This window comes from Mandrillus leucophaeus, unplaced genomic scaffold (assembly GCF_000951045.1).
Source record: "Mandrillus leucophaeus isolate KB7577 unplaced genomic scaffold, Mleu.le_1.0 Scaffold765, whole genome shotgun sequence".
Lineage (NCBI taxonomy): Eukaryota > Metazoa > Chordata > Mammalia > Primates > Cercopithecidae > Mandrillus > Mandrillus leucophaeus.
Window position 1 is genome coordinate 349,415 of NW_012108308.1, and position 70,078 is coordinate 419,492.

Below are 70,078 nucleotides of genomic sequence, written 5' to 3' on the forward strand. Positions count from 1 at the left end.
GTCTCGATCTCCTGAACTCGTGATCCACCCGCCTTGGCCACCACAGTCAGCTAATTTTTATATTTTTAGTAGAGACGGGGTTTCACCATGTTGGCCAGGATGGTCTCGATCTCCTGAACTCGTGATCCACCCGCCTTGGCCTCCCAAAGTGCTGGGATTACAGGCGTGAGCCACCACGCCTGGCTGCCTCCATGTTTCTTTGACACTAACCACAGGGCACATGGTAGGTGCCTCTAAACATTTAATAAATCAATTAATCACTTTATTCCCAGTGCCAGGTATGGAACTCCAGAACAGAGGAGGTGCTCAGTGTTTGCTGAAGAAATTGACACACCCCAATAACCTGTGCTTAGCATGGCATTGCCACCTGGTAAACGCTAGGTGAGTGTTTGTTGACTGATCAACTGATTGATGATGGATGCATGAATGAATGAATGAATGAATGCTGGTCTTCTCTAGCTGCAAGGCTACTCTGATCCCCAGGATCCCACCTGGAGGGTGACTGGAAGAAACAGGATCTCAAGGAGGAGATCTTAGTCCAGACAGCATAGGGCTGGAGAAGATGTGCAGAGCTCCTGCCTCCACCTCAGGTGAGCACCAGACTTCAAAAGGTGGAGTGGCCATTTTCAGGTTTGTAGCTTTGGGTATGCTGGGCTGTGTCCCAAGCCTGGGGAGAAGCTGCAGGTCACACCCTACTCCTCTACTAGGTACCCAGCTGTGATTCTCAGGGGAGGGGAGCTAGGCAGGCAGAGGAACCCATTCTCCTGGTGGCTTTCCAAGACTGGCCTCATTGGAGACTTGCTTCTTGGTGATGTGAGGCAGGGTGATGAGTCCCCTTTTGCAAATGTGGAAACTGAAGGCCAAAGAGAGGAAGTGCCTTGCCCAAGGTCACACAGCATGTTAGCAGTTGAGACAGGCTTTGAACACAGGTCTTCTGTGTTCTTTCTACTGTGGCCCCATCACATTCTTCGTCCTCCCTGGGCCTCTGATTTCCAGCAGCCTCCCCTTCCAGTCCCCCATTCCGTCTGCACTAGAATGTCAGCTCCAGGAAGGCAAGGAGCCTAGTCTCTTTGTTCACAGCTGTCTCCCCAGTGCCTAGAACTGGTCTGGCAAACGATAGTAAGTGCAAAGCCGCCTTATTGCATAAGTGAATGACTGACTGAATGAATGAATCTCTTGCCCACCTGAGAGGGCGGGGACACAACACAATGAATAGCATCTCCCATTCATTAGGCTGCCACTCTGTGTGTTCCCAACTGCCATTGTTCCAGTTTTCCCAGCGGCCCTGTTGGGAGAACATTTACCCCGGGCACGTTTTCAGCTGAAGAACCTTCCTCTAGAGAGGCGACTTAACTTGCCCCAGATCGCACAGTGAGCCAGAGTCAGGCTTCCAAACCAGTTTATTCTGCGTCCGAGCCTTGAGCCCATGCCCACCAGGCACCTGCCCTCTGCACTGCTAGCTGGAGGCTGGCCCCCCACCTGCCTGCCCGCCAGCTCCCTCTAAGGCCAGCCCATAGACTGACAGCTTCCCAGCCAGGCAGGCGACCCAAGCAACCTGCGGGGTCACCTCCCCAGGCTGGAGCCAGAGCTGTGACAGGGAGACCAAGAAAGGCCGAGCCCAGTGGGGGCAAGGCCAAGCCCTGAGCTGCTCACTGTCTGCCCCGCCCGCCGGGGGTCTCATCAGTGTCAGCAGTGGCCTCTGGGCGAGATGAGGTTGACATTTCCTGTACATCCTGCTGGAGGCGGCCTGTCTTTCCCGGGAAGGGGCTCTGGTGGGAGGGGCTGTGGGGTGACAACCGCGATGTGACAGGCAGGCCTGGGAGAACACTCCAGGGTGCTCTCCTACCCCAAGAATTTGACGAAGGAAACAGACGAGGCTCCCGCCCCACGCTGAAGGCTCACAGGAGTAGCTGCTGGCATTGATGGAAGGCTCACGCGTGCCAGGCTGTGAGCTGAGCGCCTCACCTGTGTCCTCTCCCTCACCCTCACAGTATGCATGGGGAGGCACGAGGAACAGCCCCAGTTTACAGTTAGGGAAACTGAGGCTCGGGGACGTGAAATCAATTGCATGCAGTCACGTGAATGGAGTGGCAGATGCAGGACCGAGTTCTATCTGACCTCCGAGCCTTCACCCTTAAACTCCACTCCCACAGGTCTCTATGGAAAAATGTAAGTTACATAAAGGTGGCCCCTGCTTTCTGGGAACTTCCTCCTGCAGCTTAATGAGGCAGGAGAAGAAGCCCCTGGCTGGGGAGGTGTAAGACACAGGTTCAATAATCCTGCTTCCAGACTCCCTTTCTGTGTGACCCTAGCCTGCTCACTTACCGCCTCTGACCCTCAGCTGTGACATCCTCATGATGGAGATTTCACACATCCATGTCTGAAAGGGACCATCCTGCTCACTGAGCCCTGGAGGCCCCTCCACCTCCCTGCTCTGATTCTCTGGGTTTGAGTGTTGGGGGCAGCAAACAGCACAGCCTGTGAGAAAGTCCCACAGTGTGGTGTGGGGCAGAGCCCACTGAACCCTCCTCAGGGGATCCCACAGGCAGAGAGTCAGAGAGAGCAGTGACTTGCCCAGGGTCACACGGCACATTAGCATCTGCAAAAGCATTCCCAGTCTAGCACCTTCCACCATGCAGCAGTTGCAGCCATATAAATGTTCAAAGAAATGTAAGAATTTTACCTTGGGCTCTTGTTTTTTTTTGTTGTTTTGCTTTAAATCTTTATTCTCTTTTCTTTGATTCTTTGAAGAGAGATAGCACGTTGGAGTTCGTAGAAACTCTTTTTTTTTTTTTTTTTTGTCCTTTTAAGCAAAAAATAAGCAAACAGTCTAGAAGACCCTGAAGACAGAAATGGCATCTCGGCTTCTTCCCATTATCCCCCCGGAGGCCTGGTGGCTGTCTCCCTGAGTCCCCAGCGGCTGGCACCGTCATGGAAAGGCCCGGCTGGGGGACTTGCTGGACCAGCTGCTGCATAAACAGCGAGCAACTTCAGACAGACTGGAAAATCAGGCGCCACTTCAAAGGCATAGTGACAGGCGGCAACGCTGGTGGGAGCATGGAGGTGGCCTCCCCTGACGACCAGCCGGGAGCAGGAGGCTGGACTCGCTGTGGTGTTCTCACTGAGAAACAGCAGACCAAAGGACAGGTATCGCCTCCCCCACCAGCAGGAAGCTGTTACAATATTTGTCAACCTGTGAGCTCCAGGGAGGCAGAGGAGCCCGCTTGGGAGAGCCGAAGCAGGACAAAGGAGCACTGGCTGGGGCCTGGGACAGGCAGGCCTGATGCTTCCCAAAGCCAGGCTTCACCTGCACAGTCAAAGGCCTTGGGTAGGAGGCCGTGTGGCCAGAGTTCAGCATGGCCCTGCCCAGCTCCCAGCCCACATACCAAGCCCCATCTCTGTGCCAGGCAGTATGTAGGGCACAGCAAACCTTGGGGGCAGGTGAGGAGAAGCTGAACACACTGGCCCCCGTGAGGCAGCAGGAAGCCCTCTGCAAAGGTTGGAACAGAGCAAAAATGTTGAAGTGTGTGTGTGTGTGTGCACTGTGTGTACATGTGTGTGCACCCACATGGTGGTGTCTTTTAGCAGGACCTATTTTGTGCTCACACCTTGCGAGGTTCACTCATTCGGCCTCGGGCCCCCTTTCACCCCCAGCTCTTTCTGTAAGTCACTAAGGCCACCTGCCTCCTGGCTCCGTGGGTTCTCCAGCCCGCCCCGCCCACAATCTCTGTCCTCCCGCTCTTCCTCCTTCTCCAATCACAGGGACATTGGAGTGAGGCAACCCCAGATGTGTTCCATCACTTCCGGGCAGTGTGGCCTTAGACAAGGGACTGCACCTCTTTGAGCCTCAGCTTTCCCGTCTGTAAAATGGGACGCATGGCTCCACCTTCATGGAGAGATGGAGGTATGCAGAGCTTCAAGCTCATGCCTGGCGCACAAGAGCCCTCCACATACACAAGCCCTTCCCTCCCGCTTTCCCCACCACCCTCCATCCTCTTCTCGCCTCTCCTCATCTTTGTTCCTTCCCAGCCCCTCTCTGTGCCTCTGTTTTTCCGTCTGTAAAGTGGAAATAATGCTACTTATCTTCAAGGCTGGTGGTGAAGATTAGGGAAGAGATGTTTAAGTAGGGCCTGTGGTTTCATCACTCACTGGCGGTGCCATCCTCATCATCCTGATGTCTCCATGCCTGGCACATAAACGGAAGTGGTTACTACTGAACGCGGAGGGGTGCTGCGTGTGTGTGTAACTGTTTGCATCCATCCTAAGTGTACCTTTGGCTTTTGCATCAAATGGCTTATGATGCAGGTGTACGCCCATGAAACCACCACCTGAATAAAAAATGTAGAGCATTTCTAGCACCCCAGAATGTTCCCTATCCCAGTCACCACCTCCCTTCCACCAGCAGAGGTAACCACTGTTCTGATCACCGATACAGCCAAAGTTGCAGGGAAGAGAATAGACTGAATGGGCAAAGGGCAGCCAGAGGACCAAGGCTGGGGTATCCAAGGCAGGGATGCTATGGTGGACATTTGAGGGTGGTGGGATGATGATAAGCTTGAGGTCTCAGGAGACCCCTTCTCTAGGAGCCCCCTGCTGCCAGAGAGAGAGGCAGGAAGGCTGCCTTGTGGCTCGTGGTCACACGCGTCTGGGGCCTCTGGGCTGGACCGGCCCAGCAGAGCCGAGACTCGGGCAGCTGCTGCCCCTGGCCCTTTGATGTGACAGAGATGGAGACACACGCACGCCTGGCAATTAATTAATTGCGACTTTCACCGCACAGCGGCCGTTTCCTATTGATCTCCGCCCGTCTGGAGTGAGAGAGACAATTAGGAGGGAGTGCAGCAGCGGCAGCTAATTACCCACTGAATAAAAACCGTGCCTTTCCATTTATTCAACTTTTATCACAAAAATAACCTGGTCACTCCCTCCTGCTGAGAAGCAAAGGAGGGTGCTCTGGAGTGGCGCCCCCAGTTAGCCCCTCACGGATGCTGAGAGCCTCAGGAAGTCACGGCCGCTACCTCGTTGCCAAGGAAGACTCCCCCATACAGCTGGGTTCTGGGAACTGGGCCTGGGGGACCAAGGGCCGCTACGTCATCAAAAACAGCCCTCAGGTAAAAGCAGGCAATAGACCAAATGAAGCGAGACAGAGGGCTCCAAGGAATCCAGAGGCTTAGATGAAGGCCTGGGAGTGTCCAAGTCAAGCTGCAAAGACTCCTGAAGATCCTATTGTCCAACCCCCACCCACATGGGCAGCCTGGTGTACAGCAGGGGAAGGCGCGACTGCCCTTGGTTCAAACCTCAGCGAGGCTCCCTTGGATTTTTATTTTATTTTATTTTATTTTATTTTATATTTTTTGAGACAGAGTCTTGCTCTGTGGCCCAGGCTGGAGTGTAGTGGTGCAATCTCAGTTCACTGCAACCTCCGCCTCCCAGGTTCAAGCGATTCTCCTGCCTCAGCCTCCCGAGTAACTAGAATTATAGGCGTGCACCACCATGCCCGGCTAATTTTTGTATTTTTAGTAGAGACGGGGTTTCACCATGTTGGTCAGGCTGGTCTTGAACTCCTGACCTCAGGTGATCCACCCGCCTCAGTCTCCCAAAGGGCTGGGATTACAGGTGTGAACCACTGCACCCAGACCTTGGATTTTCATAGTCCACCAATACTTAGCACCTTCGAGGGAGAGTGTCACTCCCATTTTACAGATGTGAAAACCGATGCTCAGAGAGGTAACAGTGCCAGCTCAAGGCCACACAGCACATGTGCTAACGCCTAGGGCAAGCAATATCACCTAATCAGGAGTGAAACCTTTACCATGCAGGGAAGTTGTGAACATTTACGTACAATTTCTTTCTTTTTCTTTTCTTTTTTTTTTTTCAAACTGCCCGGCCCTGCAAGGCGCCATCCATGATAGGGAAACTGAGGCTCCAAGATGAGGTCAATCACTCAAGGCAAGCACATGGGCTACAGAGGAAAGAGTGAGCAGAGGACTCCCAGCCAGCCAGTCCTCTTCCTCTCCATAAACATCTCTCTCTATGTTCAGACCCGCTCCACTGTCTGCTGGATGGTGGGAGGCACCGCTGAGCGAGTCACCCACCGGCAGGACTTTGATGTCCTTAGCTTTGCCTGAGTTTGGGGAAGCTTCCTCACAAGGAATTTTTTTTTTTTTTTTTTTTTTTTTTTTTTTTTGAGACAGAGTCTCGCTCTGTCACCCAGGCTGGAATACAGTGGTGCGATCTCAGCTCACTGCAACCTCTACCTCCCAAGTTCAAGGGATTCTCCTACCTCAGCCTCCCCAGTAACTGGGATTATAGGCACTCGCCACCACACCCAGCTAATTTTTGCATTTTTAGTACAGATGGGGTTTCACCATGTTGGCCAGGCTGGTCTTGAACTCCTGACCTCAAGTGATCTGCCCACCTTGGACTCTCGAAGTGCTGGGATTGCAGGTGTGAGCCATGGCGCCTGGGCTCGAGCATCTTCTTAGAAGCATCGCCCCACAGCCCCATGGGGGAGGCAGGTTAGTACCTGTTAGAGACAAAGATAGTGAACCCTGAGAAAGGAGGAGAAGGCTGAGGCAGCACAGGCTCCACTGGGCCTAGAACCTGGCTCTCCAGGGTCCCAGTGCCCTCTCCAGGTGCCTGGGCAAAACTGCTGACCATGGCCTGGCTCCAAGAGTGACTTGGTACTTTCGCCCATCACCCCAGGCTGGCCCTAGAGTCCACCCCGTGGGCCTTTGCCTCCTTTCCTTCCTGCCGGGGTCGACCCAGCCTTCAGAAGGCCCCCCGTAGCCTCAGTTACTGTGGAGAGTGGGGGACGAGGGGAGGATGGCTTATCCCACAGCTGCTGCCCAGATGTGCCAGCTCCCACCTAGCTCTCCCAGCAACTGCCTGTCTGCCTGGAGAAAGCCAGGGAGTGGGGGCTCCCAAGAAGGCTGCTCAGAAGTCCCTCTCCCTGAGGAGGAAAGAGCTGGGTCAAAGGCCCTTTGCCCTGTTTGCCCTATGCCTCCACCCCAAGCCCCACACTAATGCCAAGAACAGCCTTGCAGTGTGGGCAGCCACCATTGTGTTACCCACTCAGCCGAGGGGAGGCTGAGCAGCTGTCTCCAGACCCCTGGCACCTGCTTACTTTGGATCCGAACTCCCTCTTGGGTCTCACTCTTCCCATTAATTTGGCAAAGATTCCCTGAGCCCCCACTATGTATTCCTTTAATAAATCATGTTTGGTATTTGGTGAATGCTTACTATACCCTTGCACTGTTCCGAAGACATTATTACCCTATTGACTCCATTAATAGCTGTCACAATCACGTGAGGTAGATTATATCACTACACCCATTTCATAGATGGACACACTGAGGTGCCGAGAAATAAAATAACTTGCTTGGTACCACACAGCCAGGAAGGCCCAGGGCCAGGATTTGAACCCGGTCTGTCTAGGATGCTTCTCTGGCAAGTGACTGTCTTATCTAACTTGGCAAAGAAAGTGTAGCAAGACTCAGGAAGCCAGATTACCTCTAATTCATTGCGCTGGCACAAGGCACCAGCTTTATTCACTTAAGATAGACACATTTCAAAGAAAGAGGACTCTCATTTCTTTTCATTTTTGCCTTATATTCAGGAGAAGTCCATCTCAGCAATATTTTTTTTTCCAGTGACAGGGTCTCACTCTGTTGCTCAGGCTGGAGTACAGTAGTGATCATAGCTCACTGTAACCTCAAACTCCTGACCTCAAGCAATTCTCCCCCTTCAGCCTCCTGAGTAGCTAGGACCACAGTCATGCGTCACCGTGCCCAGCTAATTCTTCTTCTTATTATTATTATTTTTGAGATGGAGTTTTGCTCTTTTTGCCCAGACTGGAGTGCAATGGTGCGATCCCAGTTCACTGCACCTCTGCCTCCCAGGTTCAAGTGATTCTCCTGCCTCAGCCTCCCGAGTAGCTGGGATTACAGGTGTGTACCACCACACCCAGCTAATTTTGTATTTTCAGTGGAGATGGGGTTTCACCATGTTGGCTAGCTGGTCTCAAACTCCTGACCTCATGATCTGCCCGCCTCGGCTTCCCAAAGTGCTGGGATTACAGGCGTGAGCCACCATGCCCGGACCAGCTAATTCTTATTTAAGAGATGGGGGTCTTGCTATGTTGCCCAGGCTGGTCTCAAACTCCTGGCCTCAAGGGATCCTCCTGCCACAACCTCCCAAAATGCTGAGATTACAGATATGAGCTACTGTGCCTAGCCCTCTCAACAATATTCTGAAGGAAATTCCCTATTCTGGAAGAGGGGGCAGTCACAGGTAACACTAGTCTAAGGTTTAAAATAATCAGAGACAGAGGCCGGGTGCGGTGGTTCACACCTGTAATCCCAGCACTTTGGGAGGCTAGGGCTGGCGGTGACCTGAGGTCAGGAGATCGAGATCAGCCTGGACAACATGGTGAAACCCCGTTTCTACTACTACTACTACTACTAATAATAATAATCAGAGACCTAAGTGAGGGACAAACAGAGGGTGAGGACTAGAGGTAGCAGACAGTACAAGGAAAGTAGAGAAGGCTATGGGTGGGGGCGGGGGGCATTCAAGGTGAGCCTTGATGAGTGAGTGGCATTGGATGGTGGAGATGCTGGGGAAAGACACACCAGGCGGGGAAAGCAAAGGCACAGAGCTCAGGGGGAAGCAAGGCGGCCAGTGGGTGAGGGGCTGGGCGGGCCCTGGTTCCTGGATCATGGGCAGTTTGGGACCTGCGGATCCTGGCAAAGCTCTTGGGGAGTGGCCCCCATGGAGGTCTCAGGAAGGTGGTGACTTTGTACACCTGTGTTCATTGCAGCATTATCCACAATGGCCAAATGTGGAAATAACCCAACTGTCCGTCATTGGATGGATGGATAAATAAAACATGGTCTGTCCATACAATGAAATATTAGTCAGCTTTATAAAGGAATGATATTCTGATCTATGCTACAATATGGACGAACCCTGAGGGCATTATCCTAAGTGAAATAAGCCAGTCACAAAAGGATGCATAATTTCACTTATACAAAGTACCGCCGGGCGCAGTGGCTCATGCCTGTAATCTCAACACTTTGGGAGGCCAAGGTGGGCAGATCACTTGAGGTCAGGAGTTCGAGACCAGCCCGGCCAACATGGTGAAACCCCATCTCTACCGAAAATATAAAACATTAGCCGGGTGTGGTAGTGCATGCCTGTAATCCCAGCTACTCCAGAGACTGAAGCAGGAGAATCGCTTGAACTCGGGAGGCGGAGGTTGCAGTGAGCCAAGATCACGCCACTGCACACAATCGAAGAAAAACAAAAGTACTTAGAAAAGTCAAATTCACAGAGGCAGAGAATGAGACGGTGGCTTTAGGGGCAGTTGAGGCTTACGGTTTCACGGGTATAGAGTTTCAGTATGAAATGATAACAATTCCGGAGATGGATGGTCGTGATGGTTGCGTAACAGTGTGAATGCTCTTCATGCTACTGAAATGCACCCTTAAAATGGTTAAAATGGTAAATTTTATGGTATGTATATTTTATCACAATAAAAAAAATAGTGGAGTCTCAAAGGGTCAGGCTAGGGCTTTGAGACATGGAAAGAGTGGGAGATACGGCCAGGCCAGAATGAGCAGGTGAGATTCGAGGTCTGAGGGCACAAATGCTAACCCCAAGTAGCACAGTGAATGAGGGCTCAGAGTCAGACAGGCCCGGCTTCCAGTCCACACTCAGCCAGCTCTTAACTGTGTGGTTTTAGGCCAGTCACTTGCTCTTTCTGAGCCTCATTTTTCTCATCTGTGGAACAGTGATAACGCTAGTTATTTCTATTCTCTCACAGGGTTGTTGCAAAAGCCAAATGAAATAATAAGAACAACTGTTGGCCAGGCATGGTGGCTCATGCCTGTAATCCCAGCACTTTGGGAGGCCGAGGCAGGTAGATCACAAGGTCAGGGGTCGAGACCATCCTGGCTAACACGGTGAAACCCCATCTCTACTAAAAATACAAAAAAATGAGCCGGGCGTGGTGGTGGGCACCTGTAGTCCCAGCTATTCGGGAGGCTGAGGCAGGAGAATGGCGTGAACCCAGGAGGCGGAAGTTGCACTGAGCCGAGATCATGCCACTGCTCTCCAACCTGGGCAACAGAGTGAGACTGTCTCAAGAAACAAAACAAAACAAAACAAAAAACAAAACAAACAAAAAAAAAGAACCACCTTTTACTGAACGTTACTGCATGCCAGGCACTGAGTAAAGCACCTCACACATACTAATCCACTAAGCCATTGCAATAATCCCAAGAAGATGTACTTTTATTGTCCTATTTCACAGATGAGAAAACTAAGGCTTTAGGAAGGAAGATTCCACTGTGCACCCCAAGACTACACAGTGGGAAGAAGAGGAGCTGGGACTCAGACCTGAATTGTGAGAGGAGCCTATAAGCAATGAGTAGGTGAGTCACTGCTGCCACCTCCTGCCTCCTCCTCTGAGAAGTCTCGCAAGATTCCTGCACTGGGGTGGCTCTCATCTTACCCACTGCTTGTTTCTGGGTGTCTCTGGGGCCCCATGACCTGCTCAGCCCTGGAGTTATTTCTATGTCTGCCTCTGCAGCAGCATGCACGCTCTCCAAAGGTACCTCTGGATGTTTTTCATTTCAGATTCCTGGGTGCCCAGCCCAATGGCACAGAACCGATGAAAGTCTGGGCAATGGTGGAGCGCTCAGGCTGAGGACAGGACCCCGGACAGCTCCACTGGGACCTGCTAGGGATGGTGTTGCCAGAAGGGTTCTATAAGGATGTTGTCAGACACGACAGCCCTGACAAGATAAAGGGAGGCGTGGAGGGTGATGAAGACTATGAGGACAACAATGTTCATGTAATACTCATTCTCCAGTGGGCTTATCCTCTGCTGTATCCATCAGGAGAAGCTCGGTTATGCTGCAGTAACAACTGTATCGCAGGGGCTGAACACCACAAAGGCTTACTCTCCACTCCTGCAAAGCCTGTCGTGGGTCTGGGTGACTCTCCAGGGCAGTTATCTCTCATGCAGTTCCTCAGCAAGACAGGCCACTTGGATGACGTGGCTCCACCCATGGCAATGCAAGGCCTCCATGACCTCCGCAGCAGAGCAAGAGCACGGTGACAAAGACCAAGGTCACCCAGGTGAGGACAGTGGTATTCAGATTCACAGCCACTTCTCTGAGCCCCGTACCTATTTTTCCCTCTGCCATCCCCACAGTGTTCCATGCAAGGGCTGCAGGTGTGCTGGAGACCCTCAAGGTGAGCCCCACCCCTACCCCTATTCTGACCTCCCAACCCCCCTAAACCTAAAGGCCCAAGCCCCTGCAGCCGGCCCATGTTCCCAGAGCCTGTCCCTGGAAGCAGCAGCACTTCCAGCTCTGACAGCCTTTCCCAGGAGCAGGAGGGGTTCATTTGCATACTACAGGCTTATTTGCATACTACTTAGGAAAAGCCTTCGCTTTTTCCCACCTGCAGCAAACTCCAGGCTGATTAGTCCTCCCCATGTTGGAGAGTTAATTACTCTCCTGCGTAGACCGGGTGTTTATTTGTAATCAGCAGAGGGCTGGGAGAGGGGGGTGAGGACAGGGCAGCGGCAGCTGTCATTAGCCCAAATTCCTGAGCAGCTCCACAGGTAAAAAAAAATGAGGGCGAGCTCCTGCATCACACGACCTGCGCTCAAATCCCAGCACTGGCCCTGCACACCATGTGACCCTGGCCATGCCCCGGGCTCCAGGGAAAGAAAGGTTGATTAGAGCTGGGGTTAGGGGACCTTTGGACAAAGGCCCACAGTGAGCCACCGCAGGGCAGAGACAGAGGCTCAGAACCTCGCAATGAAAACGGCAGTGCCCCACTGACCCAGGACTCTGGGAGGAGGCTGGGACAGGGCCCCTTCCGGGACCATCCTAGGGCAGGGCTTGTGGGCTGGAGACTGGACCTCTCCTCTGTGTGACACAGGTGACTCAGCCCTCTGCATCCCCCATCAGTTAATTAAGGATGATGGCAGTAACCTCACCAGCCCCCGCACAGGGAATCTCAGGAGCCAGGTGTAAGAAATAGGCCTGAATTCCAAGATTGGAGATGGTCATAGCCTCTGGGGAGATTTAGGGACCTTCCCTCCCTTCTACCCCCACCTAACAAACGTGGCCTTCTGGCTTTGCCCCCACCATGAAGGCATTTCCCTCCCCTCCCCAACCCCCTGGGCTCCGCCTCTCCCTCATTAAGTCATTTCTAAGCCCTCCAGTGCCTCTCCCCACTTGTCAGATACCAAAAGGTCATGTCCAAAGGTCCAGGGCAGGCCCAGCTAATGTGCCAAGGTTGGGAAGACCCTTAGTCACTGTCAAAGCCCCAGAAAAGGCCGGGGCTTCCAGCCTCAGCTCACTCAGGGTACCTGTTTCAATGCAGAGGCCCCACCCCGAGCCTCCGAGTTTGTAAAGCGCATGCAGCTTGGCAGTGGTGTTCCTCCTCAGCTCCCCCAGGTGACTGCTCCAGGGACCCACCGCTTCAGCACAGCTCCCTTCTCTTTCCAGCAGAGAGGCCGAAGCCCGGGCGGGGGGGTGATTTGTCCAAGGACTAGAACCCAAGTCCCTTGCCTCCAGCCCACAGTGGTCTCTTCTGATAAAAAGTCTGGGGCAGTTAGACACATCCAGAAGGCAGTCTTCCATGGTGATGATGTGGGAACCATGGTGGGGGAACGAGGCTGGGGTTCTGGTCAGTCCACCGGGGCAGTGATCTTGGCCCCTAGGTAGATGGGTGAAGCTCACATCCCCCTGGGAGGCAGACAGGAACACCCTTGCACCCTCACCCCTCCCTAGATGGCTCTTGCCAGAGAGCCACAGGAAGAGGGAGTTAACAGCCACTTACAGCCTGTGTGACCTACGGAGGTTGCCAGATAAAATGCAGCCTGAATCATTGTTTTAGCATAAGTATATCCCATGCGTACTGTTGTTGGTCTGAAATGCAAATTGAAATGTGCATCCTGAGCTCTCATTTGTTAAATCTGGCAAACCTAGACCCATGCGCAAGTCATCGCACCTCTCTGAGCCTGTGTTTCATATTTGGAAATGAACCAAAATACTACCCCGTAAGGATCCCGTGTCAATTAAGTGAGACGATGTTAAATGCCTGGCACGAGGGAGGTAAATGTGTGAAGCTGGCAGATCTCGCCCTCGGAGTCCCCATACTCAACATGTTCATCTCCTTCGTGCTCCTCCCCATCACTTTCAGGACTGCTGTTTCAGACCCCAATCTGTAGGGCGGATGCCAATGGCACACTCTCAGGAAGGTAACCCAATGTGGTAGAAATAACTATTCCAGGCCAGTCGCGGTGGCTCACGCCTGAAATCCCAGCTCTTTGGGAGGCCAAGGCAGGCGGATCACTTGAGGTCAGGAGTTTGGGACCAGCCTGGCCAACATGGTGAGACCTCGTCTCTACTAAAAATAGAAAATATTAGGCCGGGCACGGTGGCTCACCCCTGTAATCTCAGTACTTTGGGAGGCCGAGGCAGGCAGATCATGAGATCAAGAGATGGAGAGATCATCCTGGCCAACATGGTGAAACCCTGTCTGTACTAAAAAAAAAAAAAAAAAAAAATTAGCCAGGTGTGGTGGTGCACACCTGTAGTCCTAGCTACTTGGGAGGCTGAAGTAGAAGAATTGCTTAAATGCAGGAGGCAGAGGTTGCAGTGAGCTGAGATCGTGCCACTGCAGTTCAGTCTGGCAACAGAGCAAGAATTCATCTCAAAACAAAACAAAAAAAGCCAGGTGTGGTGGTATGAGCCTGTTATCCCAGCTGCTCGGGAGGCTGAGGCACCCGAATCACTTGATCACAGGAGGCGGAGGTTGCAGTGAACTGAGACTATGCCACTGCACTCCAGCCTGGGCGACAGAGACAGACTCCATGCCAAAAAAAAAAAAAAAAAAAAAGAAAGAAAGAAAGAAATAACTATTCCATTTACAGTCTGTGTGACCTTGTGTGAGTCACTTACCCTCTCTGAACCTCAGTTACTTCATCCGTAAAAGGGGTTGTCACCATGCCACCTCCCCGGGGATTCTGATGATGAAGTGAGGTCGTGTATTAAGCACCCAGTAGGAAGTCCAGCATTATTCAGTAGGGCTCACAAGGAAGAGCCTGTTAACATCTTGCAAGCACACCACGGTGCAGCATCAACCTCAAAACACCCCAGAGAGGACAATGCTTACCCTGTGGAAATAATTCCTCACAGGGGGAATTTCAGGTCCGGTGATGGGCAGATGATGGAGATCATTTGTACTCCGGGCTCTCCCTAGCTGCTCTCTTGTGACCCTCGTGCCTATGTGAGCTCCTTGGAAGCTAGCATCTCCCAGCAACCTCGACGTCAGGCCCAGCCCTCACAAGGTGGAGGTAATACCTCCTTGTTGGCTCCCACAGGCCGATCTGTTTGTTTTCCAAATTCTCTCTTAATCCTCTTAATCTTTTTACATCTTACCTGCCTGGTGGCTTCTGGCTGTATTTGCCTGTGAAGAACGTCTCCAGAGCAGCTCCGCCCTGTTCCCCTCCAGGCTGGGCTGCCTCCCTCGTGGGCATTCAGGGTGCTGGCTTCCATCTGGGGGGGCTTTATTTCTTCCTATTTTTCTTCACTCTCCCCCGCAATAAATCTTTTTTGTCTTTTTTTTTTTTCCACATTTTCTTTCATGCACCGGCCCTCTGAGTGCCAGGTGAGAGTAGGAGGAGGTAAGACATTGTGTTAAGCACCTACTGTGTGCCAGAGACCAGCCACACTGCTACCTGGAAGCCTCGCATAGTTTGAGGTCATCATTCCCAGTTTACAGGTGACGTGTTAGAGCCCCAGACACAGCAGGTTACTCGTGCAAGATCACACAGCCAAAGAGAGACAGACACTGAATTTGAACACACGCTGCCTCCATCTCCACAACAACTGATTTGCTGTTTACAATCCCCTCTGCGTTTCATAAAATAATCCAAGAAGTGCTTTTATCTGCCAAGAAAAGTGAAGAATAAAGAGTGTGCACAGACAACGCATGGCCGTTCTCTCGCACAACAGCTCCCTCCCCAATTCCAAACGCCTCCCCCAACCACTTGCTAATGGAACCCTGATCTTATTGGGTGGTGGGGACAGATAATGGAAGGATAGACCCCAAAAGGCCCAGAAGGAGGATTTTGCAAGAAAGGCGAGACTAAGACAATCTCCATAATAAAGAACAGAGAGCAGGAGAGTGGGGGAGAAGGAGGAACAGTGGCTCTGGGTAGAGGGGCCGGGGGATTTTTATTTTTTTGGTGGAGACAGGAAGTTGGAGACAGATGTCTGGAGGAGTGGATGGAAGAGAGCAAAGAGCACTGGTGTCAACTGTACGCCTCCTTCTTGGTGTTCAAACGTACAGCAGAGAAGTGAGTGTATCTGTTCACAGGGCTGGGTGGAGCAGAGGATTTGCACAAGAACGTTCTTAGCAGTTTTATTCATCATAGCCCAAATTCCACACCAACAGAAGGGATAGACAAAGTGTGATACTGCGTGTGCAATGGAATAGCACTCAGCAATACCACGCGAACTGACACACGGTAACACAGATGCATCTCACTGGCATGTTCATCAAAAGAAGCCAGACACAAAAGAGCACAGGCTGCTTGATTCCATTGACACGAAGTTCAAGAACAGGCAGAAGGCACCAATGGAGAGCAGAACACCAGTTATTGTGTGGGTGGAGGGGAGCACTGTTGACTCGGAGGGGCACGGCCGCCTTGCTGGGGAGATGGATACTCCGCACTCTGATCCGAGTGGTAGTAGAGGGCCTGTGCGTGCAGGTGTAAGCCACTGAGCTGTGTGCTTGAGATGTGCACATTTTACTCTGTGCAAATTACGCCTCATTTTTTAAAAGAAATATACAAGAACCTCAGAGTCACATTATATACACACTTGAGTATCTCCACTTTGCCTAATAGGACTCCAAGAGAGAAACAACTAGAAATTGCAATTTAAGTGAGGCAGGTTTTGTTTTTGTTTTTGTTTTTGTTTTTGAGACGGAGTTTCACTCTTGTTGCCTAGACAAGATTGCATGGCACGATCTTGGCTCACTGCAACCTCCACCTCCCGGGTTCAAGCAATTCTCCTGCCTCAGCCTCCCAAGTAGCTGGGATTACAGGCATGTGCCACCACGCCCGGCTAATTTTGTATTTTCAGTAGAGACAGAGTTTCTCCATGTTGGTCATGCTGGTCTCGAACTCCCAACCTCAGGTGATCCACCCTCCTCAACCTCCCACAGTGCTGGGATTACAGGCATGATCCACCATGCCCAGCCAGGGGATATTGTCTTCTAAGAGCCTATTTCTGGAAGAACCATGGCTGGGAGAGATCTGCTGTCCCCAAGTCTGCCTCAGCTCCTGTGAACCCCTCACGATCTAAACACCTCACCTCCGAGGGTGGCTCCAGTCTCCGAAGATTCAATTCCTTTGTGTGTGAGTGATGGGGAAGTTGGTTAATCTTAACCAACTGGTACTCAACTGAAGAACAAGAAATCTGTTCTACTGCTGGAGCCAAAACTGACAGCAAAAGTCCATTGTGAAACGGTAATACAGTCTTTCACGTGACGCTGTTCGAAGGTATTTTTCCACCATTTACAATGTTTGCCTCGTGTGCTGATTTTGCAACCCAACCCTTGAATGGGATGTGACTCCGCCATAAAGAATTCGAGTCATTTAAAAATTGTTTTTTGGTTATTTATTTGACCTTTGACCCCACTCTGAGACTGAACCTCATGGATCATGACGGTGCAAGCATGGCTAGGAATCTCCTCTCTTCCCCACATCTGCCTCCCGTCTAGGAGTCTGGGCTCTGGAGAAATGGAAGAATATGCCCTTCCTCTCCGCCTGAAGGTGTCCCTGTTGTGACATGCACAGGGCCATTGCTGACCCTTTCACTTCTCACACTAATGATATGTACATTAGTATCGATGTCTTTTATTTCTTGGGAAGTGTTTATACTCTTGCAACAGCCTGATAAGTAAAATCATCCAACACTTGGAAATAAGGCAAATAGATAACCGGTGTCCTTTCAAAGTCAAATGAGAGCTGTATCTAACAAGCCCTCCTAAGGGTCATCTGACACTCTAGGGGAATGTCACTTGACTTGACTTATTATTTACTATTGATTAAAGCCCAGATTCAGTAAAGATAGCTGTTAACTGGTAGAAAACTGATAAGTTGCAAATTATTTTTGTCTGGTAGAGATGCAAATGATTTCTTTTCCATAGAGAAGATAGCCCCGATATGTTGATTGTACTGCCCTATAGAACATTAACCAGTTTTTGTATCTAATTTAGCAATCTTATGAATATTCCAGAATTCTTGTTGTTTTAACTGACTCTCTCTCTCTTTCCATATACAGGTATACATATATTTTTTTTCCATATCCATTGAACTAGCTTTGTCACCCAGCTGGTTCCTCCATTAACAACCTACAAGAAGACACTGACACATTCCCACACTGTATTTCTATAGGAACTGGGTATTCAATATTTTGAAAACGACACTTCAGGAAGCTTTTCACGGTATCCTCTTGCCAGCTCGCCCCTGTCTGTGTGACCCTGGGCAAGTCTTTTTTTGTCTCTAGTCCTGTGTGTCTTCAGAGTAAAATAGGGCACGTGAGGCTTGTGTTTCCGGCTCGGGCGTATCACGTTTCTAACTCCTCTGGCAGACAAGCGAGGCTGATGCAATGGAGTCAAAGAAGATGGGTACTGGGCCGGGCGTGGTGGCTCACGTCTGTAATCCCAGCACTTTGGGAGGCCGAGATGGGAGGATCACCTGAGGTCAGGAGTTCGAGACCAGCCTGGGCAACATGGCAAAACCCCATCTCTACCAAAAATACAAAAATTAGCCGGGCATGGTGGTGCATGCACACCTGTGATCCCAGCTACTCAGAAGGCTGAGGCAGGAGAATCTCTTGAACCCAGGAGGCAGAGGTTGCAGTGAGCCGAGATCGAGCCACTGCACTCCAGCCTGTGAGACTCTGTCTCAAAAAAAGAGAAAAAGAAGAAGAGGAAGATGGATACTGCAAGGGATGTTAGAGATCATTTGGGGCAGTCTTCCCGCTTCCCACCCACTCCCTCATCTTGGTAGATGGAGAAAGTGGGGTTCAGAAAGATGAGATAACTTGCCCAGGGTCACACTGCGAGTTAGGTATGGGCCGAGCAGGTGAGAGTCCAGCTCTATGAACTTTCTGAATCCAGGGAGCATGGGAGGGGCTGTCAGGAGGAGCTCTGGGCCCCCACCCTTCAACCCAGTATCCCCAGTTTTTGTTTTGTTTTGTTTTGAGACAGGGTCTTGCTCTATCACCCAGGCTAGAGTGCAGTGGCACAATCTCGGCTCACTGCGAGCTCCGCCTCCCAGGTTCACGCCTTTCTCCTTCCCCAGCCTCCCGAGTAGCTGGGACTACAGGTGCCCGCCACCATGCCCGGGTAATTTTTTTGTAGTTTTAGTAGAGACGGGGTTTCACCGTGTTCACCAGGATGGTCTCAATCTCCTGACTTCGTGATCTGCCCACCTCGGCTTCCCAAAGTGCTGGAATTACAGGCTTCAGCCACGGCACCTGGCCCAGTATCCCCATTTTTATCTGTTTGACATACATCAGATGCCACATAAGATTGCAAATGAAAAAGAAGTCCCCAAAGCTGGAAAACCCTTCATCTGCCCACTTACAACAGCTTTCCCTTATCTCCTCTCTCCTCCTCTTTTCCTCCTCCTGCCTCTGGCAAAATTCTCAGAAAACAAATAAAAAAACAAACAAACCAACAAACAAAAACATACTCATGAGAAGAAGCAGACAGATGTGGTCAGCCCAGGCCTGAACACATTTGTCTCCAGTCTGGGAGAGACAGAGCCTCTCTATCTAAAAAAAAGCATTCTCAAGGTCCAAGCCACCAATGAAGCAGTGTGCTGTGCGGACAGGTAATGAGCACCCCGTCAGTTAATATGAGTGAGGCTAGATGATCCATTCAAACATTAGCAGCAATTATCTCTATATAGTAGAATTCACAGGTTTTCACTGCTGGATTTTGTTTTTTGTTTTTTTTGAGATGGTGTTACGGGATCTTTGGGGTGTCATTTTTCTGGCCGGAAACCTCTGTGACTGGTGGCACCTTTGCCCAAGTTTTGCTCAGGCCCACTGGGCTCATTTCACTCACTCCACCTGGCAGGCTGCACCCAGCTCACGTTACCAGCCTGGGTTGCACATCTGCCCAGGGCAAGTCAGGGATGGAACAGTGAGGGGTGTGTGAGTGAACGTGGGGTCTGGCCACTGCACACAGTCAGACATGCCGGCTGCTGCAGCGGGGTGAACAGCTCCAGGTGCCAGTATGGGCACCAGCTCTCTGAGAGGTTGTGGCTAAACCAGGTACACCACAAGCAGCTTCCATGGCTGGCACCAGGGAACACGGTGGCACCCAGAAGCTTGGAGATGCCAGGAACCACGGGGCCCCAAAAAGGGAGTCACAGCCCTGGCTTGGGGAGCTCCCAGGTCTGGGTTCCCCGAAGGGCCGCAGCTCTTCTCTCCTTCTCTTCACTCACACCATGGCAAGCAAGGGGCATGTTGCAGCCCTGTTTGTGTTACAGCTCTTTCAGCCCCACCATTTGATGGGTCCCAAGTTCTTATCCTGCAAACGGGAAGAATGAGGTATGCAGACAAGTGGAGAGTGAACAAGAAGAAGAGGAGCTTTATTGAGCGATAGAACAGTGCAGCCTCCTGCAGACCTCCCTCAGGCGACGGCTCCTTTCCACAGCCAGGGTGTCCTGACAAGTGTTCAGCTCCCAGCAGAGAGGAGACCTGGAATGGGAAGCTCCTCTCTGCAGGCAGGTCAACCTGTCGACTTCCCAGCTCTCAGAAGAGGGAAGACCCTGGAGTGGGAAGCTCCTTTCTGCAGACACGTTGTTCTGCCGTCTCTGAAGCTGTCAGCAGAGAGGAGGCCCTGGAGCGGGTAGCTCCTCTCGGCAGCTGGTCATCCCAATGTCTGCTCAGCTCTGGCTGAGCCTGAAGCTTTCACGGGCTTCAGAGGGGAGGAAGTGCATACTGATTGGTCCATGGGTGGCCATAGGCAAGCCCAGAAAAGATACCACAAGTTCCCACTCTGGACTGTGGGACTGGCAGCCTGGCCCCCAGCCTTCAGGCCTTCCCTGGCCTCACCAGGGACCCATCCCCTTCCCCCAGAAGCCTGTCTGTCTCCTGCTACTGTTCATGGTACCCAGGCTGTTCATGCCAAAGGGCACCTACAGGTCAGCACTGAGCTGCCCTCAGTTTCCCCTTGGCTTTCCTTCCATGCTAGTCAGTGCCCAAAGTCCGGAGGGGGCCAAGGCAGCAGGGGGCTAGTGTGTTAGCACCTCCCAGAGCATGCACACACTCAGGCAGGCTGCGACAGCACCCAGGCTCAGCACCAGCTTTGCGCCAAGATCAGAGTGGGCGCCAAGAGCAGAGAGAAGCCAGGCAGTGGGAGCAGGCACTTCTGAGCCTGCAATGGTTGGTGGGGTGCCTTCCTGGGCCCCCAGGAGTGCAGGGATGCCTGGGTCCACAGCTACAGTTTAGGCAGCTGTAGCTGCATGGGGGGTGGCGGGGGCCCCCGCCTGCTCCATGGAGCAGGAGGCCTGGGTCTTCAGCAGTGGTTTGGCAGCTGCAGAGGTGCCCAGGAGGATGGGGTTCCCACTGTCCCCAGCTCCCGCTGGCTATATGGAGCATGCAGCCCTGGTCGTGCCTCCCTACCGCAGCCAGTGTGATGACAGCAGCCATTCCAGATGGCCTGCCATTGTCATCTTTTTTTTTTTTTTTTGAGATGGGGTCTTGCTCTGTCTCTCAGGCAGGAATGCAGTGGTAAGATGAAAGCTCACTGCAGCCTCAACCTCCTGGGCTCAAGCAATCCTCCCAGCTCAGCCTCCCTAATAGCTGGGATTACACAGGTGCATGCTACCACATCTGGCTATTTTTTAAATTTTTAGTAAAGATGGAGTTTCACCATGTTGGCCAGCTGGTCTCGATCTACTGACCTCAAGTGATCTGCTTGCCTTGGCCTCCCAAAATGCTGGGATTACAGGCGCAAGCCAAAGCATCCAGACTTGTTTTTTTAAATGTTGGCAAAAGTTAGTGGTTAAGTGTTCACCATGTGCCAAGTGTTTTGTATGTGTAGGTCATTAAAATGTTACAATAATCGGATGACATAGAACCTCGTTCCCAATGTACAGATAACACTGAGAGCCCAGGACGTCAAGTAATTTCCCAAAGACATGCAACTAGGAAGCAGCAAGTCTAGAAACAGATTGCTGTGCTTCCTTCTCACCAATGCACTGTTCTTTCTTCTTTGTATTTTCCAAGCTTTTGGCAATGAATTACGTGTCACTTTCATAATCATGAAAAGTCCTACAAGGGACAGATTTTATTAAAGATTCCTTCCGCTCTGGTGTTCTGTGCTTCTCTGGTTCTCAGAGCCTCATCCTGCATGGCCTCCACCCCATGTCCTCACAGGCACTGGCCTCACTGCCCCCACCCCCACACTAGCTGTTGCTGGGGCAGGACATCCAATGTCTTGCTGAAGTCTGCTCAAAATGTCCCTGGTGAGCTTCTGGCCCCTGGGGAAGTTCAGGGGGCAGGTCTGGAGAAGGGGAAGTGGGAAGGGATGTGAAACTTGGCCACAGCCTGGCGCCACTCCTGCTGGGCAGCCCACAGGGTCCCTGGGCAGAGGGCAGGAGCATCCAGTTGGAGTTCACAACGGGAGGCAGGTGAGGCCAGAGTCCCAGAGGGAGGGGGCTGCGGAGTTCCGGGACCCAGGGGAGCTGGTCCAGTAGGCTGGGCAACTGAGGCAGGGAGGGAGGGAAATAACTGTGGCTGATTCTAGGATAGGGATGGGAGTGCAGTGCTGATCAGGAACCCAGAATGGGTGAGTGGAGGGAACTTAACTCCTTGAGCCGGGGCTTGAGGGAGGGTGAAAGGCGATGAGTTAGACCCAGCAACTGAATGTAAGACCAGGGTTCCTGGGTCCTGGCCCCCCAACACAAAGAAGGAAAAGCCTGGGGTGCCAGAGCTGGCAGTGGGACCCAGCAGAGGGGACTGTGGGGGCAGCCAGCCTCCCGTGCTCAGGTGGATACTGAAAGGCGCGGAGCATGCAGAAGAGTGAGCAGGTGTGGTGTTGAGCGTTTGTGAATTCCTGTGTGTATGCACAGCTCCACCATCTGGGTGAGCCAGTGTTAATTAAACAAGGAGCAGGCGCTCAATACACATTTGTTCAATGAAATCGATCACCTGTGGGAGTGTATGAATGTGTGTGTCCGTGTGAGTGAGGGACAGAGTCTATTTGGGTATCAGTTGTGTGTCTAGGGGGGTTTAGTGGATTTCCGAGTTTGCCTACTGTGTTTTGTAGGTGCATGTATGAGAGACTGTGTTTGTGTGAATGTGTGATGATGTGGGTGTGCTTGGTTACATGTGTGGATGTGTGTGAGTTTGTGGTTCTGTGTATATGTGTGGGGTCCCTGGCGCTGGATTGAGAGTGGACATTGAGAGCCCCGGAGGGAGCATGTGCACTGGGGGAGGGCTGTGCATATAGCATTGTGTGCTTGGGACTCAAGGGTGTGAGCTGGGTGTGAGTGTGATGTCCAGCCTGTCCAGGCCCTCCCGTGTCTCCACAGGGACAACATGGAAGGCCCCCAGGGATGGCTGGTGGTCTGTGTGCTGGCCATATCGCTGGCCTCTGTTGTGACCCAGAATGTGTGCCGAGCACCAGACGGGAAGAACGGGGTGGCAGGAAGACCCGGCAGACCGGGGCGGCCAGGCCTCAAGGGGGAGCGAGGGGAGCCTGGTAAGCACTCTCCCTCAGGACCTAGCCCCTTGGACATTGGCCTGGCCTGGCCTCCAGAGCGAAGGCTTGGGGTGGCACTGAGAATCGGGAGCCCGTCTGCCCCCAATGCCCCATGAATCCTCTCAAGTTTGCACTTGGCCCCAGGGGCTAAGGGAGGCCTAGCCTTCTCCCTAGGCCATGTCCTCAGGCCTCTCCACTCCCCCTTTACTGCCTGGGTCCCCTTTCTTCGGCTTCACCTTCCCCCTCTGGAGAATGACTCCCTCTGCTCCCTTTGAGCAGTGAATGTGAAAGTTCTGGCAGCAATGCTGAGTGCTTGCTCACGGTTCTCTTAACAGAAAAACGAGGACCCAGAGTTTAGACTCAGGAGCCACTGCCTTGCTGTGTGACCTCAAGCAAATTATCGGCCCTCTTTGAGCCTATGTGGCCTCATCTGTAAAATGGAGAAATAACGCTGCCTGGCACAGAGAGAGGGATCAAATAACCGCAACTGACCCTTCGCTTCCTTCCAGCACCCCCAACACGGTCCCTGCTTCCTTCTCCCCAGCACCTCTAGGCTTCAGAAACTCTCGAATTCTAGAAGAAAGGCCGGGGGTGATGGAAAAGGGAGGAGGTCCTGACCAAAGTGGAAAGGGAGTCTCATGGAATCCCCCGAGGCCTCCTAGTCCAGAGCAGACCGGAAGGATCACATAGACATTTGCAATAATTTGCATCCGGGCATCCTACATGTGGTCCTCGAACCTGAAGAAGTCAAGGCCAGTGCCCCCCAGAGGGGTATGGAGTCCTCAGCCTTGTGCAGGAGCACAGCAGAGCAGCCAGAGTGCCATGCATTTCCCAGAACCTGACATCTTCCCAAGTGCCTGTTCACACTTCTCTCCACTTTACAGATGAAGCGGAGGCTCAGAGAGGTTGAGACGCTTGCCCAAAGTCACACAGCTAGTCAGAATTGATGTCCTGAAGGCCCAGGTGCTTCCTTGCCCTTTATCCCATAGACTCAGGGGGTCCAGCTCTCTCCCTGAGGACTGGTAGGCATTGGATTCTGACTCCCAATCTGGTATTTCTCCCCACAGGGGCCCCTGGCATCAGGACAGGCATCCAAGGCCTTAAAGGAGACCAGGGGGAACCCGGGCCCTCTGGAAACCCCGGCAAGGTGGGCTACCCAGGGCCCAGTGGCCCCCTCGGGGACCGTGGCATCCCAGGAATTAAAGGTATCAAGGGCAACCCAGGAAACATCAAGGACCAGCCGCGGCCGGCCTTCTCGGCCATTCGGCGGAACCCACCGATGGGGGGCAACGTGGTCATCTTCGACACGGTCATCACCAACCAGGAAGAGCCGTACCAGAACCACTCGGGCCGATTCGTCTGTACTGTACCCGGCTACTACTACTTCACCTTCCAGGTGGTGTCTGAGCGGGAGATCTGCCTGTCCATTGTCTCCTCCTCAAGGGGCCAGGTCAGACGCTCCCTGGGCTTCTGTGACACCACCAACAAGGGGCTCTTCCAGGTGGTGTCAGGGGGCATGGTGCTTCAGCTGCAGCGGGGTGACCAGGTCTGGGTCGAAAAAGACCCCAGAAAGGGTAACATTTACCATGGTCTTGAGGCTGACAGCGTCTTCAGCGGCTTCCTCATCTTCCCGTCCACCTGAGTCCAGGAAGGACCCCTCCCCCCCCACCTCTCTGGCTTCCATGCTCTGCTTTGTAAAATGGGGGTGCTGTTGTTTCAGCTGCTGAAGGGAGGGGGCTGGCTCCGAGAGCCCCAGGTGGTTGCCCCCGTGACACATGCTCTAAGACAGCTCGTTTCTTAGAACTCTTCCTGGAATAAACATCTGTGTCTGTGTCTGCCGAACTTGAGCTTCAGTTGCTACTCGGGGCATTGAGAGGGAGGCCTAAGAATGATAACGATCCAGTACTTAAGAAACAGGCCTGTCCTTATTATTATTATTATTATTATTATTATTATTATTATTATTTGAGATGGAGTTTCGCTCTTGTCACCCAGGCTGGAGTGCAATGGCGTGGTCTTTGGTCACTGCAACCTCCGCCTCCCTGGTTCAAGCGACTCTCCTGCCCCAGCCTCCCAAGTAACTGGGATTACAGGCACCTGCCACCATGCCCGGTGAATTTTCTGTATTTTTAGTAGAGAAGGGGTTTCACCATGTTGGCCAGGCTGGTCTCGAACTCCTGACCTCAAGTGATCTGCCAGCCTCGGCCTCCCAAAGTGCTAGGATTAGAGGTGTGTGCCACCACGCCCAGCCCATTCTTAGTATTTCACACAATGTGTTTAGCAGGTCCTAGCAGCCTCATCTACCCAGGTTTGAATCCTGATGCCACCACTTAGTAGATGTCTAATCATGTGCATGTTAACAAGCTCTGAAATCTCAGTTTCCTTATCTGAGGAAAGTGGGACTGATGATAGCGCCCACCTCAAAGGGTCATTGGGAGGATTAAATGACTTAATACATGAAAATTGTAGAGCAGTGCTCGGTTTCTAATAAGGACTATGGAAGTTTTGCTATTATTATATTTTATTTAATGTTTATGATCAAGCTCTGGGTCTGGTATGATGGCCCTACATTACAGATGATGAAACTGAGGCTGCAAGGAGTAGGCATCAATCAGCAAATCAGCATCTAAGGGGAGGATCTGGGGGCCAGTCACGGTGGCTCAGGCCTGTAATCCCAACACTTTGGGAGGCCAAGGCAGGCAGATCACTTGAGGTCAGGAGTTCAAGACCAGGCTGGCCAACATATAGTGAAACCCCGTCTCTACTAAAAATACAAAGATTAGCTGGGCGTGGTGGCACACACCTGTAGTGGCGCAGCTACTTGGGAAGCTGAGGCAGGAGAATTGCTTGAATCAGGGAGGCAGAAGTTATAGTGATCTGAGATCGTGCCGCTGCACTCCAGCCTGGGTGACAGAGCAAGACTCCATCTCTCAAAAAAAAAAAAAAAAAAGTTTGGGGGTGGGAAGGAGCTGAGATTTGAACCCAAGTCTTACTGATGCCCAAGCCTGTGTTTAACCACTACCCTCACCAGCTTCCCCGACTTCTATGAAGCACTTGACGCATCACACAGGTGCTTTTCCAACCCTGTATTGAGAAGGCAGGGGCAGGAATCAGAGAGGGGAAGCAATTGGCCCAAGGGCGCTCAGCAGTGCTTCCTGAAGCTAGGTTTCCTGAGTCCAGCCCTGGGCTTCCACCCGGCAGGTGTGGAGACTGGGGCTGCTGCCTCTGCTGCCTGCTGGACATTCCGCCCGGGCTGGGGGCTGGGAGAGTCTTGAATGCTCACAGTGCATTCCAGGCCCCTACTTGTCTCTCTGGAAGCTACTACAAAGCAGCAAATCCCATCCTGTCCCTCGAACGCGGGAGAAATAAGGAGGCCAGGAGTTCAGATCTGAAAATGTTCAATGCCCTACGCAGTTTCTCAAAGGAAGCTGGGTTTATCTTTGTGCTGCACACACACACACACACACACACACACACACACCAGTTACGCCTTCACACCCACAGACACACTCAGGGAGGCACGAGCCATCATAGCACACAGCCCCTGCCTCAGACATACAAGTAACATCCATGAACTATCGCATGTTCTCTCTGTCTTCCGCAGGTGTCCCAGACACACTCCTGACACCCAGGCACACACATCCTCCTCACTCCAGCGTGCCTGAGCCTCAGAACGCCTGCGTTCTTTCCCACACGGACCTCCCTACACACACGCTCAAACTCTCACAGGGCCAGCCTCAGAAATACAGGGCTGCCCCTCCCATCCACCACTTGACACACAAATGGCCTCGCGGTCCTCGAGTGCACAACCTGAGTATCCACCTCTAAAATACAAGACCTTCTCCTCGGACTGTCCCTGCTCTGCCAACAGCCTTTGGGGGTCGGGAAGAAGTGAGGAGGGCCCAGGGAGAGGGCGAACCCTCCATGCACAGCCTCAGGGTAGCCCCTCAGCTCCCGTCCGGAGTCAGCTCGGCCCTGCTCTCCCCCCGCCTCGCCCACTCAGAACACACACTGTTTAACCAGCGCCAGGAAAAGAGACGGGTCTTCAGGCACCTATGTGCTGGGCATTCCACGGCCATTGATGTATTTAATCCCAGCAAAATCGATGTGGACACTGAGGCTCAGAGACAGCGGACATCCACCCAAGGACACACAGCCAGAAAGGGGAAGGGCCCTGGGGCTGAACCACGGCTGCCTGACCCCACAGGGTTAGGGCATGCAAAGAAAATGCCAGGGGTGGAGGCCCCATCAGCGGCAGTAAAGGCCAGACTAGATAAACGGGATGTGCAGGGAGTGCCCGACCACCCCCTTACCCTATATCCTACCCATACCCCACCATCCACCCACTACACCAGTGCAAAATCTCTGGCCCCTCCAGGAGGGGAATGAACTGGAGCAGCCCAGAGCAGGGCCAAGTGGGCGGGGCACGGGAGGGCTGAGTGTGGGCCGAGGCTGCCACCTGCTGGACAAGCCAGACACAGGCGCAGAGGATGTGAAGAGGGAAGACAGACGCCCAGTGCCGTCAGGCTGGGTGGCCCCCAGCCCCTTAATGCATGTGTCCATCATTTATTCTCATCCCAGGCTTCCACCCGCCAGGGACTCCTAAGGCCAAGTGCGTTCGTGTCCCTTAACTCACCCCACACTCTCTGCAGCCCCACAGCACAGGGTGGAGACACAGAAAGGGAGACTGAGACCCTGAGGGTTCCTCAGCGAGGCAGGGGCAGAGCTCTGAACACCTGCCCATGCCTGGCACGGGACAAGGCATCGCACGTGTGTTGTGCACCGAATCCCAGCCACTGGCCTGGAGCTGTCAGAAGCCCCCATGTTACAGAGGGGGAACCAACGGACACAGGTGGCAGGTATGGGGTGGAGGCTGAAGCCCTGCTACTGCCTGACAGCCCCTTCATCCCTAGAATCTCACGTGAGGAGAAGAGGGAGAGGAGAGAGGGCCTCTCAGCTCTGCTGGCCTGGTCCTGATGGGGAGCCCCTCACCAGCCATGGTGGGCTCCAAGCCCAGAGGCAGGGCATGCCCAGGAAGCAGGCGAGGAGGGTGGTGCTAGCAGGGAAGATGGAACCATCAGGGAAGACCAGGAGCCCCCAGCAATGGAAGAGGCACCAATACTGAAAGCCAAGGCCCCCCCAGTAGACAGAAGGGAGGCCAGAGGGACCTGTGATCTGCTGAAGGCATCTGGTCCATGGAGTGACAGGGCTGGAAGGAGAAGCCAGGGCCCTGACTCTGTCGCTGGGGCAGCCCGTGCACCATAACAGCTGCCTGCCGCCAAAGCATCCATCCTGGGGTCCACCTCCAAGTGTGGCCACTGGGATGGGGCACATGGAAGTTTCTAGAACAAGCCTTGCAACTTGACAAGTGCATGTGAGGCTTGTTTCTGGGGGCAGCTGAGCAGAGGGGTCAGAGCAAGGCTTTGGGCCCCAAGAGACCACTGAGTGTGTGACTTTGGGCAATGGTGTATGTCCTCCTGAGCCTCAGTTTCCTCATCTGTAAAGGGGGATAATAACTTCCTCCTAGGGATTCTGGGAAAACTGAGTCTCAGGCACAGCAAATGCTAACATTGGTCATTAGATGGGATGAACCTGACGCTAGGGGACGTCTGTGCCCTGGGGGCTTGTGTTTACACACACACACACACACACACACACACACACACACACACATGCCCTCAGCCAGATGCTGGGGCAGGGGACAGTTCCTCATTTCGGACACTGACTGCCGGTAGGGGATGTGGGCAGGGGTATTGCTGTGGTCAGTCTGGCTCAGCACCCAAAAGAAAGTGTCAAGTCAGGGAAAATTCTGGGAAAGGGGATGTGGGATTGGGGGAGGGCACGAGAAGGGGAGGGGGCCCAGCCCTGCTTTGGGCAATCCTTGCTCTGACCACTCTGACACCGTGTCCTCTTGTCTGGGAGAGGGGAAGCAGATCTGAGGACATCTCTGTGACCAGGCCAGAAACCGCCCACCCACAGGTGAGGCCCGGACCCCTGCCCAGGTATGGGCAGATGGCCATTTCCCCCACCTTCTGCCACCTTCCTGAAACGTGGTGCCAGGGGCAACTTGGTGTGTGAGGGGAAGGAAGCCTGGGCCCTGGGGCCTGGGCTGAAGAAGAGGCCCCACCATCCATCCATGGTGAGGCTCCTGGGGGAGGCAGGAAAGCGAGTTCCTGAAGGTTGAGGAGGACGGGTCCTGGGGAATGAGAGGGTTGGGGGCAGGTGAGGGGCTGGAGGGGACAGCTCAGCTCTCTCCCTCCCAGTTCCTTCTCCGGGATGGACGTGGGGCCCAGCTCCCTGCCCCACCTTGGGCTGAAGCTGCTGCTGCTCCTGCTGCTGCTACCCCTCAGGGGCCAAGCCAACACAGGCTGCTACGGGATCCCAGGGATGCCCGGCCTGCCCGGGGCACCAGGGAAGGATGGGCACGATGGACTTCCAGGGCCTAAGGGGGAGCCAGGTGAGTCTGCTGGCCTGGTTTAGGGGTTTGGGTCTGGGGCAGGGATCAGAGTGTCTGTCTGGGGCTGACCAGGGGGCAGGGGACAGCAGGAAGTGCATTCCCTTGCTGCTACGTCTGCCCCAGGGCAGAGTCGGACTCTCACGGTGGGTCTGGCTCCTCTATCCTCAGAGCCCAGGCTTCAGGCCTCCCCAGAGGTGACCTTGGGCCCGGCGCACCTCCGTGCTCCTCCTCCTCCTCACCCAATTATAGGGAGGGATTAAGTGCCTGCCCCAAAGGTGGCCAGGAGGCTCACAGGACACGGTGCAGGGAAAGTTTTCTTGCCCTGCAACATGGGCACCTGGGGAAGCTGGGGCCCACACAGTGAACATATCCAATGCCAGGGTTCAAATCCCAGCCCCACTGATTCCGTCTATGTGAACCCGCACAAGTTACTTAACCTCGCAGTGCCTCAGTTTCCTCATCTGTAAAACGAGGAGATGGTAGCACCTGCTTCACAGGGTTGCTGTGAGGATTAAGTTAACTTAAATATAAAACAGCCCTGAGCACCGGGGAGGTCTATACAGGTGTAGGCTATTGTATCATTGGTTTTATCAGAGATCTGTGCTCACCTTCCTCCTTAGGATTCTGGAGAGTTGGAGGGGTGGGGAGCGAGAGGTCGGAATTGCAGCCAGAGAAACCTCTGTTGGAGGTCCACAGTCAATCCTTGGCATAAGAGAAGGGGGCTGAGGCTATGAATGGGTGACTGGGGCTGGGGCTGGAGCCCTGGGGAGTGTGAGTGCCTTGTCTGTGAGTGAGCTGCGCACGTCTGGGATGCTGGGCATGCCTGGAGCTGGCCTGGAGTGACACCGAGCAGAGGTGATGGGGTGACAGACACGGTGGAAGAGAGGGAGGCCAGCTGAGAGGAATGTCCTTAGGAGTGGTCCCACCATCATCTTCCCTCCTGGATAGATGGAATGACACCAACTTTCCAGAAGGAATTCTCCAATTTAGGGTGAGCTTAGGGTGAGCTCAATGAGGTCTCCAGGTCTGCCATTTTCCAGCTATTTCACAGCCGCCTCTGGCCATCTCCCTGCCCAGGGTAGCTGATGGCCACCAGTGATTGAGCCCCCAAGTCCCAGGTGTGGTCTCAGTTTTAGGAATGATAAAACCGAGGCCACAATCCCTTGAAGAAGTGATTGACCCTCATTTTGCAAATGTCAAAGCTGGGGTTCAGAGAGATTGAGCAACTTGTCCAAAGTCACACAGTGGGATCCTATCCAGGTCCCAAGTCCACATTCTCCACCACTGCCCTCGGCTGCCTCTCAAGCCCCCTCTCTATTGCTGTTTCCTGGCCTCCTCTCAATTGGTGGTTTGAAGACATCACAAAGGATGAGACGCTGCTCTGCTCAGCATCCCTGGAGCCATCATGAGGACCAGACACTCCAGAGCACGCCTCCTGCGGTGTGCCTGGCACTGTGCCTTCTCCCACTCCACCCTTTCAGGGACTCCCTCTTCTATTAGGCCCGTATCTCAACTGAGCAAACACAGGCTCAGGGAGGGAGGTCACCCTCCCAGGGTCACAGGTGGGAAGGCCAGGTCGGCTGGGTCTGGACCCCACACTCCTAATGCTGAGGCCTAACAAGTTCATAAGTCATGGAGGATCTGTCATAAATGGGTCTGCACAGACACCCAGCCCGATGGAAGTCCGAGGAGGGAAGGAAACATGAGGGCTGATGGGGGTGGTCAAGGAGGGCTTCCTGGAAGAGGAAACTGGAGTCAGACTTTTAAAGATGGGTATGATTTAGATAAGGGGAGAAGAATCTCACAGAGGCGCAGATCATCGGGGCTGGAACAGAGTGAGACCCTGGGATTCTCTACACTTGAGTTAGAGACCTGACTGCACCTCAAACTGGCTGCATGGCCTTGGGCAAGTCTCTGACTCGGCTTCCTCATCGGTAACATGAGGGAAGTTGAACCAGGCCAGCTGTCATGGGGGCTGACGTGGGCTGAGTGGGGCTGGGGTGAGCTGGAGAGAGCAGGCCCTGTAGTGGGGCGGCTTCAGTTTGGCTCCATCCAGGGGTTCCCATGTGCTAACGTGGGGAGTCCATCTCAGGAGTGGATATAGGTTTTGTGGGACTCTGAAGCTTATAAAATGTTGAGAGTCCTCTTTGTGAAAAATAATACAAACTGACGATACGCTTGATTGCAGAGGTGAGAGTGGTCACAAAACTTTACACGTGACAAAATTATATTGGAACCACACACACACACACATAGTGTATATAAAACTGGTGAGGTCTAGATAAGCTCTGTCAACTTCCTGGTTTTGACATTATACTTTAGTTATGCAAGTTGTGGCATTGAGGAAAACTGGGTGAAGAGTCCCTGTTCTTTTGTTTTTGTTTTTGTTTTTCAACTTTCTTTGTCTCTATAATTATTTCAAAATAAAAAAGTTGAAAAAAATTAGAAATACAAAATCAGGCAAAAGGTCTTGAAGGGGCTGATGCGAGTGGACAGAACCTGAAACTTAAGCTGCCTCTGACCAACCTTCTGATTTTTTGTCAAGGAGCTCTGAGAATTTCAATTTCAAATGAGTTCTGAATTTGTACATGTTGGGCTCCAATTAAAAATTTTAAAAAACATTGTGTAGGCCCAGCAAGATACGTGTGGCCACATGCCATCTGTCCGTGGGCTGACGTTCATGGCATCTCAGATCCCGCCCAGCTCTGAGCTCCCTACTTGCTCCATCACAAATGTGGAAACTGAGGCCAAGAGACAGGGAAGTGCCTTAGACAAGGTCAGAGGGCGGGTTGGTGGAGAAGCAGGACTTGAACCAGACTCTCTCTCTCCCTCCAGCCAAAGCCTGACTCCCTGCCCCCGGCTCCTAGGGAGACAGCCCATCTATGGGAATAAGATTCTAGAGACCAAACGCCAGCGCTGTGTTCCCTGGAAGACACCCTCAGGGTCCCTCCTCCCTGTCCCCCACCCTACCCTTTCTCTCTGCCTTCTCCATCTCCAGGAATCCCAGCCATTCCCGGGACCCGAGGACCCAAAGGGCAGAAGGGAGAACCCGGCACACCTGGCCATCCTGGGAAAAATGGCCCCATGGGACCCCCTGGGATGCCAGGGGTGCCCGGCCCCATGGGCATCCCTGGAGAGCCAGGCGAGGAGGGCAGATACAAGCAGAAGTACCAGTCAGTGTTCACGGTCGCTCGGCAGACCCACCAGCCCCCTGCACCCAACAGCCTGATCAGATTCAATGCGGTCCTCACCAACCCGCAGGGAGATTATGACACGAGCACTGGCAAGTTCACCTGCAAAGTCCCCGGCCTCTACTACTTTGTCTATCACGCGTCGCATACAGCCAACCTGTGCGTGCTGCTGTACCGCGGCGGCGTCAAGGTGGTCACTTTCTGTGGCCACACGTCCCAAGCCAATCAGGTCAACTCGGGCGGTGTGCTGCTGAGGTTGCAGGTGGGCGAGGAGGTGTGGCTGGGTGTCAATGACTACTACGACATGGTGGGCATCCAGGGCTCCGACAGCGTCTTCTCCGGCTTCCTGCTCTTCCCCGACTAGGGCGGGCAGAGGGGCTCGAGCCATCCACCTCCCTCAGCTTCCTGCATGGACCCACCTTACTGGCCAGTCTGCATCCTTGCCTAGACCATTCTCCCCGCCGGATGGACTCCTCCTCCAGGGAGCCCACCCTGGCTCACCCACTCCACCCCACCACATGGGTTCTCTCCTTCCTCTGAACTTCTTTAGGAGTCACTGCTTGTGTGGTTCCTGTGACACGTAACCAATGCCTTCTGGTACTGCCATTCTTTTTGTTTTGTTTTGTTTTCAAGTATTGGAAGGGGTGGGGAGATATATAAATAAATCATGAAATCAATACATATGCCTGGCTCAGATTCCTCATTGCTGATTCTTTGAACTTCAGATCTTCGACTTTGCATCAGCCATAGCGGTCCATGGGCTCTGGGCTCAAGGTATCTGGTTGGTGCTCAGGAAAGCTTGGCTGCCAGTGTTGGGACTCAGCGCCATTTGGCCTGGTGGGAGAGAGATGTTCTAAGTGTGGTTACACGCTGCCAGAGGTCCCCAAGGGGTCATCCACTCTCACTTTTGTTTTTGGTGGGAGAGGCACTGCCATTATTAAAGGTATCCAAGGTCACAGGTAAATGGGAATCAGTTTGACTTCCCGGGCCTGTGCTGAACTTCAGGAGCATTTACCATGGGAGGGAACTGGGCTTGGGTAAGCCCAGTACAGACAAAGACAAGATGTGTGCAATGAATTTGTGCTGAATGAATAAGAAATTGGTGTGAATGAATGAATGCATAAGTGGGTAAGTGAACAACTAAAAGCAGAGTAAATGAATGAATGAATAAAATCATAATAACTAACATTTACTGAGCACCTAGTATATGCCAGTCATTTCTCTAAGCACTTTACACATATTAACTCATTTAATATTCATAATCATGCTCTGAGATGGGCATGAGGGGGAGAGAGAGAGAGAGAATTCGCCCCCCAGATGTCTGAATTACCCCAAATAACTCACAGACTCTGGGACTCCCGGGAGATCTCAAGCCACTGCTGCCCACCAGCCATCAAGTTTGGACTGTGAGGTTGTTGGTGGTTGGACCCAGCCACCATGGTCCTTCTTGGAGGATGATGGAAGCCCACAATTTGATGTTTCAGGTACAAAAAGATCAAAAGTCTAACTTTCCTATGCAGACTCCTGGTCCAATTCTCAGCACCCAGTCAGACTCGAGGCTCACTCTAGCCTGGGAGAAACTGGCCTGTCCTGGCTGTGATCACAGCTTGGTTCCACAAAGCCCCACGGAGTCATGGAAGCACCAGCCAACTGAGGCATGGGCTGTGAAGAGCAGTGGCTCAAGCTGAGTTCTACAACCACCTCCATTCACTTTGGCTCCCCTGTTTGGGAAAGGGGCTGTGTCACAACTCCCTGCCTTTGCCCATGAAGTCCCTCCCACTCCTGCAAATCATCCATCCACCTGGATAATATTCACTCAACTGTCAGGAGTCAACACAAACATCACCTCCTCCACGAAGCCTTCTCCGATTTACCTCTTGGGTCCCCACAGTGCCCTCCACAAATTTGGGCACAAATTCATGACTCCTTAGAGCCCAGGTTCCCAAATCAGGTGGTGAATAAAATTAACCTAAAGACTTACTTAAAACAAAATAAAACAAGCAAAACCAGATTTCTCAACTCCGGGCTGTGTTATAAAGGTCTGGGGAAGACCAGGCTGTAAATGAGTTGGCGGTTTGCAGGGAAATCTGATGCACACAGCCAACCAACTGGCTTTTGTGCACTTAGTCACTTACAGGTCTGCCTCCCCTCTAGACTGTAAGAATCATGGGGGATGGCCCCTTCCATACACACTTGGCACACGACAGGAGCATGAAAAGTGTGTAAGATGGGAAGGAGGGAGAGAAAGACACACACACACATGCACACACACATATATGCATACATACATATGCATATAAAGACACATGTACAGACATACACACATATGCATACACACAAACCATACAAACACATACATACATACACATATATGCATACAAACACATACACACAAACACATATATACACATACAAATTACACACATATGCAGACATACACACATATGTACATACACATATATAGGCACATGCACAGACATACACACATATATGCATACACATACACATATTTATACACATATATACACAGACACATGCACAGACATCCACACATATGCACATATAAAAATACACCTATATACACAGATATACACATACATACATGTATACACATACACACACATACACATATATACACATACACACACATATACATGCATACAGTATCCACGCAACACATAGATATATGCATACACACAGAAACACACATACACATATATGCATATGCATGCACATACATACACACATGCATATACATGCACACACATTGACACACACATATAGACATCCACACATCCACACACATTCACAGACACACACAGAGACACACATACACACATAGACACTCATGCACATGTACACACAGATATACACACAGATGCATACACACATACATACACATACACACATATGCATGCACACATATACACACACATACACATACAGAAATACACAGAGGAGAGCAGCAGGCAGGGACGGAGGAACCCGGGCGGTTCACTGAGTCCAGTGCCCCTGGCAGGGATGGCGTAAAGGCCACGGCCACGGCATCCACTGTTCTCCTTCACCAACCTCTGAGCCATCCGCCGGGCGAAGCCATAAGTGATACATCTTTCTTCTCATTTCTCTTTTGTTTAAAAAATCAATACACTGTTTATGTAGGTCACAGTGTCAGATCAGAAACCTGTACTTTGGAAATGACAATTTTTGTGCCATTTTTATTTTCCATAATTGTTTCCTTGTTGTTCTCTCTTCGTCAGGGGAGGCAAGCCTTTGAAAACGCCAGCTTGTCTGCTTTGCCAAGAGGAGGCGGGGGAGAGTTTTCAGTGGGGCAGGCAAGGAGGGGTGGACATGGAGCAGGAGCCAGGACAAGACACCCCAAGCTGCAAGGAACCCCTTTCCAACCACAGGCAGGTGAGGGGTATAGGTTTCTTTTTCTAGTCTTTGCAGAGATCAGGGATTTTCCACTCTCAATCAGAGAGGCAAGTCCAAAATTTTGTGGGTACAGAGACCAGCTGGCTCCCATCAGTGGGCCCCTCAGCTCCTGATCCCCAAGTCCAGGCCTCCTCTTAATCCAGGCCTGGCTTCTTTGCTCCTGGGTTCCAAGAATTCCATCTTCTCTTCATATAAGTAATACCGTTCCCACGTTTGCAGTGGGTGCCCACCAAGGGCTGGGCACTTAGCTGGCCCTGGACATGGCAGGGTGACCTCACTGCCCCCCAAAACAGCCCCAGGAGATAGGCGTTCATGCCTCCCATTTCTACACGAGGAAACCGAGGCCAGCAAACATTCCTGAGGCCACATAGTTAGCAAGACACAGAGCTGGGATTCAAACTGCCCAAGTCCATGCTCCTAACCCACCTCTGCTGCTTCCTGTTCTTAGCCTCACTGCTTCTACCTGAAATTCACATCCATCTTTTCCCATTGCCATTAGCCACCTAAGAATTAGACGTCCAGAGGCCGGGCACAGTGGCTCAGGCCTATAATCTCAACACTTTGGGAGGCCGAGGCAGGCAGATCACTTGAGGTCAGGAGTTTGAGACCAGCCTGACCAACATGGTGAAACCCTGTCTCTACTTTAAAAAATACAAAAATTAGCTGCGCGTGGTGGCATGCACCTGTAGTCCCAGCTACTTGGGAGGCTGAGGCAGGAGAATTGCTTGAATTCGGGAGGCAGGGGCTCCAGTGAGCCGAGATCACACCACTGCACTCCAGTCTGAGCAATAGACTGAGACTCCATCTCAAGGCAAAAAAAAAAAAGAGAGAGAGAGAATTAGAGGCCCAGGGCCACTCGGCTTTGGGAATGCTCAGAACTCCTCAACTTGCAACCGACTAAATCGTTTCTCCCTTTGTGGAGAAGCTGCTTCTTCTCTTCACCCTAGCCTGGGTCCTTTTGGGACTATAGTTGACTGAGCTCAGAGACCTTTTGGTTTTGTCAAACTTACCTTTCCCTCCTGTTCACCCACCGCAGTTAACACTTAATTTCCACCAAGCCACACCCACAAGCCCAGTGAATTTCCGTCTCCAAGCACAGTTGTCAAGAGGGCCCTCCAGCTCCTGGTGCTTGCTGGTCATCATGGCGTCTGAGAGGCAGCCACAGGGAGAGACTGATAACCTAGTGCCAGGGATGCGGCTTCCAGGCCTGTATCTGCCACTTCCATGAGGCGTCGGCCCCAGCAGTCACTCTTTCTGTGACATTTATCACAGAAGCAATGAAGCCTCATGTCATTCCATGTTTAATACCAGTCTCCCCCCCGTAGAAGGGAAGCCCCATGGGGACAGGGACCATGGCTGATTTGCTAAGAGCTCTCTCTTCAGTGCCTAGCACATGGAGGCGAACACTAAATATTCATTAAATGATGGCTCTCCCTTCTGAGCCTCAGTTTCCCCGTATATAAAATGAGGAGGATGAGCCGAGTGACCTCAGCCCCTCTCCGGCCCTAACCTGGTGTGACTCCAGGATTGAGAAGAAGCGACAGGCTCCTGCCTGGGCCTATTATTGTCATCAGCTTCAAGCCCTGCTGGAAGCAGAGGGAGGGGTATCAATAAATAATGAACACATTTAAAATTCATTATGAGATTATTTTCTGAGAACACGGAAAGAGCAGGGGCACAGAACGGGAAGGAAGCAGAAGAGATGAGCCCAGAAAGGGGAAGCCTGGGACATGAAGTGATATTAACAATGAACATGTGCACAGCCCTTTACAGTTTACCCCCGGACAGTTCCTCCCCCATCATTTCCTCCATTATCCTCCCAGCAGCCTGTGAGATCTGTATCTGTAGAGCAGGTATGATTATGGTCCCATCCTATAGCAGAGAAAATTGGGGCTCCCTTGGGACTCCCTTGACTGAGAACACGTAAGCTGGCAAGTGGCAGAGCCGAGATGGGAATCAAAGTCTCTGATTCTAAGCCAGCGCTCAGGCACCGGGCCAGCCACATGATGCTCACTGAGGAACACCCCTGCCCGGTGAAGAAGAAGATCACGAGGTCAGAGAGCCTGGGAGGGTGAGCTGCGGACGTTCCCCCAGGACGGCGTGTTCTCCCCACAGATGCTGAGTCGGCAAAGCCAAACTTGCCACCCACCCATCTCATTTACAGTAAATCCGGTGGGTTGCAGAAATGGGACCTGAAACTGCCTGAGGGCAGCAGGGTGGGGGGACAGTAGGGGGATGGGAAAGGGGCCAGCCTGCTGGGCCGTGGGAGGGGACCGTCAGGGGAAAGCCCTTCCCTCGTCTGGGGAAGGGAACTTCCGCTTCGGACCGAGGGCAGCAGGCTCCCGGCTCCTGGTCCCACTGCTGCTCAGCCCAGCGGCATCACAGGACGCCGGCTTCCCAGGTGAGGACGGGGCTTGGCACCTGGGGGAGGCTGGCAGGGCCAATATGGCGGAAAGTGGTGATTCCGTAAGTGTGAGCTTTGCGTCGCCTGCCTTGGAGCCAGCTGGGCTGTTTAACAGTGCAGGTCACTGGGCTTAATCCCAGACCTATGGGATCCAGCTCTCTGGGGTGAGCTGGGGAGTCTGCTGCTACCCAGGGCCCAGCGGATGGGCAGGCCGTCTAAAGTGGGAGCCTGGCACATAAGGGCTTTGGCATCACAGAGACTGGCTCTGCATCTTATGCGTTGGTCATCTTGGGCAAGTCACCTAACCTCTGTCAGCCCGCCCCTCTGTGGAGAACAGAACCTCTCAGGGCTGCTGTGCCCTATAGGAGATCAAGCTTGCAAAAGCTTAGTGCATGCCCTGGCTCAAAATGTATCAGTAAACCGGAGGCAGGAGTGGGATTAGAACCCAGTCGCTCCTGCCCAGCCCAACATTTCCCCAACACCTTGCTTATCTCCTTATACTCTGCCGAGAAAACTCAGCTTGACTCTTCCAAATAAATAAGGGGACGTGCAGGTAGAGTTACAATGAGTTCTCAGCTAGTACTGAGTGAGCGCAATGTTTGTGCAGTGGGGGAGTGGGATGTGGCACTGCATGGGGCGGGGGGACCTTATTTCTTCTAAGCATCTTCTCCTGTCATCCTTCCGGCAGCCCTGTCAGGTTGAAATCAGCGTTGCCAAGAGACTCAGAGAGGTTAAGGCACTTGCCTGAGGTTATGCAGCCGGTAGCAGATGGGGCTTTAAAGTCAAGTGGGCCTGACTCCACACTGGGGAAAGGGACTGCGGGGACCGAAGGAGATGGAAAGGTCAGAGCCTGGGGGGAAGACAGGAGAAACCAGGCTGGTAATGATCATGGGCTGGCACAGGCAGGAGGCAGTTAAACCAGGTGAGTTGTAAGCCCTAACCCAAGCCTGAAACTCGGTGGCATTTGAAATGGACTAGAATCAGCACTTTCCCACTTCCCCTGCCCCTGGCTTCCCCAAGAAGCCCAAGTCCCGTCAGTACCCTGCTCTCCACCCTTCCCCCCACCAGCTGGTCACAGCTCTCCACCCCTGGCTGCCTCCAACTGACAGAGCCCCTCCCTCTAAGCCCAGTCTCTCAAAGGGATTGTCTTTTTTTACTTCTCCAAACATCTTCCCTTTTGTTCAACTACTCAGGAATTCTTGGATGACAGTGATAATAATAAAATAGCTAATATTCATTAAGCATTTCCAACATGCCAGGATCTGCCGGAAGCTGTAACTCATGTCCTCTCACATACCCTATGAGGGATAGAGTAGCATTATCCCCACTTTATAGGAGGGTAAACTGTGACCAGAGAGGAGTGATTTCCCAAGTCCCTTAGCTAAGAAGCAGTAGAGACCTTACGTGAATGCTGAGTGTTGCTTTCCTTATGACACCCTAGGCTCCCACCACCAGGTGAATGTGTGCTGCCTAACAAGAGCCGCAAGCATCATGGTGGTAAAAAGCCACTTTCACTGAATACTGACCATGTGCCTACCACTACTCTTAGCGTGCCCCACGAGTTAGTCCTTTTATCAGGCTGCCTGGCCTCAAAGTTTATGTTTTAACCACCAGGTACAGTGACCTCTTAACATAACATTGAGTTTTAAGATCCAGTGGATGTGGGTTTGACTCCCAGCCACACAGGAGCTGTGTGACTTTTATCAACGTGCTTGCCCTCTCTGATCCCGTTTCCTTATCTGTAAAATGAGAAAGCAAGAGTGCATTCTCAGGGGCTGAGCATCAAATTACATGAGATAATGGCATGTAAACCAGCTGGCTCACAGCCTGGCCCATAAGTACCCAACTTATTAAAGTTATCAAACTGTAAAACCTTTAGAAGAGCAAGAGTGAGAGCTGATGCTTGTTCGGGGACAAGCAGGACCATGCCCCTGAGCCACCCTCTCTTCAGAGCATAGAGCCTGACAGAACCTAAAGCTGTCACCAGCAGACCCTGGCCACGCTCATCTTTACAGCTTCCTTTCCTTGGTGCACAGAGTCCGCCATAACTCAGGGCTTTGAGCAAGAAATTGATCAGGACCTGGCTGAGGGGCTGAGGCTGATTTGCCGAGCATAGGAGCCAAATATCAGCTGGCTTTTTCTGGTCCCAGGGGGCCCTCCACATGCCAGACTCTGAGGTTGGTACAGCCAGCATGAGGCAGAGAGGGCAGGGGTTTGGCCACAACCCTACTGTTAAATAATTTGCTGGGTGATTTGGGGTAGGTTTTCTGAGTTCTGATCCTCAGTTTCTTCATCTGCAAGATGGGAAATTCACCACAACCCACTTCCCCAGGGTGTTGTGAGGATCAGAGAACAGCAGCAGCAGCAGTAGCAGCCACAAGTCCCAGTGAGAGCTTGGGGCTCAGGGCTTTGTGACTCTTTCCCATCCGGGGTCTCGCCTGGGTCCCTTTGGCCGCTCTGGGAGGTGGGCAGAGACCACTTTGCTCCCCCATTTTAAGAAAGGATACAGTTCAGCCTCTGAGGAAAGGTTTCCCAGAGGAAGAAGGCTTTGACCCAAGCTTTGAATGATGAAAAATATTTGGATCTGGGCAAAGGTGGAATGGGCTGCCTCAAGAGGTAATGAGCTGCCCATCACTGAAATGATGCAAACCGTGGATGGAAGAGCCCTTGGCAGAGAGGTCATTTCCTCACACTCTGCTGAGAAAGTTCAGCTTGACTCTTCCAAGGAAAAAATGTGATGTGCAGCTAAAGTTGTGATTAATTCTTAGGACTGAGGGAACACAACGTGTGCGCAGCAGGGGAGTGCGATGAGGCACCACACGGGGACCTTGGCAGAGGCGTCATTGAGGAAACTTAAGAATAGGCTGACGGGTCCTCAGGAACGTAAACATGGAATTGCCATAAGCGGTAATTCCTCTTCTAGTTATAAACCCCAAAGAATTACAAACAGATACTCAAGTCCTGGTTCACAAATGTTCATAGCAGCACTCTTCACAGTAGCCAAAAGGTGGAAACTTCCCAAATGTCCACCAATGATGAGTGGATAAACAAATAGTCAAGCGAGATGGTGCACGCCTGTAATCCCAGCTACTCAGGAGGCTGAGGCAGGAGGATCGCTTGAGTTCCAGAGTTCGAGACCAGCCTGGGCAACACAGTGAGACCCCAACTCAAAAAAAACCAAAAATCCAAAAACCAAATTGTAGTCTAGTCGGTAAGTGGAAAGACACAGACTGTATTTTCCTCTGCTCTCACACCACGACAGTCAACCCAGAAGACTTCTGAGACCAAGTGTGGGGGTTTCTCCCCACACACCAGCAAGCAATCAAATCTGCTGGCTGTCTTTCCGCTCGGTTCTGATACTGTCTAGAAATAGCATCAGTCCCCACAGGCTGAGAGCTCGGTCCCACAAGACTGCTCCCCCTCAGACACCAGTTGCAAGTCCAAGCTCCCAGAACTTCTGACCAATCAGCTTCAAGTTGGGGTTCTCACACCCCTCCTTGGATTTGGTTTCTTTGCTAGTGTGCCCCACAGAACTCAGGGAAACACGGTTAGCAGTTTATTATAAAGAATGCTATAAAGGATGCAGATGAGGAGATGCCCAGGGTGAGGTATGAGGGAAGGGGCGTGCCACAGTCATGCCCAGGTCCCTGGGCACGCCACCCCCAAGGAACCTCCTCATGTTCAGCTATTTGGAAGTTCTCTAAACCTAGTTCTTTGGGATTTTTATGGAGGCTTTATTATGTAGGCATGATTGATTAAACCATTGACCATTGGTAATCAACTTAACCTTCAGCCCCACTCCCCTCCCCAGAGGTTGGGGGGTGGGGCTGAGGGTAGACCCTCTAAGCTTGCCTTGGTCTTCCTGGTGACCAGCTCCATCCTGAAGCTACCTAGGGCCTGCCAGCCATCAATCAATCATTAGCATACAGAAAGACATCACTTTGGAAATTTTACGGATTTTAGGAGTTCTCTGCCAGGAAAGAGGTAGAAGACCAAAAATATACTTTGCAATATCACATGTATCCACACAATGGAGTATTATTCAGCTATAAAAAGGAATGAAGTACTGATACATGCCACAACATGGATGAACCTTGAAAACATTACACTAAATGAAATAAGTCAGACACAAAAGGTCACATGTTGTATAATTCCATTTATATGAAATAATAGGAATAGGTAAATCCATAGGGACAGAAAGCAGATTCGTGGTTGTCAGGGGCTGGGGGAAAGAGGATTGAGAAGAAACTGCTTAACGGGCATAGAGTTTTATTTTGGGGTGATGAAAAGTCTTGGAACTAGGTGGAAGTGAGGATTACACAAGACTGTGAATATATTCAACACTACTAAAATGCTTGCTTTAAACTGGTTAATTTTATGTTGTAGGAATGTTGCCTCAATTAAAAATATATAGGCTAAGGGTTAAACTAGATGAACTTTAAGGCCACTCTGTCCTGAGATTTAATGGCATGGAACACAGGCCATGCTGACCTGTTTGAGACAGCCCACCAGCTTCTTCCTAGTTCTTTGGGATTAAAAAGGAGCCATCACTGCCCTCTTGCCAGAGTCACAGCTCTGAGAATATTCCACCAGCAGAAACAGCCTGGTATGCTGGCAGGGACATCGGCTTCATTCCTTCCTGTATGACTTTGAGCAAGTGACTTGGCCTCCCTGAGCCTCAGTGTCCTCTTTGGTGTAGGAATCACAGTAGATGCAGGGATGCTCTAAGCATGCTCTAAGCATGCAAGGTGGCCTCTCCATAAGCAGCGTCATACCCTGCATTCAGAAGCTCTAATGAATAAGAGCTTTGGGGGAATAAAACCCTCAAACTCACAGTAGCCTAGTTGCCTCTCCAGTTGCTTCCTGTCACTTGAACCTTCGCTCCCCTCTGCCATACTGGCCTCCTGATGATCCTCAACATCCCAACCTCTGTCCTACTTCTGGGCCATCTCCATACTTTTCTGTCCTCCTGGAACATTCTTGCCCCCACTTTTCTGGACCTTCAGGTCTCAGCCTAACCATCAGTTCCAAGAGTGGCTTCCCCTTGGAGAAGACTTTCCTGGTGGGAGGACTTTCCTCACAAAATCCATCACCTCCCACCTCCAGCCCAGTTACTCCGCCTCCCAGCATCCTTCCCTTTCTTTCAGAGCACCAATCACAGTCTATCGCTATTTCTATTTACTTGTATGCTGACCTGTTTATATCTACCTGTTTGTATCTGTCCCCACTAGGGGCACAAGACCATGAGGGCAGGGACCGTATCTGTCTTGTTCTTCACTGAATCCCCACCACCTTCACAGGGTCTGTTAGATAGGGGACAATCAGTGAACATGTGGATGGAGGAATGGATGGATGGAGGGACAGACGGAGGAATAGAGGGATGGATGGATGAATGAATAGATGGATAGATGGACAGAGGGATGGAGGAATGCAGGGGCAGAAGGATGGATGGATGGATGGACAGAGGGATGCAGGGATGGAAGGATGGAGGGATGGATGGATGGACAGCGGGATGGAGGGAGGGATGGATGGATGGTTGGATGGATGAATGGACAGATGGATGCAGGGATGGAGGGATAGAGAGATGGATGGATGGATGGATGGATGGATGGATGGATGGATGGATGGATGGATGGATGGAAGGATGGATGATAGGATCACCATGGTGGTAGCCTCTCACATTGTGTTCTCCTCCACAGGAGACATCTGACACAGTATGATGATGAAGATCCTGTGGGGCAGCATCCCAGTACTGATGTTGCTCCTGCTCCTGGGTCTGCTCGATGTCTCCTGGGCCCAGGGCAGCTGCACCGGGCCCCCAGCCATCCCTGGCACTCCGGGTATCCCTGGGACACCTGGCTCCGATGGCCAACCTGGGACCCCAGGGATAAAAGGAGAGAAAGGTACCATGGGATTTAGAGGCACATTGGTAATACTGACCAAGTTTCCCGTCTTCTGCCTCCCAAGTCACAGTTGCCTGCCTTTGAGACTGCAGAAGCACTGGCAAATCCAACAGCTTGCTTAACCCTTGCAGTAACTTTGCAAGGAGGGAATTCTGATTCCCATTTTACAGACAGGAAAGCAAGCATTTAGAAAGGCTACTGACTTACTCAAGGTAGCCCAGTAAATGTTGAGGCTAAGACCAGACCACAGGTCTCTTGCATTAAATTCAGGTGGAGAGAGAGTGCCGCTGCGGCCACAGAGTTCTGTGTTTAAACTTACCTCCTGGGCAAGTGACTTCTCCTCTCTGAATTGCTACTTCCTCACCTGTAAGATGGGGGCAATTATACTTTTGTGGGGTTGTCATGGGGTTCAGATGAGACTCCCCACTGTGAAAATCCCTCTGTAAAATTTGGCTTATTCATTCATTTAACTCATGGTTATAGAGCAACCCTCTGTGCCAGTCACTCTCCTCACTTAATCTCATGTAATCCTCACAATCCCACAAAATACCTTCATCCCCATTTGACAGATGAGGAGGCTGAGCCTCAGGAAATGTGACTCAGTCAAGGTGACACCACTACTAATGGCAGATGTGACACATGAAGCACATCTCTCTGTCCCCAGATCCCATCTTCTCAGGCCCTATTCTCTGCCACCCTACAGGAAAATCGGTTTTATCTTGTGTTGTGCCAAACCAAGGGGTAGTGGCTGCTTGGGGGTGGAGTGAGAAGGAGTCTAAAGTCCATTTCCAGGAGCAGCAAGAGTGAAAGTCATGGTTGGTTAGGGATGTCTGCCAGGGGTGAGGGATAGAGGGGGACAGCACTCATTATCCCTGCTCTAGCCTGAACAAGGACCCCCACACAAACTGAGGAGGAGGGCTGGCCTAGCACCTTCCTTAGCAAGGAGCCGTTCTCTTCCCCACGGGCAGCAGCTCCCATGAATATCAAGCAAATCACAGGCTCAGGAAGCTGGGCTGGAGGGAGACCCAGAGCCCCTGTCTGACACTGCCTCCTTTGTTTTACAGATGGGAGGCTGAGGCTGAGAGAGAGGCGGGGTCCTGCCCAACGTCCCAGCACAGGCCTCCTTTTGGTCTCAATGATCTCATTTCTTTGGTCTCTGCTTTTCCAGGGCTTCCAGGGCTGGCTGGAGACCATGGTGAGTTCGGAGAGAAGGGAGACCCAGGGATTCCTGGGAATCCAGGAAAAGTCGGCCCCAAGGGCCCCATGGGCCCTAAAGGCGGCCCAGGAGCCCCTGGAGCCCCAGGCCCCAAAGGTGAATCGGGAGACTACAAGGCCACCCAGAAAATCGCCTTCTCTGCCACAAGAACCATCAATACCCCCCTGCGCCGGGACCAGACCATCCGCTTCGACCACGTGATCACCAACATGAACAACAATTACGAGCCCCGCAGTGGCAAGTTCACCTGCAGGGTGCCCGGCCTCTACTACTTCACCTACCACGCCAGCTCTCGAGGGAACCTGTGTGTGAAGCTCATGCGTGGCCGGGAGCGCCCACAGAAGGTGGTCACCTTCTGCGACTACGCCTACAACACCTTCCAGGTCACCACCGGTGGCATGGTCCTCAAGCTGGAGCAGGGGGAGAACGTCTTCCTGCAGGCCACCGACAAGAACTCACTACTGGGCATGGAGGGTGCCAACAGCATCTTCTCCGGGTTCCTGCTCTTTCCAGATGTAGAGGCCTGACCTGTGGGCTGCTTCACACCCACCCCGGCTCCCCCTTCCAGCAACGCTCACTCTACCCCCAACACCACCCCTTGCCCAGCCAATGCACACAGTGGGGCTTGGTGAATGTTGCTGAGTGAATGAGTAAATAAACTCTTCATGGCCAAGGGACAGTGGTGTAATTCAACTCTGTGTCCAAGCACCTGGCACACCAGAAATGCCATGCTCAGAAGTGTTGGTTACATGAATGAATGAACCATGAATGAATGAAGTCTCTGTCCACGAGCTGCTCTGTGCCAGCCACAGAGTGGGAGGCGGGGGTCCAACACCAACTATGCTCCCAGCAGTAGCCTACACCTTTTCCTGATTCTCTCATTAATCCTCACACACCTCCTGGGAGAGACAGCGCATCATGCCCAGCTTACAGAAGAGCAAACTGAGGATCAGAAGGGATGAAGGGATTGTCCACAATCTCACAACAGGGCTGGGATTCAAGGGCAGGCCTGCCCACTGATGGCCTGAGACCTTTTTTAAAGGCAACATGTCTAGGCCAGCACCTAGAGGGGCTCTGTGCTTGTCCCTTCCCCTTACCCCCACCAACGATCAAGGGGTCCTCCTCCAAGGCTTTAACTGACCTTGGAGTAGGAATCTTTCCCTTTTTATTCTCCCCACATGCCCTTCCTTCCAGTGTCTTCCCAGCCTAGCACAAGCTCAGTCATCCAGTTAGAGCAAATGACACTCCCCTGCTCAAAAACCTTCAGTGGCTCCCCACTGCCCACCAGATACAGTCCCAGCCCATGAACCTGGCCTTCCAGCCTCACACTACTGGGCCTTTCTGTCTTCTAAACAAGCCCACCTCAGCGCCCTTCCTCACCCTGTTCCCCTGCCTAGAAGCCTTCCACTCTGCCCATCTACCCATCCTCATTCAAGCCACACCTCCTCCCTGAAGCAGGAACACCCTAGCTCTCGCACGCTCACTCTTCTGGCCTGCTCTAACCCAGGAGCATGCACAGCCAGCATCTGGCTCCTCACCCTGTCTCCCCAGCTAGGCTGTAGCTCCGCACCCTGCTCATCTCTGAGCCAGCACAGAGCCCATGATGGACAGCAGCCACTCAGTAAAGATTCACTGCCTGATTGACTGAGACCACAGGACTAGGACTCCAGAGTCCCGCCCAGCTCTGCATCTGCTCTCCTCAGCCTCTCCTACTAGCCCCACCATCAAGACCCTCAACCAACCCTAACCTGAGATGGGAGGAACTTAAGATATTCCCACCTGTGACACCAATCCAGCCTCCTATTTGGCTGGCCCATCTCTCAGGACTCCATTCACTGGGTGCAGCTTCTGCTCTATCTCCTGGACCTGGAGCCTGGCCTTGATGACCTGCCCTAACCCCAGACTGTCCAACCGAGAACTAGAATCTTTTCTCCGGAACCCGCCCCTCCTTCCGACGCCCAAACCCTTCAAGGCAAAACGCCCGGCCCTTGAACGCAAAAACAAAAAGTAAGAAAAGAAAGGGCAAAACAAAAATGAAATAAAACGGAACCAAGGCCTTGTGCACATCAGCTCATTTAATCTCCAACCACAACCCCTAGGAGGAACACAGTATCATCCTCATGTGGCTACATGACAAAAAATATAAAACTCAGAGAGGACAAGCAATTTGCCCAGCGTCACACAGCTGACAGCTACACAGCCAGTTTTGGAGCCTGCTTCTGTTTGCCTCAAAGCTCATCACCTCCTTGCCACCCACATCTGTTGAAACCCCTTCTGCAGCAACTCCCCTCTGCAGCCCCATGACCTCTCACCTGAACCCATCTGACCTCAAGAGTTCACATTCTCCAACCTCTGCAGTTGGGTCCATCCATGCTAGACTACACCGCACCCAGAGGCAGAGCTGGCTGCTGGTGTCGAGCATGCGCAGAGCACCCCATCCTGCTGCACAGACCCAGGCAGAGCCAGGCTTGTCTGAGAAGTCAGAGCTCCATGCTCCTGCCTGCTTGTCTCAGGAGCTGCCGTCAGGCCGCCTGGCTCTTTGCAGGACCAACCCTCCTCTGACCCCTGACCTGTAAACGCTGACCCTGCTCCCTGTCCTCCACCAGACCCCCAAGTCAGGACACTCACAACAGTGCCCTTGTTGGGCCCTCCCGGGAGCTTCCAAACCTGCCAGAAATCCAGGCTCTGACTGTGTGTCTAGCCATGGCCATCACAATCCAAGAGCCCTTGGTCTACACAGACGTGCATGCATCTCGACTCTTCACATTTATTTATTTATATTTATTTTTGAGACAGGGTCTTGCTCTATTGCCCAGGATGCAGTGCAGTGGCATGATCATGGCTCACTGCAGCCTCGATCTCCACAGCCCAAGCAATCCTCCCACTTCAGCCTCTCAAGTAGCTAGGACTACAGGTGTGCACCACCACACCCAGCTAATTTTTGCATTTTTTTTTTTGTAGAAATGGGGTTTCACCATCTTGCCCAGGTTGGCCTCGAACTCCTGGGCTCGAGCAATCTACCCGCCTCAGCCTCCCAAGGTGCTGGGATTATGGATGTGAGCCACTGCGCTCAGCCTTCACCTTTATCGTGGCTCTTTTCCAACCGGTCGGGATAGGGTTGCCCCTACAGCTCTCTGGACAGATGGGTGAGGTTTCATTACAAGAACCTGGACCAAGAACAGCGTGGGAACCCAGAAGTGATCTGAGACGAGTCCTGGTAGCTCATCCATTTTATCACTGCCCAGACACCTTCCTTGTCCCCTTGGTCCCCTTCTCAAAGGGAGTGGGACTCAAATCTTCTGCCTGGACTAGCAGTTGGGCACGGAAAGGAAGGGAAGTGGTTCTCCTCAAGCTTATGACCCTTGACCCTCATGCACCCCCTTGATCCCGACCCCCATTCCTCAACACGCCAGAGCCCTTTGACTTGCGAGTGACAGAAACCCCTTCAAACCAACTTAGGAGAAAAAAGGGAGTAATAAGAAGAACCCAGAAGCAGGCGGTTGCTCAGTCTCAGTGGACACAGGGTTGAGACCTGGGTGCCCCCAGACCTGGACTGTAATCTTGCTCTGAGATCTCTATTCTCTGCATCTCTTACTACAGAACTGCCCTCTCAACTGTGAAGGCAAGTGGATGCCCCCAAATGACTTCTGGACCCCCAAGTTAGCCCGTCTTTCATGGAAGTGACACAGAGTCTAACATCTCCACTCCCCAGTTCCCAGGAGATGCAATTGCCCCTGTTTAGAATCAGGATACTCCTAGCCCAATCAGCTGAGGAGTAGATAATTCTAATCCGGTACTTCTCAAACTTCAGCAAGCATCACAGTCACAAGAAGGGCTTACTAGAATTTGCATTTTCTAACAGTTCCCATAGGGTGCTGCTGCTTCTGGATTTGTTTGTTTGTTTTTTTAAATAGAGATGGGGTCTTGCCATATTGCCCAAGCTGGTCTCAAACTCCTGGGCTCAAGTATTCCTCCTGCCTCAGTCTCCCAAAGTGCTGAGATTACAGGCATGAACCACCTCGCCCCGCCTGTTGCTTCTGTTTTGGAGACCATCTGTTGAGAAGCACTGCCCTCATTATATTGCTCCCATTCTGTAGATAAGAATATTGAGACTCAGGGAGAGATGTTATTTGCCCATGTCACGCAGAGGATCTGGGATTTCGATCCGGGTCTATTTAATCCATGTGTTGAAGGCCTGTGCACTGTGGCCAGACTACAGGCAACCCCTCCTTTGTTTCAGGCTTTGTTCTTTATAAGTCTCACCTCGTTTAATCCACGGTGGGCAGGTACTATTGCTATGCCCATTTCACAGATATGGAAACTGAGGTACAGGGAGCCCAATGGGTGGAGGCAGTTCTCAGCACAGCGTTGGCAGGCCCTGTTAAATATGTCACCTTCTGACTACAGTGCTGAGTCTTAGCTTCTTCACCCGCTGTTGATCCTGACAAACACGCCCCTCCCAGTGACACACAATGCTTTGAGTCAGTTAAGAGAGGAAAGGAGAGGAAAGGGCAAAGAAGCAGGAAGGTGGGGGCTTAATAAGCAGTGGTAACCACAGCTCACACCATGTACGGCTCTATGTACTTCAGGTTAACCTGTGTAACCTTTACAATCATGTTTCCCTTTTACAGATGAGAACATGGAGGCAGAGCGGTTCAATGACTTTCCCAGAATTCTGCAATCAGTTAAGTAACAAAACCAGGTTCAACGCCCAGCAAGTCAGTTCTGGAGCTGCTGCTCTATCACTGCAGACAGGAGGATCCCCAAAGGGTGGTGCAGGTGGCAGTTGAGGGCACTGGCTCTTGACTTAGACCTGAGTTCAAACCCTGCCTGGGTTTCTTACTAGCTGTGTGGCTTCCGTCAAGTGACTGCCCTGCTCTCCTGTTTAACCCCCATACAAATAAACAATGCACCTGTGATGTCCTGGCACAGATCCTTGATCCTTTTCTTGGATTAAACCCCTAGAAGTGGACTCCCCGGGTGAAAGGATATGCACCATTGAAGGCTTTGAAATGTGTTTCCAAATGGAGGGATGGGCTGTCAAGGCTGAACATGTCAGGCCTGTTCCAGGCTTGCTGCCACCAGAGGGGAGCAGACACCAAGACAAGGACTGCCTGGAAAAGGAATGGGTGGTTACGCGGGACCGTGGAAACTCCTCCCTGCTCTCTTCTCCCCCAGGCCTTCCCACTCTCTGGGTGGGCTATGAACTTCCAGGGTGGTGCTGAGGTCAGGTTTGAAGACCCAGGTTCCTTCTAAACTGGTGTCCTCAAAGTGGCCCAGCATCAGCATTGCCTGGAAACTTGTCAGAAATGCAAATTCTCTGGCCCCATCTCAGTCTGACTGAATCAGAAAATTGGAGGGAGGAGCCCAGCAGTCACCTGCCCAGGTGATTTTGATGCAGCCAAGCTTGAGAATCACTGCTCTAGACCAGGGGTTGCCTCCTTTTTCTGTAAGCAACCAGGAAATATTTTAGGCCTTGCAGGCCATATGGCATCTATTGCAAGTACTCAGCCCTCTTTTTGTAACATGAAAACAGCCATGAGCAATATATAAATAAGTGAGCATGGCTACGTTCCAATAAATCTTTATGAACAGTAAAATTTGAATTTTACATAATATTCACGTGTCACAAAATATTTTCCTTTTGTTTTTTTTCAACCATTTAAAAATGTAAAAACCGTTCTTAGCTAGCAGGCTGCACCCAACAGGCTGTGGGCCGGATTTAGCCTGTGGGTTATAGTTTGCCAACCTGCTCTAGACCCAAATATGGCTCTAACCTTGGAAAAGAGGAGCAGGAAGTTGAGCCCAGCACTGCCTGACTCCCAAGCCAGTGCTCCTTCCTGTAAGTTCGTCTGCCAGATCCCAACCTTGGGACATTGGCAGAAAAACTCTCTGGGTCTCACTGCCTTTTACAGTAAAATGAGCATTGCAATCTCTGTGTAATCGGAGGCACTGGGTCTCCAATTTTACTGGGCAATGAGATCCCCTGGAAACTTGCTAGCATGCAGTCACCATCCCAGAGGTGCTGATGGTTCTGATTCCATCAGATTAGACAAGATCTGGAGGGGCCTGGGAATCTGCACTTCTCTCAAATACGCTGCATTGATTTCAAGGTGGCCCTCCACCTCCAGCCAGGGGCTGGGCTAATGAACATGAAAGCTTGAATAGCAGTAGATGCAGCTTCCTCCTCCAGGAATCCGGTGGCTATATGGGGAGAGAAAATGGGAAGAAGACTTTTTGTCTGTCAGCACCTACACAAGATGAGAAATGCAGTGAAGAAGAAAAGCCCAGGGGGCTCTGAGAGGCTGGGTTCAAATCTCACCTCTACCACTTACAAGCTGTGTGTTCTCAAGCTAATTACTTAACCTCTCTGGGTCACAGTTTCTTCACATGGGGGCAATAATCAGACCTACTCCAGAAAGTTGATGAGGATTAAATGGGATCCTGTGTGCAAAGCCCCTGGCACGCAGCAAGTTCCCCACAAGTAGTAGCTGTCGTTATGGTGATGGGTGCTATGGTGGTGCAAGGGTTCCCCAAATTTTCATGTACACAGAAATCACCTGGGGTCTTGTCAAAATGCAGATGCGAATTCAGTAGGTCTGGGATAGAGGCCTGAGAATTTGCTTTTCTAATAAGTTGCTGGGAGACATTGATGCTGCTGAGCTGGGACCGCAGTTTAGGTAGCCAGGGTTAGGACCGGTGGTTCAGCATTTTGATTTGCTATGAAGGTGAATTCTGTCACCCACAGGCACTGGTTAGCCTAGGGGCTGGTAGACAGCAAGTGCTCTGTAATTAACATGTTACCGGTATTGTTGCTATTGTGCTCATTGTGATGATGTTCTGACGGTGAGGATGCGGGAGTTCAAGGTCAGGCAGAGGAAAGGACAAAGGGTGGATCATCCATTTCCCCAACGCTGAGCATTGTGGTCTCCCTCCTGTTTCTCCTCCATGCCCTCGACTTTCTAGTCTCCTGCTGACAATGGGGCACCAGGTGCCCTGCCTTAAACCACCCCCCTACCCAACACACACACACAAAAACATGCCATCCTTTCAGAGCAAGCTGCAAGCTGCACTGATTTTTGTGCATAGCCAGGAGGCATTCTCATAGACAACCCTGTTGACCAGATGCAGGAGAAAAGGGGTGTTTGTTCGAGAAAACCGGCAGCCCACCCAGGGAGGGACACCCGCAGCAAGGGGACCTGGCAGAGCAGGAGGCACCCTGGATGGGAAGTAAAGAGCTCCCAGTTTTAGGCTGGTCTCGGGACCTGACTTACTGTGCAACTTCAGACAAGTTGCCACCCCTCTCTAAGCCTCGGACTATCCCACAGAAAGAAGGGTTTGCATCAGACTCACCAGGGGAGCTTGTGATAATCTCGAGCCCACCCCAAGCCTATTGATTAGGAACTGGGGAAGCTTGGTGATGCCCTCAAGAAAAGGGCAATGAATGATGACAAGGTCACCGACCAGTGAGAAAGCAGTAACCCAGTCTCTCGATTACACCCCACTTACCCAGAATCCTCAGCTACGCAGAACAAAGGAGGCCGAAACTGACATCTCACAGCCCACAGAGCCTGGAAGATTCATGTTTATCAAATGAATGCATGAAAGCATGGCTATATTAGTTAATTAATTAATTGACAGATCGACTCCAGAGAGTATAGGGCCTGGAGACAGATATACATAATATATGCTCAGTGAATAGCTGCCAAACAGAATGAAGAAAGGCAAGATGGAAGGGCTGTCAAAATTATGTCCTGCCTGGAAAGATAGGGCCTATAATAATAATGTTTCCTAAGCCCTTGGGATAATTTCCAGGGGAAGGTTTGGCATCTGGAAGGAAAGGAAAGCAGGCAGGGAGAAGCCAAACTGAGCCTCATGTGTGCCCGTTGTACAAACATTAGCCCATGTCATCCTCACAGCAGCCCCTGATGTGGGCGTCACTACCACTGTTCAGAGGCAAGGACCCAATGGACAACTGAGGCCCGAGAACCTCCAGAGAGACCCACCAGGGCTCAGAGAGTGTGCAGGGCTTTAGGGACCACATGTTCTTTCTTTTTTTCTCTCTCTCTCTCTCTCCCTCTCTCTCTCTCTCCCCCCTCCCACCCCTCTCTCTCTCTCTCTTTTTTTTTTGAGACAGAGTCTCACTGTGACTCCCAGACTGGACTACAGTGGTGCGATCTTGGCTCACTGCAACCTCCACCTCCCAGGCTCAAGCAATTCACCTGCCTCAGCCTTCCAAGTCGCTGGGATTACAGGCACACACCATCACACCTGGCTAACTTGTATTTTTAGTAGAGACGGGGTTTCACCATGTTGACCAGGCTGGTCTCGAACTCCTGAGCTCAAGTGATCTGCCCACGTCGTTCTCCCAAAGTGCTGGGATTACAGGCATGAGGCACCATGCCTGGCCCATAATTTCTTTGTAGCCTCCATCCTCATTTCTGTCTATGTCTTCCTGCCTAGCCCACCACATTTTCCTATTGCTTTTGCAGATTCTTCTCATTTATGTCTTCTTTTTTTTTTTTTTTTTTGAGACAGGGTCTTGCTCTTTTGCCCAGGATGGGGTGCAGTGGTGTGATCATGACTCACTGCAGCCTCAACCTCCCAGGCTCAAGTGATCTTCCCACCTCAGCCTCCCAAGTAGCTAAGACCACAGGTGCACACTACCATGCTCGGCTAATTTTTGTATTTTTCGTAGAGACGAGATTTTGCCATGTTGCCCAGGCTGGTCTCAAACTCCTGGGCTCAAGCAATCTGCGCTCCTTGGCTTCCCAAAGTGCTGAGACTACAGGTGTGAGGCACGGCACCCTGCCTCATCACATATTTCTCCCTATAATCTGCCTTACAGCATCTGTGGAGCAAGAGAGGACATAAACAAGCCAACCAGCAAAAAGAAGGCAAAGGAAGCAAAGCATGATGCACCAAGCCACTCCGATGTGACAGGCGCCATGCCAGATGCATTGTGCAGGTTCCCTCATTGGCTTCTTGCTTGTGCCCCACCAGGTTCATTCCTGCTTTGCCACTTTGTAGCTGGATGACCTTGACAAGCAAGTCGCCTCAACTCTGAGCTTTTACACCCTTGGCTGCAAAATGGAACCCTATTGGCTACTATTGTTATGAGCATTCCATGAGCTAGTGCATGTAAAGCACCTGCCTGGCACAAAATAAAATCTGGCTATTATAAAGAAACACAAGGCTGGGCACGGTGGCTCACGCCTGTAATTCCAGCACTTCGGGAGGCTGAGGCAAGTGCATCGCTTGAGCCCAGCAATTTGAGACCGGCCTGGGCAACATAATGGGACTCTGTATTTACAAAACATAAGAAAATTAGCTGGGTGTGATGGCGCACACCTGTAGTCCCAGCTACTCGGGAGGCTGAGTTGGGAAACTCTGCTGAGCCCAGGAAGTAGAGGCTACAGTGAGCCGTGATCACACCACTGCACTCCAGCCTGGGCAACAGACCAAGACCCTGCCTTAAAACAAAACAAAAGAACCACACCCCCCCCCCCGCCAGATACATACTAGGCCCTCAACAACTGTTAGCATCCGCACCTGTGAAACGTGACTATCGGTTGTTGTGAGGTTCAGGTGAGCCACAAGAGGCAAAAATCCTGTGCCCACCTCAGGACAAATTTTTCCTTCTCCCTCCAGCCCGGATTTCAGCCACTCCAACAAGGCCCCACCTCTGCAGGGCTTGCGGAAGCAGCATGTGAGCCACGCCACAGGGTGGGCCTGTCTGCAGGCTCCAGGCCTGAGTTAGCACATCTCGGGGCGGGCTCCCCATGCCAGCACAGGTATCCGCAGGAGAGACAGCTGGGCCCTCGTTAACAAGGTGTCTCCAGACCTTGTTTGGAATACGTCAGCTACTGTGATTAAAGACAGTACATAAATGTCAGCCTTGCCGGGCTCCAGCCCCAGCTGGTTTCCGGGGAAGGAGACCTGAAAAATATGTCTTCATTCCTTCTGTTTTACAGCTTAGGCCATGATGGCTTTGTACAGAGTGAGTTCACCGTGGTGGAAGCCCGCACAGGTCCTGCCAGGCGTGGGGAGTGGGAGAACAGTTTCCCAGTGAGCCCCCAGCCAGGCCAGGCCTGATTATCGTGTGACCTGCAGTCACTTCTCCCCTTCAGCGCCTCGGTTCCCTCATCTATAAAATGGGGAGAATAATAGATGTGCCCATGGGTTCTTAAGAAGTAAAGATCACCTTTGTAAGCTGCCCAGGGTAGTCCCTCTCCCAGAGAAGGCCCTCACTGCAACCAGGAAAACACAAAAAGAGCACACTAGGGAACGGAGCTGCCCACTTTGCAGACACAGGTGCTCAATGAATGGCCCTTTCCTTGGACCCAAGTGGGGAGAGATTTTTACATTCTCAGTGAAACAACATTGAAAGTAGGTATTTGGGGGCAAAGTGAGGTGCAGGAGCACTGCTCTCAGAGCCACTGACTCACTGTGTGACCTCGGATAACTGAATCCAGTCTCTGGGACTGGCTTTCCTCATCCGTAAAATCCCTGGCCTGGCCGGGCTCTTCCTTTTGGAGCACTGTGATGAGGCCAACCCCTGCCCTCAGTTTCGCAGTCTGTAAAATGAGGGGACTGGACCAGATGATCTCTGGCTCATCTCAGCTCAGGCACATGGAATTTCTCCCAGGAAGTGAAACAATGGTCAGGACTAGGCTGTGTGCAAAAGGGAGGTTTCATGATTAATGAAGGGGCAGAATCCCATAGTAGGAGAAGCCATTCTGGAGACTGGGGTTTTGTACCTGAGGTCACACAGTGCGTAGATGACTCTGAGACCACTGCTCTTGCCATTCCTATGGCAGGAGAAGCCCTTGATGCTGCTGGAGTCCCTCAGGGAGGCAGAAAGACAAACCCAGGGCAGGGAGAGAGCTCACCATGCTGCAACCCTAGCCCCAGACAAAGATGAGGGCATGGGAGGGGACTGGAGATGTCTTTTCACAAATTGCTTCTGAACCTCAGAAGAAGAGAATAGCCTGGCACCAACTGTGCTCCTCCTTTGTTCCAGGTTTTGTTCCAAACACTTTATACATCTTCACTCATTTAATCCCCATGAGGCAGGCATGATTGTTATGCCCATTTCACAGATATGGAAACTGAGGTACAAGGAGGTAATTTGTCCAAGTCCTCACAGCTAGTCCACAGCAGAGCTGGGGCATGGACTAAGACAGTCTGGCACTGAAGCCACTCTCTTAAAGTATCAATGATGAAGAGCACCATTTCATGAGCACCTACTATGTAACAGGCACTGTGCTGGCTTCCTTACAGCATTATCTTCATTAACTGGGACTGCATTCTTACAAGGACGGCACTTTGTTACTCACATTTCACAGAGGAAGAAATGAAGGCCCAGAGAAGTGAAGCACCCGGCATTGGTCACAAGCCGGAATGTGGCTAAGCTGGGATTCTGACCCGGGGCCCAGGCTCCTTCCATGCCACCAGGCTGGACAGGACCCCCTCTGCAGAAACTCTGAGTAGAGGCTAAAGCAAATGTAAGGAGACAGGACATAGCTATGGCTTGTGTAGAATGGCATGAAAGTCCATCAGGTGGTCCAGGGACAAGAAAAGGCATCCAGGACACAGCTAGGTGGTGGGGAGATCCCTATGAAGGATGTCTGGGGGCTTTGAGGGGCTCTGGGGGGCTTCAAGGGGTTCTGGCAAGCTTCACACAGCATCAGAGTCAAGAGGCAGGTCCTCTGATTGAGGGCCTGCTGTGCCCTGGACACTGTATTAAGTGCTTTGTATTCATTATTGCTCAATTCTTACCGTGGTAGGAACGGCATAGATACCATTATTATCATCCCCACCTCATGCATAAGGAACTGAGGCTCACACAGGTGGAGTCCCTAGTCCAGGGTCACATAGCTAGCAAGAGCCAAACTCAGGTCCCCCCATTTCAAAGCCAGTGCCTTTCCAACGGGGCCACTCCTTCCTTCCCGGGTTCAAAGTGCTCAAGCCATCCAAACCGCATGGCTCAGGATCTGGCGCACGGCAGGTCCACGGCCTCGCCCCTTCCTAGCTCCATCCCAGGACCCTGAAAGGGTTAACTCCCCTGTGGCCCCAGGTCCGTCCCTGTCAGCCCACCACCCCTGCCCCTGCGTTATGAGGACCAGATCAGCTCTCGCTCCGGGCAGCTGACCAGTTCTCTGCTCAGTGGTTCGCGCTCCAGATATTAAATTACTCATAAAATATTTGGCCTGTCCCCAAAGTGGCTGCTACCTCCTCCCTGTGCCCACTGCTCACTTCACAACAGAAGGTCACACTCTTCCATGGGGGAGGGGCCCTTGGAAAATGAACCCAACTTCATCTTGGGGGATCTAGAAGCCCAGGAAGGGGTAGGCTCTGGTGAGGCTGGGATGTTCCAAGGGCGAGGATTCTGTCCCCCATTCTGGGGCCCCCCGGCCTGGCCTGAGCAGAGGACTATGCCCCCAAATCTCCATGCTGCAGGGTACAAAGGGCCCAGAACTGCTGACTGCCCTGAGTCCCTCAGGATAAGGCCAAGGGTGACCTGGAATAGGTTCCCATTGTCTGAGGGATGAGTGGTCTCTCCTCTCCTCCTCCCTCCCTTCCTCAGTTGCCATGGCAACCACAGTGGGGGGTGGGAGGCTGGACCGCTCAGCTCCTGGCCGGGCTACCCAGCATGCTCTGCTTTCACCCAGTTTTCTCCCTCACTGCCCCTTGGCAGGCAGGGGGTGGGGCAGACCCAGCCCTTTCACCACTCAGCAGAGGGTTTGCAGCCAACGAGCGTCACCTATGGTCCCCTGTCTTCAGGCAGGAGGTTTTCCGGCATGGCTCCCAGGAATGGGACTTTTCTGAGTATGGTTTATCAGAGAATGATTTTGGGGAGGGGTCTCTCTCAAGCCCCCTGGAGTTAATGAAGTCAGTTAAGCCCTGGGATTAGAAGGTCGGGGTCATGGGTACAGCCCATGTTTGCAGAGTAACACCCCACCCCACCCCTAGCTCCCACCAGCTGTTTCAGAAATGCCTAGTGCTGGTCGTCTAGGGAACTAGTGAGAGGGTCTGGACAGGACATGGCAACCTCATCCTGAGTCCCCACAATCACAGTCCCTCAGAATATATACCCCGCAGCCTTCTCTTTCTTCCTGCCCCCTCGTAGAGGACACCTTTTTCATAATAGTAGTGTATATATTACTAGTAAGTTCTTATCACCCTGGCCTGGAGTTTCATAAATGTAATACTGAAAGAAACTGGGTTTAGCCTTTGTCGTGGCGCTACTTGGGGTACACTGCCACCAGGTGGCAGTAGTCACTTTCCAACTATTTCCTGAGATTCCAGAAGATGATATTCCACTTTTACATTCCACCACCACAACCTACAAAATGCCATTGCTTTTTTACTTTTATATTAAGATTACAGGACTTTGTAAATAGCCAAAATTAAGCAGACTTTAAACAAACTCTGTGTTTTGGTAGTACAGCACAGCAGTCAGCACAAACTCTAAGCCAAACTGCCTGAGTTCAAATCCTGGCTCAGCCACTTGCTAGCTGTTTAACCTTGGACAAGTTGCTTCTCTGTGCTTCAGCTTCTTTATCTGCAAAATGGAGATGATGGAAAGCATCTCCCTCAAGGCATCGTTTTAAAGACTCAATGAGTGAACGTACACGAAGCATTAGGAACAGTGCCTGGCACAGAGCATTAAGCTCTTTAGAAATGTTGGTTATCAATATTTAAAGATGAGCATAAGGGCAAAGATTCAAAAACAATTCATATTGAGACCCACAGACATCTTTCTCTGCTCGGTCTTTTATCTGGTGTTTCTAATCTGGTGATTCACTTCAGGGATCCCCTGCTAGACACCCATCATCTGCCCAGATGCCTCCTCCAGCTCCCTCAACCCCACATTCAAGCCCATATCCTAACGCCTTCATCTCCCAGGTGTCTGTGGGATCGTCCCCTGCACGCCCTGTGCACGGCCACCCTGATCTCATTCTTGAACCACTGCAAATGTCCCCCTGCCTCTTGCCTGCTCCCCTCCAACCATCTTCTCACCGCAGCCACAGTGATTTTTCTAGAACAAAAATACGCTTCCACTCAAATGCTCTCCATAGCTCCCCAGTGACTCAGTATCCAGTCCAGGCTCTTCAGCTAGGTCCCTCTTCCCATCTCCCACTCCAGCCTCATGTCCCCATCTCCACTGTCAGAATGCTATGCCCCGGTTCCAGCTGCCTCCTTGCAGTTCCCCCAAAGCCTTGGGCTCCCAGGCTCTGCCGCCTAGGCAGGGGCTGCCTCCTCTGCCTGCATCTCTTCCTTCCTTCTCCTGCCTGCCCATCTCCTGCCTGCTCAGGCTCAAGATGTAGCCCCCGTCTCCCCTTCCCTGGGAAGCACTTCATGATCCCTCCACGGCCTCTGGACTGGGTGCAGACCTTTCTCGTCATGCCCTGAGCCTCTGCATGCTGGAAAAGGGCTATCTCGGTTCGTTGGTATCACCAGAGATGCCCTGCACACAGCAGGCCCTCAGAGTATCTCCAGGGAATGAATTCAGAATGTCCATTTTGCTCATTCGGTCTACAACGTCCTCTTTCCCATCTTCTCTGTCCCAGCATCTCCTTCTAGGCCTGGCTCAAATGTCACCTCTTCAGGAGCCTCCTGGTAACCCTCACCCCTATGTCATCCCTGCATTAATTATTTCACTTTCTCCTCAAAGAGGCAAATGCAACAGGCATGAACTTGACATGTGCTGAATGAATGAACAAATGACCAGGATTATGGTCTAGACCAATGTTTCTCAACCGGGGTTGGCCTCCCCCAGGGGACATTTGACAATGTCTGGAGACCTTTTGGGGGTCACAGGGGTGCTGCTGAGATCTGGTGGTGGGGGCCAAGGATGCTGTAACACCTCCTGCAATGCACAGGATAGTCCCCAACCAGGAGTTATCTGCCCCAAATGTCACTTTCTCAAGGCTGAGAAACTGGGCTAGAGCCTGTTGCCTACAAATCTGTCTTCCTAGTGCACAGAGGGCCCCAAGCACTGAGCCGGATCTGATTTCTCTGATTTTCTCAGTTCCCACCACAGAGCAGACACGCAACAATTTTTTTTTTACACGGAGTCTCGCTCTGTCACCCAGGTTGGAGTGCAGTGGCGTGATCTCTGCTCACTGCAACCTCTGCCTCCCGGGTTCAAGCAATTCCCCTGCCTCAGCCTCCTGAGTAGCTGGGATTACAGGTGCAGGCCGCCACATCTGGCTAATTTGTCTGCATTTTTAGTAGAGACGGGGTTTCACCATGTTGGCCAGACTGGTCACAAACTCCTGACCTCAGGTGATCCATCTGCCTCAGCCTCCCAAAGTGCTAGAATTACAGGCATGAACCACCGTGCCCAGCCAACAGTTTTTTAAAATAAGCTCATGGGTGACATATTTCTTGCCCTTTTCCTCTCCCCCGCTTCCACCTCTCGCTAGGAGCTTGGCCTCAAACTACTGTCAGATGCCCCTTCGGAGGCTATTCTTGGGTCCTGAGGCTTCAGCTTGCTAAGTTCCTACAGTTTCTGCTGCCCCCAGCCTTCCCTTTCTCAGATTCTCCCGGTACCCACAGCCACGTGGAGTAAACAGGCAGGAAAGGGAGACTACATTTCCAAGATGGCGGGGAGCTTTGCTGGGTGCTGGGGACCCTAGGAGTGAGTCCTGGTTGGTGACTAACTTGCTGTGTGACTTGGCTGAGTCACAGACCTGTCTCGGCCTGGAGCTCTCAGTGAGGTGATGGGGGCGTGTAGACAGACCCTCTCTGGGCCTGCCCCCTCTAAAGGACGGGGCGGTCCACCACCACTCCCAGCACCTCCCCCCTGCATGCAAGAATGCTCCCTGGGAAATCCTGGGAGGTGCCGAGGAGACAAGGATTCCTCCGTCTTTCCCCAGCCTGGGTGCTCCAGGTGCTCCGGGCTCTGCCACTCACTGGGGTGCCACCGTCTCCAAGGGCGCCGCTGTCAGCTGTGACCCCTGCGCCCCCAGAGGCGACCAAACAAGCGGCCTTTGTGGTCTGTGCGTCGGCGGCCCTCGGGGAGCGTCACAAAGGGAGGGAAGAAAGGCCGCCAATCCTCTTAGGGCCAGCCGCCGGCTTTCCCACTGTGGCCCATCTGCTCCTGGGGAGCGGGCATAACCGCCGCCCGGCCCCACGGCGCGCAAAGCAAGCAAAAGCTGCTCGGGAATGAAAGGCAGGGGCCCGGGCCAGCCCAGATCCCCACGGCAAACACAGGCCTGGCCGGGGGCCTGGGAGGGGGCAGGGCTGATCCCCGGGGGAGACCATGGTTAAAAGCGCCGCCCCAGGAGGGGGACCCAGGGCTAATCCCCTCCTGCCCCACGCCTTCCCTTCCCACACCCCTACAAGGAGAAGGGGAGAGGCAGGGAGGGGCTGGGATCAAAGGTCCTTCCTCCTGTGCCAGGCGCTCAGTGGGGTCCTTTCTACACACCCCTGTCCTTTCCTTGAAGCACCCTATTTTATAAAGGGACTCAGTAAGGCTAAGTCAGTTGCCCAGGGTCACCCAGCTGCGATGTGGCAGAGCTGGGATCTCAGCTGGAGGCTGAATGTGAATTCTTTCATCCACGTAGCTGAAGTTTGCTGAGCCACTCCGTGCCAGGGGCTCTACAACCATCTCCATTTCTTACTGCAACTCTTTTAACAGATGGGGAAACTGAAGTCTATAGGCTAGTGGTGACTGCCCAAGAGCACAGACCAGATCAAGTCCTGGCTCTACCACTCCCGTGCATTCTGGTCCCAACCCCCATCACTCATGTGCAACCTTGGGCTCTGCTAGCCCCTAGCATGGGCCCTCAGGCCAGTCACTTCACCCCCCGGAGCCTCGATTTCCTCCTATGGAAAGTGGGGATCTGTGAAGGGCGTAGTTCTGAGGGTTTGATGAGATGATCTGCTAAAGACTTTGGCTCAGGCCCGGCACACAGTAGGCACCCAATAATGGCTGCTACTACTGGTATTACTTGGCCCAGAGCAGGATGGATCCCAGACCAGGAAGAGAAGGAAACAAAGAATTTCCGCCCACTAATGGCTGGCCCCAAACACTTCTTTTTCCCATGGTTGGGATTGGTTTGGCAGAGTAAGGAAGGAGCTGGAGAGAGGGGGAGGGAGGCAATGGATGCGTGGGAGGCCGCAGCTGGGGCCCAGGCTGAATCCACCCAGGGAGGGGGCTATCGACCAGCTGCCCCACCTCCCACCCACGAGCGGCCCACTGCCCAGGCGTGGTGGCATCCAGAACATCAGAGCCCAAATGCTGCCTCCTACACACACACACACACGTGCACACACACATATATTTGCACATGCGTAAATACACTCACACACATGTGCACACACAAATATACACATACATATGCACACATACACACACAACCACACACATGCATGCACACATATACTCCCCACATACACACACGTGCACATAACCACACATGCACACACACACCCCACCCAGACACACATGCACACACATACACAGATGTCACTGTCACACACATACACACACATCTCACTTACCACAAATACACACATGCACACACACACATACACACACGGACATACATATGCACACATACACTCACACGCACACTCATACACACATACACTCTCACACACACAACCACATGCACACACACACATATCCCCCCACAGAGACACACATACACACATGCACACACACATACAGACATACACACTCTCACATACACATAGACACACACCACAAATACAAACACACATGCACACACACATGCACATACATATACACACACACTCACACACACACGTACACACATACACGCTCACACACATACACACATAACCACATACACATCCCTCCAGAGACACATATACACATGCACACACATACACACACACAAACCACACACACCACACACAAATACATACACACATACATATACACACACACACACACAGACATACACTCACACACAGATACACATAACCACATACACACATATCCCCCCAGAGACACACACATACACACATGCACACACACATATATACACACAGATATACACACCCTCAAACACACACATAACCACAACACACTCACACACACCACACAAATACATACACACATGCACACACACACGCACATATATACACACACATGCACACATACACTCTCTCTCACATAACCACACACACCACACATAAATACACACATGCACACATGCACTTACATATACACACATATATCCACACACACACATGCCCCCACAGAGACACACACATACACACATGCGCACACCCATACACACACACACACACGCAACCCCAGCTCTGGCTGTTTTGCAGATTTGGAACCTGAGGCTCGGGAGAGGGGCTGTGGCTCACTGAGGATCACTCAGCTCTTGAGCATGGCCCAGGCCCCCCAGTCACCCTCTCCCATCCCTCAATGGGATCTGGCCCTGAATCCCACCAGCCTTGCTCCATGCCTTGTCCACCAAGGAGCCATGCAGGGGACAAGGGGACAAGGAGGCGAGGGTCCCTATGCTCCCATCGAGCCGGCTGAGTTAGCCACTCTGCCCTTGGCATTCCCCTAGATCTGGAAATGGGTTCTGCTCAGAAAATGGAAATGAATCCATTATTCATTCTCTCTCTCTTTTCTCTTCCCTTCCTCCCTCTCCACCCCTCCTCCCTCCTTCCTTCCATCTTTTCCCCCTGCTTGCCCTCTCTTTGTCTCTTTTTTTCTCTTCATGTCTCTTTTAATCTCTCTCACATCACCGTCTTTCCGCTTCCAGCTGCTCCTCCCTTCCCCAACTCTGCCCATGACACTGTTCCCAGGGAACCTGACTGTGTGGCTTTGAGCCTGTTTCTGCTCCCTTCCATGTACCAGGGGGTTGCTGGGAGCGTCCCCCACTGACAGGCCCCCTCTGGGGTATGGGGGTGCAGTTAGTGCAAGACAGGCCATGGTTTGGGGTCAGTTCCAGCCCTGTCACCAACCTTATGCAACTCCTTTTCTCCTCCAAGTCTCGTCTCTTCCTCTGTGTGTGGAGTGGGCACCCATGAAGAACATGGCCTCCACAAATGCCCTGCCCCCCAGAACCAGAGCCACGGAACCCTTTGAGGGATGCATAAGAACTGTATTCACCTTTGAAAATGGTCCCCCCTCCAAATCCTACTGCCTGACCTCCTGCCCAAAGCTCTCAGACTGCCCCCCTCCCAGAATAGAGCAGAGCAGAGCAGGCCTAGGGATGTCCTGACTTGGACTGACTCCAAGATGTCACCAGTGGACCAAAGCATTCCCAGTTAACCTTGGCCTTGGAGGGTGAGAGGTCACAGAAATAAGCGAGACCAGGAGTCAGACAACCTAGGTCCTAATCCCCCCTCTGCTTCATGCCTGACTGAGGGTGTTGGAGAAGTCCCTTTACCTCTCCTGGCCTCATTATCCCTCATCAGGGAACTGGAGCTAATTGCTGATTTGTGCTTGAAATTAAAGAAAGGGAGGTTACCACAGAAACTAGCGCTAAGGTGGCATTTTACTGAATTCATGGATCGGCTAATTTATGGACCACAGACTGTCTGCTCTACCCAGGCCCTTTCTACTTAGGGGGAAACTGAGGCTGGGAGAAGGGAGGCAACCTGCCCAGGGTTGGCGGCGAGTGGCAGCAATGCCCAGACTTGAATTCCAGCCCGACATTTAAGTTCCTCAGTGCAGGCTATCAAAGACAGCCGATTCCAGAAGGGAGATCAAAGGCCTGCTTCCTTATTTACAAAGAGAAGTCCTCATTAAAACATGGCCAACGGCTGAGGCGGCTATGGAGATGGGCCACGTGTGCGCCAACAGAGAATTCACCGTCCCAGACTGTGCTGAGCAGCAGGGGAGCTGTTCAGTGAGTCTGTGCTAGGGAGAGCCGGCCCAAGGGTGGGGTTAGTCAGGGAGGGCTTCCTGCAGGAGGACTGGGTTCAGGTCAGCCTCACAGGGAAGACGGGACATCCAAGGAGAGTTGACCACAGCTACCTTTTTTGTTGTTGTTTTTTTAAGTTGGAGTCTTGCTGTGTTGCCCAAGCTGCAGTGCAGTGGTGCTATCCCGGCTCACCGCAACCTCTGCCTCCCAGGTTCAAGTGATTCTCCAGCCTCAGCCTCTTGAGTAACTTGGAGTACAGCATGTACCGCTATGCCCGGCTAATTTTTGTAGTTTTAGTAGAGACGGGTTTTCTCCATGTCGGCCAGGCAGGTCTTGAACTCCTGGCCTCAAGTGATCTACCTGCCTCGGGCTCCCAAAGTGCTGGGATTCCAGGAGTGAGCCACTACACTGGGCCCACAGCTACCATGATTGAGCACCTACTGGCAGGCACTGACAGTAACTCTGAGAGGCTGGGATCCTGTCCCTGTTTTCCAGGGGAGGAAAGAGAGGCACAGGGACCTGCTGGGGGATCGCCACAGGGCAAGCCAGACACCACTGAACCTGGCTCTGGGGTCCCCGTACCTCCAAGCTTGTCGCTACTGGGCTGCGCTGCCTCTTCAAGGATAACATGAGCCACCGTGTGTATCTGGGCGGTGGGAACATGGTCTGTCACCAGAGTCATTTGTCAAAAGCAAAATGTGTGGGAAGTGGGATGGAGGGGCCTGAGGAGGGCCTGGCTGGAAAGCAGGTTGGGGCTGGACTAGACAGATCCTTCCAGCATGCAGAGCCCAGGGTTCTTTGATTCGACGGAATCCTTCATGAGCATCTCCTATGCAACAGGCACTGTTCCAGACATGAGGGACACAGCAGCGACAAAACCAGATGGCATCTGGCCGCATGGAGCAGATCCCTTGAGAAGGATGAAGAATAAATCCATAAATAAATACGATCATGTCTCATTTCAGATGGTTATCAGTCTTCCAGAGCTGCCGCAATAAGATAACACAAACCAGGTGCTCAAAACAACACGCATGGATTGTCTCGCAGTTGTGGAGGCTGAACGTCTGGAATCGAGGCATGGGGGGGACCTGCTTCCTCTGAAGACTTGGGGAAGAATCCTTCCTTGTCTTTTCCAGCTTCCGGTGGCCCTGGCGTTCCTTGGCTGGTAGTAGAATCGTTCATATCTCTGCCTCTGTCTTCACATGGCCTCTTCCCTGTGTCTGATGACATCACTTGAGAACCTGGATCCAGCCACACCTGAAGTTCACTTCTGGTCATTTCAATGATGTGCATCCATAAACTCCATTTATTCACTCTAGCCAACTTGGTGTCCTGACTTACACTATTTTCTTATCTGGAAAACTCCGAGGAAGGCAGTGTGAGCCACCCTTAGATGACAAGTACACAACTTCTTGCCCTCCCCACCTTCCCTGCTGGACCAATAACCTTCATGCCCATCCCAGGCATCATTAGCCAATAATAATGGTAAGGAAGACTGTGCTCTTCAGGCCGGGCGCGGTGGCTCACGCCTGTAATCCCAGCATTCTGGGAGACCAAGGTGGGCAGATCACCTGAGGTCAGGAGTTTGAGACCAGCCTGGCCAGCGTGGTGAAACTCCGTCTTTACTAAAAGTGCAAAAATTAGTTGGGCATAGTGTCATGCGCCTGTAATCTCAGCTACTCGGGAGGCTGAGGTAGGAGACGGAGGTTGCAGTGAGCCGAGATCACGCCACTGCACTCCAGCCTGGGCGACAAAGTGAGACTCCATCTCAAAAAAAAAAAAAAAAAGAAAAAACGCTCTTCTTTCCCTGATTCTCTGCCTAGTAAACTCCTATTCATCCTTCAAGATACAGCAGAGAATGTCACCTGTATTGTAAAGAAATTCCCTGAAAGTTTGCTGCTCCCTCCTCTGCCTTCTTCTAGCTCCCCCTGCCATGCTGTTCTCCCTGGTGGCAGGGAGTGGGGGAACCTCATAGCAGTCTGTATTGTAAGGTCTGTCTTGGAGCTTCTGAGCTCCTTTGGATCAGGCATCATGCCTCATTCATTCATTCACTCATTCACTCATTCATTCATTCATTCATTCAACAAATATTACTCAGAGCTCTGAGTCTCTGCTAAGCACACGGCTCAGTGCTGTGTGCTGGGGGAGAGACAGACTTTCCTTTCATGCAGCTTTCCATTGATCTAGAGAAACTGATGAGAAAATAGTTAACATCATGTGTGACATGATGATGGGGAAGTCAGTAGAGGGACTATTGAAACGCAGGAGCCAAAGGGTGGGGCTGTACACGGGCTGCTGGGGAGAGGGGCCAGGGGACTTCCAGGTAGAGTGTGCAAAGGCTGAGAGCCAATAAGTGCACAGCACGTCCATGAAACCAAAAAAAAATTCAGATGGCCTGGATTAGAGAGGGTGGGTGAGGCAGGAAGGGCCAGACTGGGCTAAGGAGCTCAGATTCATCCTGCGAGCCTTGGACAGCCGCTGAAGGTTGTGAATAGCAGAGAGATGTGGTGGAGACCACGTTAGTGCCCGTATGGAGATGGGCAGCCCAAACCTGAGCAAAATTCAGCTGGAGCCGCAGCAGGGCCCAGGCAGCTTGGACTTCGGGGTGGCAGAGGGTGGAAAGAGTGGAGTGGCAGGAGCTGGCAACTGGTTGAAAAGAGTAGTGTAGGGAAGGGGAAGGCGCCAGGGCGATATCTGGGTTTCCATCTTTTGCAAGCAGGAGGTTGGTGGGACATCCCTGAGAGGGAGGACACGGGGTATAAGCAGGGCGGGGGCCAGGGAAGGGGATGGCTTCGGTTTGGGGATGTGGGGTTTGAGGAGCCTGCAGCACCTCCAGATGCAGATGTGGATCCATCTCTGTGTTCATACCTTTCCAAGCCTGGATGCCTGACCCTTCGTGCTGGTACAGTCCCACCCACTCAGCAGCGTCCTTGCTCTCCCTTGGCCCCTCGCCTTTCCATGCCACAGGGCACCCCTCTGCAGCTCTTTGAAGAAGCCACATTCTCCCCAAACTTCTCATGGCCTTTGCATATGCTGTTTCCTCTATGCTTCCTGCTTTGACCCCCTTTGCCTGGCTAATTATTTGTTATATGGCATCTCCTCCAGGAAGCCTTCCTGACGTCCCCCAGTTGGGAGAATGCACTTCTCAGATCTCCCCCAGCCCTTTCTGTGGCTGCCACCATAGGGCTTCCTAGTGCGGTATGGCACTCCTGAGTCACACTGGCAGTGGACAGTGGGTAAGTGTCATGCTCTGGGGACAGGCTGTCTGCGTTCAAACCCTGAGAAAGCCAGTTGACCTCTCTGTCTCTCAGTTCCTTACCCTTAGAATGGGGATAACAATAGTTCTTACCACTCAGGATTTGTTGTGAGAACTAATTGAATTAGTCCTCTTAAGGAACAGTAAGGTGCGTAGTAAGTATTCACTATTAGCTACTGTCATGGGTCCCTGCTTATCTCACCCAAGTGTCTTGGGGGTCCTTGTGGGCCGGTTCTTCCCCAGCAAACAGCGTGGGGCTAGCACACGGGCAGAACCCACCCAATTGCCTGGGGAAGGATCAGGGCATTCTGGGATTGGCTTTCTTCCACTCAAATCCAACAAAAGAGACTGCATAGAACAGTATCGGCACGGAGGGCCAGGCCCATGTCTTGATGCTGGGAAGACACACATTGCGATCGTCTGACCTAGCACCTGCCTCTGGGGAGGCTCTGGCAAGGCGTCTGAATTCTCAAAACACACCAGCGACTCAAAGATGGAGAGAACCCCTCCAGTTGCTTTCTCGCTGAGACCCTGGATGCTTCTCCCATGAGTATTTCCCACCCCGTCTGGGTCCGTCACACACCTCCAGCATCGTCTCCTAGCCCCGGGGCCTCCAGCCCATTCCTCCTTCCCTGTCCCCAGTTCCCCTTCAGGCTGAGCCCTGGCGGGGCCCCTCCTTGGCTGCTCCTCCTGGAAACTGGCTTGGATTATGCAGCATTTTTGCTCAGCAAGGCTGGGAGGAGACAGACCCTCCCATCCTCCCACAGCAGCCCCTGCCTGGCTGGCACACAGCCCCCAGGCCACACTCTCCTTCCCATCCCCCTTGAAGCCCTTTCATTCCTGGTCCTGACAGCTCTGTCCTCAGCGACACTCTCCCTCCTACACAAACTCATTCCCTCCTCGGCCAGGCCTGTCTCTGGGCACTGTACGTGGGAGTCCACAGACACTTCAAACCCAGTGCATTCCCGTTTATCATCTCCTCCCCAGACCTGCTCCCCGACTGCGACTGCGGCCCTGTCTTGGCAGCCAGCAACAGGCACCCAGGCCCTGCCTCCCAGCCCACTGCCTTCTCTCAAACCTGCCCCTGCTCTCCTGTGCCCTAGCTCCCATCCCATCCCTAAAAGCTGCCCCTTCACCAGTCTCACCGTCTCCCAGATTTCCCCTCATCCAATTCATCTTCCTCAGAGTGTGACCCGGGATCCCCAAGACCTTTACGGGGAATTTTCAAGGTCAAACTTTTTTCAAAATCATAAGCCAGACATAAAAGAGATGTGGAAAAATGTGAAACAGTGGTATTCTGTCCACTAAATACTTTTATTTGGGAAAATAGTTATTTTTCATAAAATATATTATTCACTTAAACATGGAATGGGTTTGTTATTATTATTTGGAAATGAATTTATAGATAAAAATGTTCACATTTCCTCAGTCTTAATTTTCTTTTTTCTTTTCCTTTTTTTGTTTTTTGAGACGGAGTCTTGCTCTGTTGTCCAGGCTGGAGTGCAGTGGCACGATCTTGGCTCA

The 70,078-nt window shown here is 52.2% G+C and overlaps 3 protein-coding genes across 8 annotated transcripts; all 3 read left to right on the forward strand.

Moving 5' to 3' along the window:
• The first annotated feature begins 21,552 nt into the window (after window positions 1–21,552).
• Window positions 21,553–24,659, forward strand: C1QA (complement component 1, q subcomponent, A chain). Of its 3 annotated transcripts, none has more exons than XM_011966572.1 (3): window positions 21,553–21,748; window positions 22,652–22,821; window positions 23,889–24,659. In XM_011966572.1, the coding sequence occupies exons 2-3, from the start codon at window positions 22,659–22,661 to the stop codon at window positions 24,461–24,463; spliced, it is 738 nt and encodes a 245-aa protein (XP_011821962.1). In that variant the 5' UTR covers window positions 21,553–21,748; window positions 22,652–22,658; the 3' UTR covers window positions 24,464–24,659. The 3 variants fall into 3 exon arrangements, with proteins under 3 accessions (XP_011821962.1, XP_011821963.1, XP_011821964.1); XM_011966573.1 differs by lacking the exon at window positions 21,553–21,748 and adding an exon at window positions 21,808–21,906; XM_011966574.1 differs by lacking the exon at window positions 21,553–21,748 and having other exon boundaries at window positions 22,643–22,821.
• A 4,043-nt stretch (window positions 24,660–28,702) lies between these two features.
• On the forward strand, window positions 28,703–33,152 carry C1QC (complement component 1, q subcomponent, C chain). Of its 4 annotated transcripts, XM_011966578.1 has the most exons (4): window positions 28,703–28,800; window positions 29,085–29,278; window positions 32,277–32,731; window positions 32,834–33,152. In XM_011966578.1, the coding sequence occupies exons 2-4, from the start codon at window positions 29,098–29,100 to the stop codon at window positions 32,915–32,917; spliced, it is 720 nt and encodes a 239-aa protein (XP_011821968.1). In that variant the 5' UTR covers window positions 28,703–28,800; window positions 29,085–29,097; the 3' UTR covers window positions 32,918–33,152. The 4 variants fall into 4 exon arrangements, with proteins under 4 accessions (XP_011821968.1, XP_011821965.1, XP_011821966.1 ...); XM_011966575.1 differs by having other exon boundaries at window positions 32,277–33,152; XM_011966576.1 differs by having other exon boundaries at window positions 28,716–28,823; window positions 32,277–33,152.
• A 4,829-nt stretch (window positions 33,153–37,981) lies between these two features.
• C1QB (complement component 1, q subcomponent, B chain) lies at window positions 37,982–46,201 on the forward strand. Its single transcript, XM_011966579.1, has 3 exons — window positions 37,982–38,302; window positions 44,005–44,208; window positions 45,377–46,201. The coding sequence occupies exons 2-3, from the start codon at window positions 44,022–44,024 to the stop codon at window positions 45,949–45,951; spliced, it is 762 nt and encodes a 253-aa protein (XP_011821969.1). The 5' UTR covers window positions 37,982–38,302; window positions 44,005–44,021; the 3' UTR covers window positions 45,952–46,201.
• The last annotated feature ends 23,877 nt before the right edge of the window (window positions 46,202–70,078 follow it).

What these genes read in the sequence shown, in the direction of transcription:
- C1QB (XM_011966579.1), top strand. Translation starts at nt 44,022, where the DNA reads ATGATGATGAAGATCCTGTGGGGCAGCATCCCAGTACTGATGTTGCTC. An exon ending in AGGGATAAAAGGAGAGAAAG is followed by an intron (nt 44,209 to 45,376) that starts GTACCATGGGAT and finishes CTGCTTTTCCAG; the next exon opens with GGCTTCCAGGGCTGGCTGGA.
- C1QC (XM_011966575.1), top strand. Translation starts at nt 29,098, where the DNA reads ATGGACGTGGGGCCCAGCTCCCTGCCCCACCTTGGGCTGAAGCTGCTG. An exon ending in AGGGCCTAAGGGGGAGCCAG is followed by an intron (nt 29,279 to 32,276) that starts GTGAGTCTGCTG and finishes CTCCATCTCCAG; the next exon opens with GAATCCCAGCCATTCCCGGG.
- C1QA (XM_011966572.1), top strand. Translation starts at nt 22,659, where the DNA reads ATGGAAGGCCCCCAGGGATGGCTGGTGGTCTGTGTGCTGGCCATATCG. An exon ending in GGGGGAGCGAGGGGAGCCTG is followed by an intron (nt 22,822 to 23,888) that starts GTAAGCACTCTC and finishes TTCTCCCCACAG; the next exon opens with GGGCCCCTGGCATCAGGACA.